Source organism: Haematobia irritans, chromosome 1, assembly GCF_050003625.1.
Source record: "Haematobia irritans isolate KBUSLIRL chromosome 1, ASM5000362v1, whole genome shotgun sequence".
Lineage (NCBI taxonomy): Eukaryota > Metazoa > Arthropoda > Insecta > Diptera > Muscidae > Haematobia > Haematobia irritans.
The window spans coordinates 41,264,241-41,319,242 of NC_134397.1; the positions used below are offsets into that span (position 1 = coordinate 41,264,241).

General features: G+C 33.2%; 2 protein-coding genes and 3 long non-coding RNA genes across 6 annotated transcripts; 4 read left to right on the plus strand and 1 right to left on the minus strand.

Moving 5' to 3' along the window:
- Nucleotides 1-13,855: 13,855 nt before the first annotated feature.
- On the minus strand, nt 13,856-27,038 carry LOC142220704 (uncharacterized). 2 transcript variants are annotated; one of them, XM_075289977.1, is made up of 6 exons: nt 26,923-27,038; nt 26,424-26,844; nt 25,717-26,377; nt 25,439-25,645; nt 25,215-25,366; nt 13,856-16,183 (listed from the first exon to the last, which is right to left on the minus strand). In XM_075289977.1, exons 2-6 carry the CDS (start codon nt 26,794-26,796, stop codon nt 16,137-16,139), a joined length of 1,440 nt encoding a protein of 479 aa, XP_075146092.1. In that variant the 5' UTR covers nt 26,797-26,844; nt 26,923-27,038; the 3' UTR covers nt 13,856-16,136. The 2 variants fall into 2 exon arrangements, with proteins under 2 accessions (XP_075146092.1, XP_075146093.1); XM_075289978.1 differs by having other exon boundaries at nt 25,717-26,356; nt 26,424-27,017.
- A 119-nt stretch (nt 27,039-27,157) lies between these two features.
- LOC142223904 (NACHT and WD repeat domain-containing protein 2-like) lies at nt 27,158-45,106 on the plus strand. The gene is given in 8 exon segments (XM_075293732.1): nt 27,158-27,547; nt 27,651-27,874; nt 32,239-32,245; nt 42,648-43,496; nt 43,559-43,951; nt 44,012-44,325; nt 44,379-44,771; nt 44,773-45,106. Coding segments are annotated over 8 exon segments (2,904 nt in total).
- Nucleotides 30,281-31,453, plus strand: LOC142238311 (uncharacterized). The gene is made up of 3 exons (XR_012722696.1): nt 30,281-30,408; nt 30,482-30,578; nt 30,635-31,453. It is a non-coding gene; the product is annotated as an uncharacterized LOC142238311 (long non-coding RNA).
- LOC142238319 (uncharacterized) lies at nt 40,106-41,302 on the plus strand. Its single transcript, XR_012722697.1, has 3 exons — nt 40,106-40,233; nt 40,307-40,403; nt 40,460-41,302. It is a non-coding gene; the product is annotated as an uncharacterized LOC142238319 (long non-coding RNA).
- LOC142238324 (uncharacterized) lies at nt 41,886-42,363 on the plus strand. Its single transcript, XR_012722701.1, has 2 exons — nt 41,886-42,143; nt 42,181-42,363. It is a non-coding gene; the product is annotated as an uncharacterized LOC142238324 (long non-coding RNA).
- Nucleotides 45,107-55,002: the final 9,896 nt, after the last annotated feature.

Consider the following 55,002-nt stretch of genomic DNA (forward strand, 5'->3'; position numbering starts at 1 on the left):
ATGACCGCACACATAAGTTCAATATGAACTAAAACAAATGAAAATTTTCGTACGATTCCCAAAAATAGTAAGAATGTATGGTTAAAATGGTCATGATTTGGCGCCAATGATTTTCTTCTTTACTTTTAATTAATTTTTTCTTCTATGAGATAATGTAATTTCGTGAACTGCAGTTAAAAAGTACAACAGGGCATTAAAATTTCCTGGTTTTAACAACGCTTTGTGGAAATCCCAAAATGTGGAGTAAAATTTAGTTCAATTTTCATGCGTGGTAGTTCATTCTTCCTATAAAACAGTTCACTTTTTTTTCGGTGTAGCGGATCACTTGAAAATATATAGAATTTCAGGATGATTTTAAGAAGCATACTACCTCTAGAAGATCGGTTACATTGAAAGATGCTCATACATCAGATTCTGGATTTATAAGATAATTTTTTGTTTGAGAATTAGGGGAATCGTAAACATCTGGTGTAAACGTGAGACAAAATGATGTAACAACACCTTGATTTTAAATATATTCTGGGGGTATAACCCCAATTATTCGAATGAGTATGAGAAGTAAAAATTTCAAATTTTACTTTTAGTTGATACGTTACCAAAAACTGAACCGATAAAAAAATTTGACACAATTCTTTGTGGGACTAAAATACCTCTAGATTTTCAATTTCACGCAAATCGGATAAAAACGACGGTTTCTAGAGGCTTTATCAATATACATCATTTTCACCATAGTTATTTGTGGTCTTAAAATACTTCTAGATTTCCAATATACGGCCAATTGGATACAAACTACGGTCTCTAGAAGCCCAAGGAGTCAAATCGGGAGATGGGTCTATATAGGGGCCATATCAAAGCATGGACCGATACACACCATTTTCACCACAGTTATTTGTGGTCTTAAAATACTTTTAGATTTCCAATAGTAGGCCAATAGGATACAAAACAACGGTTCTACAAGTCCAAATAAAATCAGGAGATCGGTCTATATGGGGGCCTCACCAAAATATGGACGGAAGACCGAGAAATGAAATCGGGAGATCTATCTATATGGGGGCTATATCAATACATGTCATATTCGACACACATATTTGTGGTCCTAAAATACCTGTAAATTTCTAATTTCAACCAAATAGGATATAAATTTGGGTTTCTACAAGCCCAAGTAGTCGAATCGGGAGATCGGTCTATATGGTGGCTATACCAAAACATGCACCGAGAAGCACGATATTCAGCACACCAATATGATGATTTTTGTGATTCTTAGAGAATAGATGTGTCGTGGTAAGTTTCTAGCGGATTGGATGAAAAACCATTCCACAGGTTTCTCAAGAAGTCAAATCTGTGGAATGGACTAACAAAAATACCCTAAAAACCTCAAGATACCACATTTGTACATTTTTAAGGCCTTCTAGGCACTCAAGAAGTCGAACAGGGAGATCGGTTTACATTAACGGCAGATTGCGTGCACCACGTTTCATTCTTAGGAATTTTCGAGCTTCGTCGGAGTATAATCAATTGGCCATTATTTTGACAACCGCTTTTTATACCCTTCACCACTACTGTGGTACAGGGTATAATAAGGTTGGGCATTTGCATGTAACGCCTAGAGGAGTAGTCATAGACCCATTAGTATACCGATCGGCTTAGAATTAAATTCTGAGTCGATTTAGCGATATCCGTCTGTCCGTCTGTTGATGTATTTTTTAATGATGTTTAAGTCCGATCGTTCTCAAATTTGTTTAGGGTCCTTTTTCGGCTCAAAGACGATCCCTATTGATTTTAGAAAAAATCGCTTCAGATTTAGATATAGCTGCCACATATATTTATAACCGATCTGGTCATAAATGACGTATTTATCAACCGATCTTCTTCCAATTTCGTATAATCAAATATTTTGTGAATCTCGTAAATTTTGCAGAATATCAGTCAAATCGGTTCAGATTCAGATATAGCTCTCATATATAGCTTTCGCCCGATTTACACTCTAATGGCCCAGAGACCAATCTTTTGTTTTGATTTACGTGAAATTTTGCACAGGAAGTAGAATTAACATTATAAATATTAACACTGAATTTGGTTGAAATCGGTTCAGATTTAGATATAGCTCCCATATATAGCTTTCGTCAGATTTACACTCCAATGGCCCCAGAGGTAAATCTTTTGTTCCGAGTTACGTGAAATTTTGCACAGGGAGTAGAATTACATTATAAATATGCGTATTGAATTTGGTTGAAATCGGTTCAAATTTAGATATAGCTCCCATATATAGCCTTCGCCCGATTTACACTCCTATGGCCCCAGAGGCCAACGGTTTACTCTGAGTTACATAAGTAGTAGAACTTACATTATAAATATTCATACCGAATTTGGTTGAAATCGGTTCAGATTTAGATATAGCTCCCATATAAAGCTTTCGCCCGCTTTACACTCTTATGGCCCCAGAGGTCAAAGTTTTACACCGAGTTACGTAAAATTTTACACAAGGTGTAGTAGTTTTGCACAGAGAGTAGAACTAACATTCTTGCTACACGTGTCAAATTTGGTCAAAATCGTTTCAGATTTAGATATAACTCCCATATGTATCTTTCGCCCTATTTAGATTCAATGACAACGGAAGCCAAAGTTTCATTTCGAACAATTTGATGTTTTGCACTGAGAGTTCAGTTAAAATTTTAGCAATGTGTGTCAAATTTGATCAAACTCGGCTCAGAATTAGACAAAAACCCCCATACAGTGACTCACACGTATAACCGGACGCTACCAACGTTTAATTTTATCAAATATCTGTGAAAAATAAAGATTTATGGGTAAAATGATACACCAAAATAAAGGAAAATTTGTTTATTATTCTATTATAAAGCAAAAAGGCACAAAACGGCCACTCTTAAGATAAAAATTTAAAAAATGTAACAAAATATAAGAAATTAAATCCGTACATCTAACCGAATTATTCAAAAAGCGTATTATTATTAATATTTTGTCGCATATCCTTTAGCAGAAATTACAACTTCTAGCCTCTTTGGTATTGAAGACAAAAGATTTTGCAACTTTGAGGATCCATATTGATCCATGATTCCATGATTTGAGCTCCTGGACATTGGAATGCCTCTTTTGGTAAAGTTTTCGTCCAATTTCCTGCCAAACGTTCTCAATAATATTGAGATTGTGTTTAATAATAATAAATTATCTCTATTTTTCACATATATATCATAAATTTTAATTTGAAGTTAGGTTAGGTTAGGTGGCAGCCCGATGTATCAGGCTCACTTAGACTATTCAGTCCATTGTGATACCACATTGGTGAACTTCTCTCTTATCACTGAGTGCTGCCCGATTCCATGTTAAGCTCTATGACAAGGGAACTCCTTTTTATAGCCGAGTCCGAACGGCGTTCCACATTGCAGTGAAACCACTTAGAGAAGCTTTGAAACCCTCAGAAATGTCGCCAGCATTACAAGGTGGGATAATCCACCGCTGAAAAACTTTTTGGTGTTCGGTCGAACCCACGACCTTGTGTATGCAAGGCGGGCATGCTAACCATTGCACCACGATGGCTCCCTCATTTGAAGTTGCCCTCGTCCGGTTAGACGTGTGAGGTTGGCTGATAAGTCCCGGGTCTAACAAAGAAAAACACATTTTTGTGTCAAAATTCGTTTTTATTATTCAACATAGTTCCCTTCAAGAGGGATACAACGATTATAACGACCTTCCAATTTTTTGATACCATTTTGGTAGTACTCCTTCGGTGTTGCCTCAAAATAGGCCTCAGTTTCGGCGATCACCTCTTCATTGCAGCCAAATTTTTTCCCTGCGAGCATCCTTTTGAGGTCTGAGAACAAGAAAAAGTCGCTGGGGGCCAAATCAATTCGTGAATTTTTGCTATCGTTCTCAATGTACTTGTGGCACGGTGCGTTGTCTTGATGGAACAACACTTTTTTCTTCATATGAGGCCGTTTTGCCGCGATTTCGACATTCAAACGCTCCAATAACGCCATATAATAGTCACTTGTTGATGGTTTTTCCCTTCTCAAGATAATCGATAAAAATTATTCCATGCGCACCCCAAAAAAAAACAGAGGCCATTACTTTGCCAGCGGACTTTTGAGTCTTTCCACGCTTCGGAAGCCATGTTTTTGCTTCCACCGTATTTTTTCCCTTCAGAAAACAGTATTTTATCAAAACACGAAATTCCTTTTTTCCATTTTGTTTTCACAATAACAAAAGTTGCTTCACAAAGGACGCTCTATCTCACAAACTAATTGACTTACAGACGTCAAATTTTGACACGAATCATTTGATGGTTGGTACAATATAAAAATATGCACTTAATACTAGCGACGTCATCTATGTGTCAGACCGGGGAGTTATCAGCCAACCTGTTATGTCCTTCCGATTTTAGCAAATATGGCCAAAATACCCACATGTTCCTTGTAAAATCGTCACTGTATAGTCGAAAACTCGCAAAAATTATTCAAATTTACCTATACTCTAATTCATATATATCGACTTATAAATCATAAATGAAGATTTGCGAAATTTTATGCAATTTAAATATTTCCAATATTTTTACTAACATTGTGGCCCGTCCCGGTAACCAATTTAAATTTTGAGTCTAGAGATTTTGTAAAAAAAAGGGAATATATACCTTCATATAGCTCCCAACAAATTTGAAGGTGTAAGATGGTATCAAAAATGTTGGTATGGTGAAGGGGAGAATATAGTCGGCCCCGCCCGACTTTAGACTTTCCTTTCTTGTTTTTAGATATGTCGCTTTTTTCCCTTTCTACAATATAACTCCGTGTTATTTTTCACACTCGCCAAAGTGAATTTCAATGCCATAATTAGTTAATTCTTCGCAAGATTCCATTATATCTGGCCCATTTTCCAGCCATCCGAAGGACTCTTTCTATAATTAGGAATTTTAACAAGACGGCACATCTCCATCGTTTACCCTTTCTTAGGGCTCCTTAGTGTCCAAAGAAAAATGTTTAAACCTACATTCCTGAATAAATTTGTTAGAACTTGTCCTTGGGAAATGCCCTCATTCACATACCATTGATCAACTAAATTTTTGTCTTGCCACTATGTAAGGTAAGGAAAAGAGTACAGACACACTGCAGTACTCAAAAGTATACCATATTATAAAAGTAAAGTTGGATTCAATTCAATTGACCCAATTCATTTTTATTTAAAATTATGATTAAAAATTAATTTAATTAATTCATTTTTAAATTTAATATTCCTTAAAATTCAACTAAAAATTGAACTTTGAAAAATATTGGTGATATTTTTGTATGTACACAAATGTTTTTTTTTCAAATAGATTAGATCATTATATGTAAATATTTGACAAGTACACTAAATAACACAAACAATACTTACCGATTGTCTTTTGAAGAGTTTGTTTTATTTGTATACGGTGGTTTCCAGCTGCAACTTTATGACTAGAAAAAAATATATTGAATAAATAAAACTCTCTTTGGTACATTTTAAAATTTATTTATTTCATGAGATCACACGTGTTTGGTATTTTTTTTTTCTTTCTCTAATATAATTTCATTTAACAAAAAATGTAACAAATAATAATAAAACAGAAAATTGTTTAATAAAAAATAAATTTAATATAAATGTAAACAAACTTAAGAAAAACTGATTTTATAAACATATTTGAATTTTTCTTTTTTCTTTTTGGTATTTCACGTATTTTTATAATTCAACTTAAAAATTGTATACAAAAAGAAAATCTGTTCCCCAAAACATGAAATATCTTTTAAATGTCATTGCTTTTTTTTTTCTCACCGGAAATAGGTTTAATATTTTGTTGACTTTGTGATTCATACCTTTACCCTTTATGCAAAACTAGTTATATTCGGTATTTTGTTTTTGTTTCAATATGTTTAAATGTTTTTATCTATATTTGTATTTTAATTTAGATATGTTTATTAGTTATTTAGGGTGAAGGTATATTTTACATCCACGCAATATATAGCCGATTTAAAGTTGGGCTTTATGTTTTAGTTTTTTTTTTTATTTTTTAAATATTTATTTAAAATGTGTTTTTCATTGAAATTATATTAATAATAAAAATTGATTATAAACTTAAAACTTTCAAAAATAGAATGGGAAAAATAAAATTTCAAAATTATTTTATTTTACTTCCTTTTTTAGGGTAATGATATATTTTATATCCACGCCATGTATTTCGATTCGTTTTTTTTTTTTTTATTCAAATATATTATGGTAATTTCTTCATAACGTATTTTTCAAATAATTTCCATTGAAATAATATGAATAACAAAAATTGATTACAAACATAAAACTGTTAAAAACAGAATGTCAAAATTAAAATTTTTATTATTATTTAATATACTTCTATTTACTTCTTTTGTTTTCCATACGATACAGCACTCTACTCAATTTTGTTTCGAAATGATTTCAAGTGATATTTTCTTAAGCGGCTTTCATAAGAGCCAAATGGTTGATCAATTTTACAACGCATACACAGAAAAATTAAATGTAGAAAAATTATTGTAATATTAGTATAAGTTTCGAAGTGTTATTTTTATTTTATTGAATGAATCAGGATAGCTGTGACCGCCTACTCGTTTTCATCGGACCTAACTTCAAGGTAAATTCGACTTATTATCAGGAAACCTTTCTTGAAACCGTGGGTACGCAAGTATTTCGACATAGTGACAAAAAAGTCGTATAGAACAAAAATTGCTACAAAATCATGTTGTATACACACAAAAAACATTCTGATTCAATCACGAAATTAATTGATCCAATTAATTTTTTTAATCGAAATGTCTTCAATCACGAAAATTATAGTATCAATAACAGTTTTAATTGGGCATAGAAAAAATTAATGATTAAAAAATCGGTTTCATTAGCAAATTTCAATTATTTTTTTAATTGATTCAATTAAAACATTTAATTGATGTTGATTGCAAAACTCAATTAATGTATTAATTAAAAAAGGTAACTATTTTCAATTACTTTTCAATCACGAAATTAATTGATCCAATTAATTTTTTTTTAATTGAAATGTCTTCAATCACGAAAATTATAGTATCAATCACAGTTTTAATTGGGCATAGAAAAAATTAATGATTAAAAAATTGGTTTCATTAGCAAATTTCAATAATTTTTTTAATTGATTCAATTAAAAAATTTAATTGATGTTGATTGCAAAACTCAATTAATGTATTAATTAAAAAAGGTAACTATTTTCAATTACTTTCTGAATTGGCTTACGAGTTTATAGTTTGATTAACAATTGATTGTTTGAAATATATTTTTAATTAAAAATTTAAAAATGTTTATCACTTTTTTTTTCAACTGACTTAAGTCTCCCGAATTTGATTAAAAAGTTAATTGTATCAATTAATTTTTTAATTAAAATTTTACAAATTTCAATCATTAACATAATTAAGTTAATTGTATCCTTTAATTTATTAATTGAAAAAATTTTCAACTTCAATTAACTTTTTAATTGGAAATATTTTGGTGATATTTTTTCTGTGTACTCATTTCCTCGAAATCCACGAGGGAAAATATGGCAGCATTAATGCGCTGAAGCATTGCATGCAAATTGTCCAAAATTCAGAGTAATGGTCAAGACAAAATATGGTAAGTGAATGAATTTCGAAATTTTGATTGCTACCATTTTTTGGCATTTGATTCAATCGAGATATTGTCGTTGGTAACGCTTCGTATCAGCTATTCTCTACAATTCAAATGTTTACAACGTTAATGTTACTTTTACAATGTTAATTTTCTGCAATAAACTGTTTATACATATTTTTGAAAATGAGCATAGTATATAAAAATAATTTTCGTATTAGAACTTACTAAAATACTTGGTTCACATAATTTTTCTGTGCATGTGACAGTTATTATTGTTAATAATAACATTATTATATGAAAAGAAAATTTTGTTAAGAAAAATAGTTTCAATATATCAATTTGAAATCATAGATTACTCAATATGATGTAGAGTTTGTTATAGATGTGTGTAATTGTATTGTTCTTCTTTTGTTTCTTTTGTCTTGTAAACATTTAATTTTCATAAAAAAAAAATAGTTCAAGCTGAAATAGAATAATCAAATCAATATTATTCAGTTATTATTATATATATATATGTATGTATGTATAAGATTTGTAAGATGTTTTAATATAAAACAGTGATATTATCATTTGTCATTTGTATATTTCTTGTATGTAATTGTTGATTTTTTTTTTCTTTTTTCGTATGTTTTAGTTATCACTTACCACTTAGGAATGTTTGCAACTTCTGTTTGTTTAATCCGTTTTTTTTTCTTAAATAGTATTATTGATATTGAATCATGCGAATCATTTATTTATTTTCATTCACCCATGTCCAGACTAGTTTCGAAATTGTATACTTTTATTTTTGGGGGGTTTTATTTAAACAACCCGATCCCATAAATTTTAAATGAACAATAATATATAATTAATCAAATTTAAAGGTATCACCCTTTGATTTGTTTTACTTCGTTTACAATTGAAATTATAAAAAAAATAAAAAAATATTTTGTTTTTTACAAAAGAAAACAAAAAATAAAAATAATGTATATAAACGTTTACGTTTGTGTTGCTTTTAGTCTGGTTTTTTACCTTTGGTTTGGTTCTATATATATATATATATATATATTCCTTTGTATTTTCTTAATTTTTTCCTTGATAATTTTTTCAAATTAAAATAAAAACTTAAAAAAGCTTAACATAAATGTAGTTTTAGATAAAATTAAAATAATTGCATTTCAGACATTTTTATACCGATTATATCACATCAATTTCAATGTTGACATTCATTTCTTGAATATTTATTTGTTATTTATTTTAATTAAAGATATTGATGCCATATATCACAAAATTAAATTATTTAATATTAATATGGTATTACACAGAAAAAATATCATTAATATTTCATTCAAATAAAATCTGAAAATTAATTCAGTTGTAGATAAATATCATTCCTGTGAATGAAGCTAGAATATATTTTTTCTGTGTAGTACTTTAGTTATGTTCCCAAATCTACACTCTCGTGAAAGCCTATGGCTATATACCCACATGTTCTAACTCATGGAAATAAAAATTTCCGCTACGTTCAGGCACTGATCTCTGTGAAAATGTATCGTTGCTTTATTTATTTATGGATTTTCAAAAAAGCTTGAGATTAAATACAACTAAAATTCACCTTTTAAGTGTGCTTTCTTATATGACTCAAATGTTTTACTGCGATAGTTTCCTTATTGAAATTATGTACCTTAGAAGAAATGTCATCCTAAATAGCAAATTTAAACTATCCACCGTGTTCCAATATTCTGAATCGCAAAATTTTCCATTGACGATATTTTGTTAGCTGAAACATATAAATAATTTGCAATTACATTTCGCTTTAATGAGAAGTTTGAGTATCTTGATTTTTGGTTATAAGAAAAAATTTTCTTACAATTTTCGTTTTTTAATTTGATCGCAACATGGCAAATATTGTCAAATAAATCTTCTTAAAAATAGAATATGTTGCCCCAAAGGGTAACTAAACTACTCATGATATGATGCTAATGGCGAAAAAGCTTGGCTTACAACGAAAAGCTCATTATATTGTATCAATGGTTTTTATTTCGTCACAGTAATTCTGATGATATTTTTGAGTAATTCAAGACTCAGCTATAAGAACGAGAACACTAGACATTAAAACATTTGGCATATCTGGTTCCAAAACAAGGCATATTGGCAACATTCAGAATAACCCCCATATTCCGAAATTCGGAATCACAAATAGCAAGAATTTATTTTTCTTCTAACGAAAAAATAAAGATACTCTCGGACTTCAACACATTTTTAATTTGAACTTCTCATTAAATAGAACTATATTACCAAGATTTAAGTTTTAAAGTTTCAGGGATAAGAAATTATGGCCAAACGAAAATTTTGTGATTTGGTGTAAGACATAAATTTGTCATATCAAAACTGAAACTCTCAAATGTCGTGCGAAAAAATATTTGAGTTAAAAACCTCGAAATGTAGCGCAAAAACGTAATACACAAATTGAAAATCGAAAGTCTTAATCGACTTCTTGATATGCTCAAAATCGACTAATTGACATATAATTTCAATTTCCACTTTATTAGTAACACAACCTCATAGAGGCCCTATATCGTTACGAAGCATACATTTGACATTTGTTTTTTTTTTTTTTTTTTTTTTTTGAAAATCGACTCAGTCGACTAATTTTGTAAAAATTAAAATTTTAATGGAGGTCTGATAAAGCATAAATTTGACATTTGGTTTTTTTTTTAAATCGACTCAAGTCAACTAATTTTGTAAAAATTCAAATTTTAATGAAGGTCTAAATTTATAAAAAAAAATCATTACTTTTAGGAAATCTAAATATTTTCTATGATATTCATATTTGGTTTCTTTCAGTATAAGCATCACTTACAAATAATACGAACAAAGCCTTTGGGCTCCAAAGAACGGATGTGTATGTTTAACCTTAATAAGAATGTTAGTAATTGTATTTGTTAAATGACACGGGTGACAAGTTGCAGACAAGTGGAGTGATTTTACAAAAATTATATTTCTTAATAAATAAATAAATCAAAAATATAAAATATTTTATAATTTATGTTATGGAATTTCCCCTTTTTATAAAAAAAACTAACGTTTATTTCTTTCTTAATTGCCAGATTTGTAATATCTTAAGGTTTTAATACAAAAAAAAAAAATATAATAAAACAGAAGAAAATCAAAATAAATAATTATAACATCTAAATATAATCCCAATCTTTCATTTTTCCAAAATATTTTTTTTTTTTTTTTACTTCAAAGAGGCTTTTTTCGTTAGTCGAATATTTTGCCATTAATATTTATTTTTTTTTTTATTTTATGCGTACTAACATAAAATAAAAATAATTAATATCACATATACGTTTGTTTTTTCTTTGGAATTTGAACAGTCTTTTTTAATGATCTTTCATTTTTCCAAAAAAAAATTTTTTTACTTCAAAGAGGCTTTTTTGTGAGTCGAATATTTTGCCATTAATATTTCTTTTTTATTTTATGCGTACACACAAAAAATTTTTTTTCAGATTCAATCACGAAATTAATTAATCCAATTAATTTTTAATTGAAATGTCTTCAATCACAGAAATGATAGTATCAATTAAAAAATTAATTGAAGGTTAATTAAAAAGTTAATTGATCCAAACTATTATTTTTGTGATTGATTTTTGTTTCAATTAAAAAATTTGTTAATCAATTACATTTTTAATTGAATGTTTTTTAAAACTCAATTAAAATTTTAATTGGAAAAATGTTCGTGAAATTTTTTTGTGTGTACTAACATAAAATAAAAATAATTAATATCACATATACGTTTTTTTTCTTTGGAATTAGACCAGAATTTTTTAATAAATGTTTCTTAATTGCGGAAATAAATTTAAAAATTAGAATAAATATATATTAAAATTCTTTTTACGTACATAAACGCATTGTTCTCTTTTCAAAAAAAAATATTTTTTCTTTTGCCCGTTTTATTGTACGTGTTTTTATCTTTTATTTTCCTTGGTTATTTCTTTGTAAAAATTTACATATTTATTTTTCTGGGTCAGATTTTCAGTACTTAAAAAAGGAGTAGTCTTCAGATGGTCCCGATTTTAACACAAAAAGGTAATAAACAGAAACAGTTATCACATATTAATATATCAGTAATATATCCCGATTTTCCTCTTGTAGCACGAAATACGTTTCCTTTTTGTATTTTTATTTTTATTTTTTTTTTGTTTTCTTATTTTAGCACGTGAAATAAAAAATTTTAAATAAAAAATTATAACAAATGTATATTAAATTATTGTTTTTCTTTTGCCTATAGACACGTATTTTTGGGGGTTTAATTTATATTTTGGGTTTTGTAAAGGTTTTTTTGTAATGAGTAACTATCATTTTGTCATAACAGTTCGCATGAAAAATAAAATAAAATTAATTTAAAAAAAACTATAACAAATATATTCCTTTTTTTCCTTAAATTGTTTTTTTTTTTTAAGTAAGTTTCTTTTTTAATATGGTAGTTTTGAGTTTTGTTTTGCAATCAGGGGATTATCTTATTTTCCAATTTTAACTGTCAAATGCTTAATCCCACTTTATATTGTAATTTTATGTTCCTTATTCCAAGTTTTATTTTAATTGTCACTTTATGGGCATAAAATAATAAAATAAATAAATTAAAATGTAAAAGCACAGTAACACATATTCCCCATGTTCCGTAATTAGGAATCGCAAAATGTTTGTTTGGCAATCATTTCTTAACCCTGAAACTTTTACTGTACTTAAATCTTGGCAATTTATTTCTCTTTAATGAGAAGTTCAAATTAAAATTCTATTTCAATCCGAGAGTATCTCTATTTTTATGTTAAAAAAATGCTTGCGATTTGCGATTCCGAATTTTGGAACATGGGGGATTATATTCCTTTTTTTTCAATGTTTCTTTCTCTGAAGTATATTGAGACTTCGTATTCAATTACTTGCCAATATATTCATAGGTTTATATTTTAAGACTCTTTTGACGTATAATTGATTTATGTATATCCCCCTTATTTTTAACTGAGTTTTCATAAAAAAAAAACAAAATTAAATATTAAATTGAGAACATTTTCAAATGTTAACTCTTAATACTTCGTATAATATTATTTCACTTTTGAATTTAGGACTTTTCGTGCACACAAACAAAATTCCATAAAATTGTTTTTGACTTAAATTTGAAATGAAATTAATTGATTAAACTTTCACCCATAGGTTTTTGTCTATCTATATTCTACCCCCTGATAGCAAAAATGCAATAATTTTGTAATTTTCTATACAAAAATTTGAAAATTAATACATTGTTATGAACATGTTGTGTCCATTATATCGAACTTATTTCGAATAATATTGTGGTGATCCTATGTAACTCAACTTTTTACATTTTGTTTGTTCTTATCAACTGAATTATTTTTTATGAAAGCTGGTGATTCAACATCGTAATACAAAGACAAAAAAGTTTTCAAAAGCCTATACTAATTATACATTTTTTACAACTTATGCAAAAAACGCAGTTTTTATCGAAAAATTAATTCAATCATTAATTTTGTTTTAATGGCAAAAACAATGTTTTTGTTTGTACTTGTTAATAAGATAAAAAATAAACTAAAAAGAAACTTAAATTTTAAAATGAGACCATTTCCAAATGTTGTCTCTTTGGAATACTAGCTACAACATTGTTTTTGATCAATTTTATCCGTTTTTTATGTTGGTAAGATGTTAATTAAAATGTAACTCTTGGAGTTCATAACAAGAATGTATTAATTAATGAAGGTATGTATGTTCCCCTTATTAAATATTATTTTGTTAGGGAAAATTAAATTTGTTTTCAGTATAACTTCAGTCTTTTTGCTAAATATAAAAAAAAAATATATCACATTCCATCTTGAAGTTTTGTTGTGAAGCATTGCTATGGATTAGACAAACTATCACTATATCACAGATTTGTATATTTTAGTTGAAATCTCTCTTTATTTTCAACATGTTGTATAAATATTTTTGTTTCGTTTTCGTAATGTCAATAAAATTCTTTAGTGTTTTGGTTTTGGTTTTATAAGTTTCATTATTTTAATATTTATTTATAATTTTATATGAAGTAATTGATAAAAAGCATTTTTTTATTTGAATTGTTGATAACATTTCCTTTGTTTGCTATGAAAAATTATTATAATTTAAAGAAAAAAAAAACATGCACCCATTTTGCATGTCCTCTGAAAGTATAGAAATAATAATTATTATGCTTATCATATACCTTAGTCTTGAAGGTTTTACATACATTCCGTTTTTTTATTGATTTCTCTTTATTATGTTTTTGTTTTGTTTCTTCTTTAATGATATATTCTATTTTAAACTTATTGCTATATAAAATATACAAAGAAGTTTATTTTTATTTACTACAATACTTAAAGGAGGGATTATCGAGATAATTCTCAATCAATATCATCTTCAATATATTTAAATAAATAAGTAATTTGGTTTGTGAATTATTTTCTAATAATTGTTACAACACTATATTTCTTCCACAGAAATTATTTGCAATTGAATTTAATGGATTGGCAAAGTACTTGTTAAAGTTTCATTTCAAACATGGAAAATACTCAATTTATTTAAAGTACTCTATTCATTCGATTTTTTATATTTCTTTTGCTTAATTCAAATAAGTCAAAATATCGATCACGTCCGCCGCCAAAAGTCACAAAGCAATTTCAGAAAATTACATAGAAAAAATATCACAAATATTTTTCCTACTAACATCGTAATTGATTTTGAAATATATTCAGATAAAAAATCAATTGATTCAATTACTTTTTTTTTACCAAAATAAAAATTAATAACATTATATTTTAAATTGGATGAATTGTACTAAAATGTTCTGCTTAAAGACAGACTTCGAAACCATTTTAAATATTTGTCATATATGATGACTTTAACGGCAATTTTCATGTACCTCCGTTAGGCTTTAACTGCCAGTTAACAGAAAGAAAAATGGATATATATTTTCTCCGGTTAACTTTAACTGAAAATTTTTCAGCAGTTATGTTCCCAACTGGCATATGGAATATATACACAAGATGGCAGATATGAACATAGCATGGTTTAAAAGTTCGTTAGCTAACGTAGCACTAACGGAGCTTCATGAAAATGGGGGGTAAGATACTTATAAATTGGAAGTAAATTGTGAGTTTAAAAGCGTTGATGTTCCAATAAAGTGAAGTGAAAGTCATAGCGCATCATTCGGATATTAAAACTTTTGGAATCAGATTATCCTGTATGGCAATCACGACAAAAATTTATTCAAATAATGTTCAATAAAAATTTCATTTGATCCACTTAATTAGTTTTCGACTAAACATGTTATTGAATCGAATAATTAATTATTGAATATTTTTTTTTTAACTAAATTAGGAAAATCTTTAATATTTAATATATTGAATATTGAAATGATACTCCATCATTTAAGTATTGTAATATAAAATAAAACTTACTATGCTATGAAGAAAAACATATAGTTGTGTAATGACCCATATATTTCATAGATGTATATGTATTTGTATATACTTTGTAGAAAGATGCGAAAAAAAACAAGATTGAGTCTTAAATAAAAAATATAATGGTTTTCTGTTCTTCTTGTTTTTTTTTATAACAATAATCTATCATGTTCTCTTATTATGATGTCAAAATAAAGTCCTAAGTATGTATTTTTTGTAGATTTAGTATTGCAGTGCGAAACATAATTAAAAAAAGAGATATATAAGTTGCATACAATAAGGATAAAGACGTTGTCAAGGTGCTGGGGGTGGGCAAGAAAGAAGAAAGGACAGTATCATCAAATTGTCAAATAGTAAAAAATATACAAATTCTTACAAAATAGTGTGTAGATAGAGAAAAACTAGTCATTTATTGACTTTATGCAGGAAATTACTGCTTTGTCCGTTGACTTCTAATATATGTCTTGGGGAAAGGAATTTAGGTTTGTTGTTTGTTGGTTGTTCTTGGTTTATGGATAAATTTTAAACAAATGTATGTTTTACCCATATATATATATCTTTCGGATTTTGATGTTGTATTAGATAAGTATAGTATTAAATAATTTAGACATTTTATGCTTATTTTAAACAAAAAAAAATAAAGATATCACTTAGACGATAAGTGTCACAAATTATATATTTTTGGAGGAGTCAATTTGTTGATAATTGCTATAGTTAACTTTAACTAATCTCTAATATTGTATAAGTTCAAAATAAAGTGAAAAAAACTATTTCATTTTACCATCTCCTTTTCTCATTGTATTTATTTTCTTGTTGTTGCATTCATCGATTTTAAGTAAGCATATGCAACAGACGACGGATGCTTTCTCTTATTCCTGTGTTTTTTGGTTGGCTTTAATCAATGATTATTATATATAAGTTTGCAGCATATATTTTTAGTATGTATTATCAGCACGCACAGCGTTATGAGAAGAAGGGACGTAGATCTATTCATGTTATTTTTATCAATATAATTATTTCTTTTTTTTTCATTTGCCTTACTTAATAGTATCCCGCATTGGTGTAGCTCTGCTGATATGACTGTGTGTCTGGTTAGAGGTAAAAAGAGATAAAAAGTGTTTGGCACAAAATGTGCAAGATAGTGATATGTTAATATTTATAAACTGCCAATATTGTTAAACAATTATATTAAATTAATTATAGCAAAATTTTAGATTCGTTTTACACTTAAGTATTTATATACCATAAACTCTAAATCAAAAGATAATTATTATGTTGTACTTTCCCTAACACCTCATACACATTACACTTCCAAAATCCACTTTAACTAGATTTCAATTGTAATTTGCCTTATAAAAAAGGGATTTCAAATCCACTTTTAGTAGATTTCGAGCCTAATGTGAATGAGCTATAAGATATTTTGTATGTTATAGCTATATATAGTATACATTTTGGGAACTCTTCTTTCGTCAAATTTTAATAAAAATCGACTCAATAATTGGGGTAATTGGGTACCATATTTATTATAGAGATACAAAAATCTAAAATCGAGTTTTCGATCAATCGAGTTTATGTCCCAAATAAAACATCGATTCTTGGTAATCTTAAATGTTTTGTTTTGATTGTATTGAAAATCGATTTAATTTAACGATTTTTTTGTGGACCAAATCGATTATTCTTCTTTTCGAATAATCGAGTTTTGATGGTGAGTAAAATCTATTAATCGATTCCGATGAGAATATACAGTGGGGAGCAAAACCATATGCATATGCATATTTAACCCTTTGAGTATGTTTTATTTGCTTAATAAAAAGCGCCTATGTACCCAATGGCTACAAAATTTATTTCATTTACACTTCATTTCGTGACAAACAAAACTGTGCAATCAGATAAATTATATATATTAGATATTATAGTTTTGCTTTTTATGCATAATACATTAAAATCAAATATTTTTAATATTTAGCCCATTGTTTCTATGTACGCTTTTAACTCGTCTTCATATATTTTCTACAAACTTTTCTATTATTTCTTTTGGAATGTCCGACTAATTGTGTTGAATTTGTCTCTAGAGCTCATCGCTATTTTTGGTGATCTTCGGTGTAATCTCAAGCGCCTTTTAACCAGGGCTGTGGAGTCGAGCCAATCTTGCTCGACTTCGACTCCAGCATTTTTCATCAGCCTCGACTCCGACTAATATAACTAAATCTCATTTTAATACCACTAATTTGTAGTTCTATTGTGGGGGGTACCGTAAATGCGAGCTATATAAAGGTTTATATTCCCATATGCATGAATTTGAACCTGACCCGATTTAGACAAAATTGTGTTGGAAATAGAATGTTAAATACATTTCAATCCCTGACCCGATTTATTCAAAATTGTGTTGGAAATAGAATGTTAAATACATTTCAATCAATATATACTGTGCGTTTTTCCACTGTGTTACAAATTGTAATAACGCAGTAGTTTATATACTTTAACTATGAATATGTTAGATTTATGAATACATATTTTTTCAGTTTTAAAATAAAATTTTAACACAATAGGTTATGGGCCTATAGACGCGTAAAATATATTTTTTTTCAAATCGTTTTGGTAAAAAAGAAATTGAAAAAAAAATGGCCAGCAATAATATAACGTGCCCTTTAGAGCGATTAAAGGGCAGGGAGAACTTTGATGTCTGGAAAAGACAGGCAAAATCTTTATTGGTGATAAAAGGATGCTGGAAAGCCGTTAACGAGGATATGCCTAATACGGAATTGAACGAACGTGCATTAGCGGAAATAACATTGATGGTTGACCCCAACAATTATGGACATATTGCCACAGCAACGACAGCCAAAGCTGCATGGAATGCATTGCAATGCAGAGCATATGAGGATAATGGGCTAACTAGAAAAGTTGAACTATTAAAACAGCTAGTGAACATCAAGTTTAAGGTCCAAGATTATGTAAATGAGCCTCACTAATGTTAGCTGGGTTGAGCGACGATTTCAAACCCTTGGTAATGGCCGTTGAAAATTCCAAAGAAAAGTTGACTGTGGATATTGTCAAGAATCTTTTATTGCAAGATGCGAAATTCGACCAGAACATTGACAAGGAAGCTGTTCTCCAAGCGAAGTTATCAAACAAAAACAAGAAGCAAGTCATTTGTTACAACTGCAAGAAAACTGGTCACATTGCGAAGAACTGTCCAAGTAAGAATGATTTCAAAAAAGCAACCAAGAACAAATATGGTAAGAAATCGGAAATTTTATTTGCTAAGACAGAAGCTGGAATTTGTGCCAAGGCTGCTACCGATATGAATACCAATGCGTACTCGTGGTACATAGATAGCGGCGCAAGTAACCATATGACAAATTCTGACGAGTATATGTACAACAAAAAGAATGTTGAAGGAAAAAGTCATAGTTGCAAATAAAGATGAACTTCAAGTGCAATCAGTCGGAGATATTGACTTGGAAGTAAATGTCGGAAAGGAATCCGGAATTGTGACTGTAAAAGATGTGGAATATGTTCCAAATCTATGCACAAGTTTACTTTCCGTCAGACAAATCACTAAAAATAACAAAAAAAGTCGTTTTCAAGGGCGAATCATGTCACATATTTGACGATAAAGGCAACATTTTGGCCTCTGCAAAGATTAAAAATGATTTGTATCAATTGGATTGTGAAACCGCCATTAAGAACTCAAAACTGTTTGCTGTTCTTAATGATGTCAATACTTGGCACCGCAGAATGGGACACATCTGCAACAAAAATTTAGATGAGGTGAAAAAAGCCAGTTTGGGAATCAGTTTTACCAATAAAGAATTAGATCCATGCATCGTATGTGTGAAAGGAAAACAGACTCGTAAACCAAGTAAAGAGGAAGGGACAAGTGCTAAAGAATTATTGGAAATTGTACATTCTGATGTAGTTGAACCACTCCAAGCAGAATCCTTTTCTGGAAAGCGGTTAATGGTGACATTTGTTGATGATTTTTCAAGGAAAGTTTTTGTGTACCCAATTGCAAGAAAATCTGAGGTATTTTGTAAGTTTGAAGAAATCAAAAAGGCAGTTGAAAATCAAACTGAAAGAAAAATCAAAATTCTTCGATCCGATAATGGAGGTGAGTACATGAGCACAGAGTTTTCTAAATTTTTGAAAAGACATGGTAAAATTCACCAAACGACATGTCCGTATACGCCGGAGCAAAATGGTGTTGCGGAAAGAATGAACCGTACAATAGTGGAAAGGGTGCGTTGCATGTTAATTGATAGTGGTTTGGATAACCGATTCTGGGCAGAAGCAGCTGTTACTGGTGCATTTTTGATTAATAGAGTGCCATGTAGAGGTATGGACAAATGTCCGGAAGAAATATGGTCAACACGTCGTCCAAATTTAAAATTTTTGAGAGTTTTTGGATGTCCAGCTTTAGTCCATATCCCAAAGGAAAGGCGACATAAGTTGGATTCGAAATCGGTGGAATGTATCATGGTGGGTTACAGTACACACAAAAAGGCATATAAACTATTCAATCCTCAAAACCATGAAATTATTGAAAGTCGTGATGTGGTATTTCTAGAAAATAGAAAAGTACATTTGAATTCAACTAGTCATCAAGATTTTTATTATCCACAGATCGATCATTTTGAGAGTATTGATTCAAGGGAGAGAGACTATATATTCATGGAGGAATCATCACCCACAATGAACTCTACCAGAGACAATATATTAATGGAAGAATCAACACCCTCAATAAACTCTAATGATGAATCTGAACTACCTTTGGATGACATTAATGAAACACTAACACCGAATAATAATTCTATTCAAGATTCTGATACAGATTGTGAGTATGTAGATTCCGAATGGCAATCAAATGCAGAAGAGGATGGACGTCAAAGCGATAGCTCATGGTCATCGAGCGCATATAACAGACAAATGAATTCCGACGAACCTGTTAGAAAATCTGAACGCATTGCAGCAAGAAGGCAACAATCGTCAATTTTCTGTGCCATGGATTTTGTCTCAAATGATCCTGCCACCTTTCAAGAAGCGATGTCATCAGGAAATGCCAGTGAATGGAAGATAGCAATGGAGGAAGAAATAACTTCCCTGAACGAAAATAAGACATGGATACTGACAGAACTTCCGAAAAGCGAGAAAGCCATTAAATCAAAGTGGGTGTTCAAAACGAAATACACAGATGATGGTACTCCCATGAAATTTAAGGCAAGACTGGTTGCAAAAGGTTTCACGCAGAGAGAAGGCATTGACTTCAATGAAACTTTTGCGCCCGTCGTCAGATACAACTCCATAAGATACTTAGTTTCATTGGCCGCTAAATATAATATGAGTATACATCAAATGGATGCAGTTAGCGCCTATCTCAATGGGAATTGAAAAGAAACTATATATATGCAACAACCCGAAGGCTTTAACGATGGCTCAAAGAAGGTATGCAAACCCATAAAATCAATATATGGATTGAAACAATCAGGAAGGGTATGGAACGAAACAATTAATTCCGAACTTTTGAAGATAGGACTTACTCGTAGTGAAGTCGATCAGTGTATTTATTTCAAAATAACTGACGAATTCAAATTATACGTCGCATTGTATGTAGACGATGTCCTGAATTTTTCTGACAAAATTAATATTATAAAAATTACAAAGAAGAAGCTATCGAAAGTGTTCAAAATGAAAGATATGGGCGAAGCATCAAATATTCTTGGAATGCGAATAACTTGTGGGAAAAACAGCATTAACATTGACCAATCGAAATATATTGGAGACGTTTTGAAGCGTTTTGGAATGATTGATTGCAACCCAAGTTTAAGTCCAATTGACATTAATCAAAAGCTTTCAAATTCAATGTGCCCCAAGAGTGATAAGGAAAAAGAAGAAATGTCGAAAGTTTCATTCATGCAAGCGGTGGGATGTCTTTTGTTTGCATCAATCGTATCACGTCTAGATATTACATATGCCGTAAATATGCTAAACCGATTTAGTTCCAACCCGGGAAAGGCACATTGGGAGGTAGCGAAGAGAGTAATGCGATATTTAAAAGGAACGATCAATGCAGAACTCGTTTATAAAACTGACTTGGAACAATCAAATATGTCAGGATACTGCGATGCAGACTGGGCAGGGAGTGTCGATGATCGGTTATCAACAACAGGCTATGTGTTCATTAACCAATCTGCAGCAGTATCTTGGACTACGAAGAAACAGAAGACCGTAGCTTTATCATCAACCGAGGCAGAATTCATGTCCTTAACTGCTGCAATTCAAGAATCTGTTTATCTTAAAAGGCTTGATGTGGAACTCAATAGAAATGTAAACAAAACTATGAAGATTTTCTGCGACAACAAGGGAGCTATGCAAGTTGCTTTGAATAATAATTATTCAAATAGGACGAAACATGTGGATATAAAGGCGAAATTTATTATACAGAAAGTTGATGCGAAAGAAATCGAGCTTGAATATATTCCTACAAATGAAATGCTGGCAGACGTATTCACAAAAGCAGTATCGCCAAAGAAATTAAATTATTTTAAAACTAAGTTTGGTCTTCTATGAATTCACATTTTTTTATTTGTTTTTTGTTATTAACAATATTATTGATATTTTACATTCAGGGAGAGTGTTGGAAATAGAATGTAAAATACATTTCAATCAATATATACTGTGCGTTTTTCCACTGTGTTACAAATTGTAATAACGCAGTAGTTTATATACTTAACTATGAATATGTTAGATTTATGAATACATATTTTTTCAGTTTTTTATTTAACACAATAAATTGTATACACTTTTACAAAATCTATGTACTTAAAATTTAAATCTAACGTTATGGAACGAAACACAATTTTAGTAAAAAACAAATAAGGAAAGTCTGAAATTGGACGGGCCGACTATGTTATAATATACTCTGCACAACTTTGTATTTAGATCTACATTTCGATAAAATCTCAAATACTTCAAATTTTGAGAAAATTTTGACCAAAATATCTTTAGAAATAAAATTTTGGCAAATTTTTTTAAAGAAATAAAATTTTGAGAAAATTTTCTATAGAAAAAAAATTTTGACAAAATTTTCTATAGAAAAAAAAATTTTGATAAAATTTTCTATAGAAATAAAATTTTGACAAAATTTTCCATAGAAATAAAATCTTGAAAAAACTTTCTATAGAAATAAAATTTCGAAAAAACTTTCTATAGAAATAAAATTTTGACAAAATTTTGAATAGAAATAAAATTTTGACAAAATTTTCTTTAGAAATAAAATTTTGACAAAATTGTCTATAGAAAAAAATGACAAAATTTTCTATAGAAATAAAATTTTGATCTACATTTCGATAAAATCTCAAATACTTCAAATTTTGAGAAAGTTTGCTATAGAAATAAAATTTTGAGAAAATTTTCTGTAGAATAAAATTTTGACCAAAATATCTATAGAAATAAAATTTTGAAAAATTTATTTATAGAAATAAAATTGACAAAATTTTTTATAGAAATAAAATTTTGAAACAAATTGCTATAGAAATAAATTTAAAAAAATTTCTTTCAATATTCGAGATATGTATATAGTATACAAACGACCACAAACTTAGACAAATTTGATTGCAAAATATCAAGGTAGTCCCCTCTACTCATTGTTTCTTCAATTTTATCCATCGGCCAAGTTTGTCCCCATACCCTGACCATGAAGTTTCCCCCTCCATTTTTACAGGTTTGCTTGACGTGGTGCTTTTGGAAACTTTGTCATTACCAGGCCGTTACCAGTAATATTCCGAGGTCGTTCCCAGTAATGTTCTTTTGCATCTAGTCTTGTTTCATCTGGCCATGTATTTCCATTCATCGAAGGTCCAATCTTTGTGAGCCTAACTGGACATTTTCTATTTAGAAACATTGCAAAATGTGAAAACATGCACTTGGTTTTGCTCCCCACTGTATGTATATGATATATTACTCTCCTATCATCCCATCCCCTAAATAAGACCGGTAAGAACAAAACTACTGTACACATAACAGGTTGGCTGATAAGTCCCCGGTCTGAACCGTCTCCGAAGCGTGGAAAGACTCAAAAGTCCGCTGGCAAAGTAATGGCCTCTGTTTTTTGGAAAGCGCATGGAATAATTTTTATCGATTATCTTGAGAAGGGAAAAACCATGAACAGTGACTATTATATGGCGTATTGGAGCGTTTGAAGGTCGAAATCGCGGCAATACGGCCCCATATGAAGAAGAAAAAAAGTACCGTGCCACAAGTCATTGAGAACGATGGCAAAAATTCATGAATTGGGCTTCGAATTGCTTCCCCACCCAACGTATTCTCCAGATCTGGTCCCCAGCGACTTTTTCCTGTTCTCAGACCTCAAAAGGATGCTCGCAGGGAAGAAATTTGGCTGCAATGAAGAGGTGATCGCCGAAACTGAGGCCTATTTTGAGGCAAAACCTAAGGAGTACTACCAAAATGGTATCAAAAAATTGGAAGGTCGTTATAATCGTTGTATCGCTCTTGAAGGGAACTATGTTGAATAATAAAAACGAATTTTGACAAAAAATGTGTTTTTCTTTGTTAGACCGGGGACTTATCAGCCAACCTGTTATATGGTTAAAAAAATCGACTTTATATTTAAAAAGATGGAATGGTATTTTACATCATCGGATGGACCAAGATTATATTTTTGTTCTTTAATGTGAATAAAATGGTAGAGGAACCTAACGAAGAAATCTTAATGAAAATTACTATGTTACTAAGCAAAGGAACGTTGTGAACTCCTCATCAACTAGTACCTTATAAAGTACAGTTGTTTATACCAGCAAAAATATCGCCACCACAAGGGAGGCACCTTCAGAACGATTCATACCCATTCGGTTCGAAAAGATGAATCACCAACCAATTGTCTGATTGGCTACACCAGTGATAAGAGAATTATTGAGTACGAAGATGCTATTTTGAAGACTACATATTCCTACTAGGATAATGTGGTAATTGCGGGAAGACCACAACTTCTCTCACTTTTGGGCCCGGCAAATAAAACTCCCCACTTAGATATGGGGAGTCACCGTGGTGCAATGGTTAGCATGCCCACTTCCCCTAACATAGTTTTTCAAACGGTTTCAAGTTTTTCAACGGTGGATTATCAACTCTCAGTAATGCTGGTGCCATTTCAGAGTTTTTCAAAACTTCTCTAAATGGTTTCACCGCAATTGGAAACGGCGTTCGGACACGTCTATAAAAAAAGGAATTCCCTTATCATTGAGCTAAACATAGAATCGGGCAACACTCGGTGATAAGAGAGAACTTCACCACTGTGGTATCACAATGGATTGAATAGTCTACGCTTGAAATATCGGGCAGCCACTAACCTAACCTACACACAAAAAAATTTCACGAAAATTTTTCCAATTAAAATTTTGAGTTTTAAAAAATATTCAATTAAAAATTTAATTGATTCAACAAATTTTTTAATTGAAACAAAAATCAATCACAAAAATAATAGTATCAATTAATTTTTTAATTGGATCAATTAACTTTTTAATTGACCTTCAATTAATTTTTTAATTGATACTATCATTTCTGTGATTGAAGACATTTCAATTAAAAATTAATTGGATCAATTAATTTCGTGATTGAATCAGATTTTTTTCTTTTTTTGTGTAGATATGGCGAAAGCGGTGTCTATCACCATTTCTTTTTTTACAGATTTCGAATTTCAGTTCCATTTCAAATATGAGTGCACCAATTAAACCATCCGCGAACTTGATCTGAGAACTATATGGCTCCATTATTGAAGTCTATAGCGTGTTTACAAGACACAGGACACCGCCAGATCATCTTAGAATTTCACAGTGATCAGAAATATAAGTTCCTTAATTGGTCATAAACAGGTAACAAATGGAAAGACAAATGAAAACTCGCCATATAAAAGAAACTAAGAAGTCTAACAGGACAAAAAATTAAAACATGTTTTATATATATAGAATATCCATCCCATCAATAACTATGAATTATGTTATTCTATACGAATAAACGTTTAACATACAAAATACCAAATAGTCTGTTGGAAAGTACTGTTTGTTGTTTCCAAAATAAAATTACAAAACAATTAATATGACTTACCATAGCCAGCATATGCGCGCTCATCATAAGTTTGAGCATGTTGAGAGTAGTCAGCCTGAGAAGTATTATAGTCAACAGCTGGAGCACCATACTGTTGTGTATAATCTTGTCCATACGTTTGATAGCGGGTATCTTGTTGGGTGTATGTAGAGCTGCAAATTTCAAAATAAGGTTAATAAATGTCTTACGAAAATGTCTCTAATATCGAGCAATATTTTGATTACCTATATCCTTGGTATTGACTTTGATCATATTCGCTGCCGGTATAAGCAGCATTGGCTTGATGTGTTGTCGAATGAGTTGGAGCTGTATGTGCATAAGTAGCTGTTTGACCATAACCATTATAGGCTGTTTGTGTCTGTGGAGCAGCATAAGTCTGTGCATATGGATCCATGGTTTGAGCGGGAACATGTGGAGGATAACCATGGTGACTGATCAAATAAAAACAAAAATGAAAAAGCCATTTAAACTGCAAATGTCATAAAATAAGATTTTTAACTACCTTTGAGGTGGTGGTGGTGCAGGTTGATGTGTTACACCATAAGTTGCTGCCTGTTGTGTCATGTGTGGTGGTTGGTGATATTTTGGTGCTGGTGCTCTTTGCGAGTATGGACCAGATTCATAGCGCCCTCTCTTTGGTCCTGGAGGTCCACCGGGTGCTCCTCTTTTAAGGGACACTGGTGCAACTTGCGAGTTGGGCACATGGGATGATGGATGCTGATGTTGATGCATGGGAGGACGCGTCATTCCTGTACCTTGGTATGAACCGCGTCCCCTTGGTGGTCCACCCCGGCGCACCATTCCATGTTCTTGCATTGGTGCTCCGCCATGCATTGACATCATGCCTCCAGTGCTACCATTATGTGGATTATATGCACCACGACCACCCCCTCTTGGTCCACCGCGTCCACGACCCCTATAAGTTGGGGCAGTTCCTATCAATGGAGGTTTGCTTACTAAAGGTGCTGCAGATGTTGTAACTACAGTACCGTTAGGATCGGAACTTTCCTGAGCAACAGCAGTAACATCAGTTGTAGCAGCAGCAGTATTGTCCTCTTTGATAGCCACAACTTGATTGTTAGCTGAAGCTTGCACAGGGGAGATTGTTTTATTGTTGTCCACTCCAGTATGTTGCTTAGGTTCTGCAGCGTCCAAATGCAGCTCTAATAAAATCAGTAGTTTTCAGTTATATTTATGCGTTATACTTACGTTGATTGTACAATGGCATTCTTCCTGTTCCTCTCATGGGTGGTCCACCTCGGGGAGCACCTTGATAACCACCCCTTCCCATATATCCACCAGGACCACCGCCCACGCCAGGTCCTCCCCGCATAGGGGGTCTTGGAGCATACCCACCGCGACCTTGATATCCCATTGGAGCACCTCCCATTCCACCCCCACGTGGCCCATAACCCCCACGGCTGGGATAACCACCAGGTGCACCCATGCCGGAGAATTGACCCCTTCCCATGCCTCTGCCACGTCCGCGCTCATAAGACCCCCGCATACCTCCTCCTCGACCACGTGTGGGAGCTACACCACCAGTTATAGGCACAGTATCTACAGTCGTAGCGGCTTCCATGTTTAGCACTTTAAGTTCCTTCCTTCAACTCTTAAGTTACAACTGTGGCTAAGATTCGGCAATAAATTTCAACAAACTTTGAATGATCTACGTGTACTTCTTTTAAAATTACACTTTTTTACGCACTTTTTAATTGATTAGCATTATTCTCCTCCTTTATAACACAAAATTTCTTTCTCTATACGGCTTTTGGAAAAAATGTCCGACAGTTGGAGCGCGTTTAAATTTGGACTAGACTTCAGTGTGGCCATATAGCATTTTGCATTAATATGGCCATTTAGCAGTTATTTTTTGTATTTAATGTACCCTTCATATTATAAGTTTATTCGTACGATAATACTCGTGCCCAATCAGCCAGAGAATGCATGAGAATGATTTGAGGGACACTCGTCTGCCAAATAAAATCGAATCGAGTAATATGCAAAAGTACACTGTGGAATGGATTGGACGTGAGGGTCTTGATATTGAAACCCATGAGGAATATTTGAATCATTTCATATCGCATTTCTACAAGAACATTGTGAAATTATTCGATCGAGCTATGCGCAAGGAAGACTCCAGCGCACAGGGACAGATAGACACTGAAATCCTTCAGCATTTGCACGCTTGCACCTCCCTATTAGCTAAAGATGCAGCTCTAGTTGCCGGCGAATGGTTTGCTGATAAGAGACCCATAAATGTAATACGATTTCTCGGTACTACTCCCGATTCGAGCGCCTTAACACCTACTCTTATATCGATATGTCAACAGGTATGTTACCCTTCGCACTGCAACAACAACCACAGACTACAGACCTTTCTCGGCTATGTGTCTGAGATGCAGAATTAGTCTATTTTGTATTTTTTCTTTTTAGATATCCTACAACTACATGTTACCCTTTGAGAACATTCCCGACGACTTAGTTCCATTGACAGCACATTTTAAGCAATTACTAACTTATGCTAATCCGAATCTGCCTTTAACTTTATATTTGGATTCTGTCGACCAATTAACAGGCACACAAGACTCAAACAATGTGTCGTGGATACCCTGCCAACATTTTTTGAATTTGGGGGCGCTTCTGAGAATCCCCACTACGTCGAAAACAATCATATACGATATCAAAAACTCGTCGGAAAAGTGCCGTCATTATTGAGAAGTTGTACCACGCCAAGTTACTACAAAAAGGTTTCGCATGAGTGCAATTATTAGGTGCCTTTATAGATCAATTTAGAACGACGCCAATAAGGGACCCTCCAAACAATCAGAAAAAGTGCATTTTAAGATAGTTGTAAAAGAATCATTGTGGTCGAGTAAAACACGTTTGTTTAGATATTTATTAATTTGATTAAACATTTACAAATTCTTAAAATATAACATTTATACCACTATCACATTACATTTAACATAATTTTTGGCATTAATGATGATGTTGAGTTACAAGTAGCGAGTTACATGTTGCTGCGTCTATCAACCAGTGTTTTTATTCCATGGAGGCAGCGTGTCTGTAAAATATCTGAAAAACAATCACTTCATTCCATTTGGAAAATCACCAAATTGTTCACCAATATACCTTTCACAATTTTAAGCGTATAACCTATGTTTTCAGAACTTTATTTTCGTTTTTATTTAATTAAAATATAACAAGCTGGTTGCGCTTGGCGTTTCACAAAAAAATGGCTTTTTTTAACAGTAGGGATGGCAAATTACTTGCATGTACTTTTTGATGTACATTTTCATGATGGTTGAAGTGACATTTACGAGTCTGTGGTAACGATGAGGTTGAAATGGAACTTTGAAATGCTGGCAGGGTACCTACGTATGGAGAATTCGAGTAGGGTTCTTCCAAAAGTCGGCCCTTTTACGAAAAATGCTTTTCGATCAAATCTTATTAGCCACTATACTGCCCTTAATACACGCATTCGGTTTACAAACATAAGTTTTTCCAATTGCTTGAACTGTGACTGCAAAATTTTTGCCGCGCCCACTCATATGCATGCATGGGTGGGTGCGCCATTGCGGTAAGATCTGCTGTTCTGAACGTGTTGCGGAGGTCCTGTTGGATGAAAGGAAAAAAGTGAATTTCATTTTTGGTTTCGAGCCACCCTAATATACACACAGGAAAAGATATCACTAAAATATTTCCAATTAAAAAGTCAAGTGAAGTTTGGAATTTTGTTATTAATAAATTATTTGATGCAATTAACTTTTTAATCAAGATCATAACATTAAGTTAATTAAGTCAATGAGTGAAAAGTTTAAAATTCTGAATTAAAAATATATTTCAAACAATCAATTGTTAATCCAAATAAAAACTCTAATCCAATTCAGAAAGTAATTGAAAATAGTTACCTTTTTTTTATTAAAAAAATTAATTGCGTTTTTCAATCAACATCATTTAAAGTTTTAATTGAATCAATTAAAAAATTAATTGAAATTTGCTAATGAAATCAATTAATTTTTTTTCTAATCAAGAAGTTTTTCTATGTCCAATTAAAACTGTGATTGATACTATCATTTTCGTGATTGAAGACATTCAATTAAAAGGTTAGTTGGGTCGATTAATTTCGTGATTGAATCACAAAAATTTTAGATATCTATGTCCGTCCTCCACAAAGTTAGCCCGTGAAATAAGTGCTATTTTGCAATTTTTTTTTGTCAACATTGACAACCCTATTTAATTTTTTTTACGGACATACATACATACATACAGTCGTAAAACTAGGAAGGAGAACCTATGTATATTTGCTGCAATTTATATTGAGTGGCTGTTATTTAAGTCCACAAAGTGGTATCGTAAAGCCTCGCATGAACATGTGTGTGCCGATGTACTTCCAGGGTATGGCCACCAGTGGCATACACGAAAACCACTGGCATGGAAGCCCAAAGGCACATATCCCAAGACGGTATGTGTTGTCAGGCGCGTGGATGCGTTTTTATTTGGGCAGTGGAGACTCAAGCATCCAAGTATGATTATGATTCGAGTTTTGGGCCTGAGATCGTGGCCGGCATGGGCTTGGCTATGTATGCAGTCAGGTTATGTGGTGTAGAATTTACTCTTTTGTTATATTCATGAATTCAAGGCCTATGAGGTGGCGGCCAGTTTTTTTTATATTTTTGTTTAATGGATAGTTTAGGCAATTGTTTTAGTCGAGTTCGGCTAAATTATTTGTACCTAAATATGGCTTCGAATTGATTTTAATTAAATTATTTTCTTCTGGCTTGTGGCGTGGTTGGTGGTTGATGGCGGTATGTCAGCTGGTTCGTAGATGTCATGTTGACGAGTATTGGGCGGGCGTTGTTACACTGGCGTAGTATTTCTAATACAGGGCTGTTTAAATAGGGATTCGTTCATTCATTAAGTCCCGAGAAGCATGGGGAATGGAGACGATGAAAAAAAAAGAAACGGTCGACAAAGGAATTAGTAAAAACGATTTAAAAAAAAATGGACTTTGGACTTAATTTAAATAGAAAAGGATGAATAGAGTTTTCTAATGGCGGATTTTTAGCTTATGTTTGATCAATAGGAGGACATAAATAGAACTAAAACCCCGCAAAAGTTGCCATTTGTGAGATAAAGAGTAAAAGGTACACTTTAAACGGACGGATAGAGGAAGTGAAGTTATAATAAAGTAAGCAGATATTAATCGGATCGAAGTGATTTAAAATTGTTATATAAAAGTAAATATTTTTTGTTTCGATTAGATTTTTTTTTGTGAAGCCAAGGAGGAAAAAGAAAACTGATTTAAATCTGTTTTTTTGTAACAATTTTGATTGACTCAAATTCAAAATATAGAACAAAGTAAGTAATCCAGAAATGTTTCAGTTAATGCATGGATTAATTAGGTGAATTAATAGGTATTAAACAGCCTCCTGAGTGATCAGGAGGCGTTAAATTTTATTGGTTCAAAAACTGGTACAACACAGATTCCGGCGAGTGAGGAAATCCTCAAACCATTGGTTACTAATACGAAAAGGTAACGTCCTGGTACTGCGGTTGGAAAATCCTATCCTATCCTGCTTAGAAGAGGAGCAACAAAACCATAAGATCCCAGTATACGGTGAAGAGGATCCATATAATTGTGGTGGATTGTATAAAGGTAGGAAGATCATTGTGAATCATAGTATCGCCCAGATTGCAGTGAGGATTTTGCGCTTTTAATTCGTAATAACAGAGCTGAATTTTGGAAATAATTTTTCCGTCCGTGTAAACCCCATTGTTGAAAAAATCCCAGAACAGAGCAAGGGCAATGCCATACAAAGACTCCGAAAAATAATTGACATAACCATTTGGGAGAAATATGTATGAGTGGAGGGGGAAATGCCCGGAAATACTGCTCGATGTTCTATTACAATCAGCATTTGAAATTTTATTAGCTATGGTCTTTTGTCATTAGTTTATGCAAAGTTAGCTGTTTCTTTCATTTAACCTTTTTTTATTATTATTAATAGTTTCATTTTTTTTAACTTTGTTTGACTCCTTTAGTTTACTATTTTAAGTTCTGTTTTAATGTTAGGGATATTACAAAGTTTTAAAACAGTATCGTTTGTTCTGGAGGGTGATTGTTTTGACAAATAAATTGAACCCTCATATATATTTACTTAACTGAGCTCAATTAGGTAATATTTAGAAAGTAAACTAATTTCCCGATTGGGACGAGATTATAAAGATACAACTTTGTAGGTCCTATTAGTGGTTTCTATTGTTTATTTTTGTTATTAATTTCATTTAAAAGTTTTATTTTTTTTGTAATAATTATTTTTTACTGTAAAATTTTTGAACTATCGTTAGTTAATTAAATTGAGATAAGGCTAGATTTTAATAATAGATAACTACGATCAATCCAAAACAATGAAAAATAAAAATGTATTTTGAAATGATGTTAAAAAAACTAAATATGTGCTAACTTCGTAAATTATTGAGAGAAAAATGTGAGGTGTGACGGAGTGAGGTAAGGAAAGCATTGGGTAGTGGGGTTCACAAAAAAATGGTAACAAGGTACTTGTGGACTATGGAAGGGTGGGCAGAGTGGGAGGTTGTATACACCAAGGCCTCCTTTTATCGCATATGTCGGTGTTTCCATGTTAGTTTGTTTTGTCCAGTTTATTTCAAATTTTCGTGTTATACCTCGGGCTAGGTTTCGGCGGGTTGAGGACCGTCCTGAGAGGTGTTGAGTGTGCCGGAGGGCCAAGCCTAGTGCTATATGGGGACATAACAGAAATGGCGCCCAATTGGAATTAAGGACTTCTAGTATTAGGGAAAAATCTGTGATATTAGAAGTAAGGAAATGAAAGGTACGATAACACCTAGGTACCACGCAATAGAATTATAATTTAATGAAATAGCCCAAACCAAATCTAGTGGAATCTAAAACAGTCTAGTTGGTATTGCAGCCGGACTCAAACGAGTGAGTGATTGAAGTGCAATATTAAATTTAGATTAGGTTTAGAAATCCGACTAGCTGTAAGGTAAATATATAAGGGGTCAGATGCAATATCTTGTTTGTCTATGTGGAACAATGAATGTTTTGTGATCGACCAGTGCAAGTATCATCCGAATTTCTTTTGTTCGTTCAAATTAAGTATAATAGGAATTTTAGAAAAGTTAGATAACGTAAGCTTTATTAGCCGTTGTGGTTGTGAGACCTCAAGTCAGTGTAATAAACAGTTTCGTTAAAAAAAAAGAAAAAAAATTCTGAGTACTTTTTTCCAGGAAAACAATGGGAAACTGCCAGGATAATTAACTTTTCTGAAATTCTATCTCTTTGTATTAAATTTTTTTTGTCTACGATCTATGCGGTAAATACTCGAAAGAGAACACTCAATTTCTTTTTGAATTTTCTTAGCAATATTGTGATCTTTTGTTTGAGTATGCTTAGACAAATTTGAACGCAATAAAATCTAGGAATGATTCAAGAATATGGGAAATTTATTACACTCACTCCTGATAATGCACACACATATTTCTCTCAAAATATATGCTGATATTAATAAATTACAAATTTTGGCTGTCGTAGTTACAAGTTTTATATTTAACTTCATATAATTTTAGAATTTTTCTTTATCTGCATTCTTTAAGGTTTACATATTATTTCTTTTTATAAACCATATTCAGGATAATTACAAAAAAATATCACACTACAGTCTCAAATTAGGAATTAATACATTGTGTAAGTTTTATAAGTTTTGTGTATGAAAAATGATTTTTGAATATATTTAGGATTTTTCTTTATATAACTTTTTCATTTGTATTCGCAATTTTAGTTTTTTTGAACACGTAAAAAAAATACTAAATATTAAAACAATAAGTTAATATCGACAATGTATACATGATGATTCATTTTGATATAGTTTTTACACGTTTACAATTTCGATTTTCTTTATATTAGTTTTCTGTTCATCAATCAAAAGTATTATTGGATTATACATAATTACATATATCAAACTTGTCTTATTAAAAACGTGGGGACATAGGGAATGTTTACAAGGTCCCAGGCTAAAGTTAAAAGAAATAGGCAAGAATCTTTTGATCCGAATAGTACATTGACAGACCTAGACCCTAAACGATCAAAAATGACTGAACCAGGGGAACAAATTAATTCTGCAAATGGGAGTATTCGGGATATGTCGGCTTCCATTATCCGTAACAATGGCACAGGAGAACAGGCTAATCCTTCACAACCACCGCCACTAAGTGAGACACATTTGAGGCAGAATAATTGTAACGATGGCGGCGCAACGAGTAGAAATTTGGGGAATAAGTCTCTGGAGGACAAAATGAAGACAATTGTCGGTAATGAGTTAATTGATGTTAGGAATACTATCGAATCACTGGCTAGGACAGTTAGAGAGTTGTCTATTATAATAGGGCAAAATCAGGCCACATCAACTTCAAGGCCTTTATCCACATCCAGCAGTGACACATCCCAGAATGGCAACTTAGGATTTGGTAATGAACTGAATAATGGGACGAATAATAGACCGGGATCCGCAGTACCGTCAGGCAATAGTAACATCTATTCGAATTCTGTAATGAATGATCATATAAAGATTAGAGTCGATAAATTCGGAATTAGTTTTGATGGGAACTCACAAAAATTAACGATTGAGGAATTTATTTTTCGCCTCGAGTGTTTGCAGTCCCAGTATTGTATCCCATGGGAAGAGGTTTTGCGTGATTTCCGTCTCCTAATTTCTGGACCTGCCTTAGAATGGTTTTGGTATGCGCAAAGATGTAAGAATTTCGAAAATTGGCCTCAGTTGAAGGAGGCATTATTGTGTCAGTATAGGTCAAATAAATCGGCATTTGAGGCAATGAGGGAATTAGTTGATAGGAAACAGACAAACAATGAGACCATAGACGTCTATTTCCATAATATGGCCCAGCTGCGGGCAAGATTAGTGCAACCTATATCAGATTTGGACATGGTGAATATAATGAAAGTAAATGTCAAGGAGTCTATAAAGGCTATAGTTTACCCAATGTCGATTTCTACCGTTGAAATGCTTCGAACAGAATGTAAAGAGGCAGAACGAAACTTTCCAAGGAGGGAATCAAGATCAGTCCCTATGAATTCGCGTCACATGAGGCAAGTCAATGAGATGTATGTTGATGACTACGGGAGAGTCGAGAAGGATTTTCAATCCGAAGTAGATGAGGTGGCAGCAATTAGATTCAACCAACAACAACAAAATAAACTTTTAATTTGTTGGAATTGTCGCGAAACTGGTCATGTTTTTATGGATTGCCAATCATCGGAGAGAACTTTATTTTGCTACAGATGTGGTAGGCCCAACACCATCACTCCGAAATGCCCGAATTGTCAACAGGGAAACCACAGGAGGGGCGTGGAGAAAACCGGGGAGCCGCGTCCGTCGGAAAACCCCGGGAATTAGATCCAGTCAGTATCATACCTCGTGAAGCGTCTGTAGGTGAAAATGAAAATATAATAAGTAATGCACATATAAGTGATAGGAACAGTTTTTCTCAGAGGAGGCATTATATTCCGGTAGAATTGAGGCGACGAAATTATGATGAAGTTCGTGCTAGGATATTTAGTGAAGAGGCCGTTATGAAACCGATTTCAAATCGTATTTTGAAGATTCGCCAGAAATCTGCTGAAAAAAGGAAAATTAAACGAGTTTTAGTTGAGTCCATTCACAGAGCGAGCAGAAAGGATGGAGACCCAAGAGTTTATGCCGAAGTTGAAATAGGGAATACGAATTTTAAAGGATTGTTAGATACTGGGGCATCTGTTAGCATACTGGGAAAGGGATGCCGAGAATTTGTCGAAAAGGGATCCATCGACATGTTGCCCATTTTTAATAATGTTTCGACAGCCAGTGGAGATAATTTTAGGATAATTGGGAAAATAATATGCCAGATTAAATATAATGATATTATTAAGGAAATGAATTTTTATCTCTGTCCTGATCTAGAACAAGAATTATATTTAGGTATTGATTTTTGGAGAAGTTTTGAACTTGCTCCTAATGTATTAGGGGTGGCCGAAATAAATGTGGAACAATTTGCTAAGGATTTTTCAGAAGGCCAATTGGAGTATAAATTGAAACCTCACGACTTATCTGATGAACAAAAGGTTAAGTTGAAAGAAGCCATTGATCAATTTGACACTTTTGAGGAAAAAGGTCTGGGTTCCACCAAACTTGAAAAACATACGATAAAGTTGATCGAAGGGGCAGAGCCCGTGAAAGATCGGTATTATCCGATATCGCCGGCCGTTCAACAGATAACTTATGAGGAAATAGATAATATGCTCAAATTGAATGTTATCGAATTAAGTGAAAGTCCATGGAGCAATCGTACCACAGTGGTTAGAAAACCTGGCAAAAATCGATTTTGTCTTGATGCCAGGAAATTGAATAAATTAACGGAAAAGGATGCTTATCCGCTTCAGAATATAGATGGGATTCTGAGTAGGATAGACGAGACGTATTATATTAGTAGCGTAGACTTGAAATTTGCATTCTGGCAAATTGAACTGGATGAAGAAAGTAAGAAGTATACGGCGTTTACTGTTGCGGGGCGACCGTTGTATCAATTTCGCGTTATGCCCTTCGGGCTTTGTAATGCGGCACAACGGTTGTGCCGATTAATGGACAAAGTCGTCCCAAGCCGTTTGAAGGAAAATGTCTTTGTATACCTGGACGATTTGCTGGTGATTTCGGCCGATTTTGATGAGCACGTAAGGCTTTTGAAGGAGGTAGCTCAATGTCTGAAAGACGCAGGCTTAACTATAGGGTTGAAGAAGTCACAATTCTGCTTTAGGGAACTGAAATACTTAGGTTTTATAATTGGTAATGGGATGCTAAGGACAGATCCCGATAAATTGGAAGCTATTAGAAGGATACCGGTTCCAAAAAGTCCGAGAGAGGTCCGCAGCTTTCTCGGTACAGCAGGATGGTACCGTCGATTTATAAGGGATTTCGCAACGATATCTGCACCCTTAACGGACACCCTTAAAAAGTCGAAAAAGTTTACCATGACTCCTGAGGCAATAAAATCATTCGAAAGTTTGAAGAAAGCGCTTACATCGGCCCCTGTTCTACGGCATGCTGATTTTTCAAAACGTTTTTTTATTCAATGCGATGCTTCTGAGTATGGCATTGGAGCTGTGCTATTTCAATTGAATGACCAAGGGGAGGAGCATCCGATTGCGTTTTATTCGCAAAAATTAAATAATTGCCAAAAGAATTACAGTGTGACGGAGAAAGAATGTCTTGCTGCCGTAATGGCAGTGAAAAAATTCAGACCATATGTGGAGCTGATGGATTTCACCATTATCACTGATCACGCGAGTTTACAGTGGTTAATGAACCTGAAAGATTTGAGCGGAAGGCTCGCCCGTTGGTCATTACAATTGCAAGCGTACCGCTTCGAGATAGAGCATCGAAAAGGCAAAGATAATATCGTTGCCGACATGTTATCTCGATTGCACAGGGTAGATGAATTGGATATTAGCCAATTGTTAGGTTTTGATACCACTGAGTTTGAAAGTGAAGAGTATCAAGAACTCAGGCAGACAATAGAGGCAAACAGTGAACGACTCCCTGATTTGAAAATGGATAATGGTTTGGTATATAAGAGAATTCCAAATGACTCAAATGAGGAATTTCAACAGTATGAATGGAGATTGTGGGTTCCCGAAGCGATAACTCATGTTCTAATTCAAAAGGCCCATGATGAGCCAACTTCGGCTCATGGTGGAATGTCAAAGACGTTGAATCGACTTAAGGAAAAATTTTACTGGCCGAAAATGACGTCACAAGTTCGACAATATGTTTCCAATTGCGTGACATGCAAGGAAACTAAACCAGTAAATTGTCAGACAAGACCTACTATTGGTAACGAGGTGCAGACGGAAAGGCCTTTCCAAAAACTCTACATTGACTTTTTAGGGAAATACCCGCGCTCCAAAAGCGGAAATGCATATATATTCATAGTAGTGGATCATTTCTCAAAGTTTACCTTTTTGAAAGCTATGAGAGATGCCACTGCTACAAATGTCGTAAAGTTTCTTGTAGAGGAGATTTTTCGAAAATTTGGCGTCCCCGAGACAATCCATAGTGATAATGGGGCACAATTTGTCTCAAACCACTTTAAAGAAATGATAAGGTCATATAAAATTAATCATCTTCAAACAGCCCCATACTCACCCCAGTCTAATGCCTCTGAGCGCGTCAACCAATCGGTTCTCGCGGCTATCAGGGCATACTTGGAGAAGGACCATAGGGATTGGGATCTCTATCTTTCGGAGATCGAATGTGCACTTAGATCTTCAGTTCACAGTGTGACTGGTGTCACACCATTCTTTTCTATATTTGGATATCATATGTACTCAAATGGAAGCGATTACAACTTAGCCAGAAAGTTAAAATCGTTAACCGACCATGAAATTTTGAATTTGGACAAATCCGATCGAATGGCACTGATACGAGAAAAGATTAAGTCTAATATGCACAAAGCTTTCGAAGTCAGTTCGAAGCGTTATGATCAACGTGCGCGGAAGGTGAAATTTCAACCCGGACAAGAAATATATAGACGGAATTATGTACTTAGCGATTTTGGCAAGAATGTTAATGCTAAATTTGCTCGAAAGTTCGTTAAATGTAGAATATCGAAGTTAGTTGGGAATAACATGTATGAGCTTGAGGATCTGCAGGGAAGACCAATTGGGTTGGCCCATGCAAAGGATCTTAAGATGTGAATGGTCTGGATGGACCAGGATGGGGAAAGAGCCGAATGGTATTTTGTTTCGTTCGGGTCGATTATCATGTACTGTGGTATGGCTATCGATGGATCAGGGCCTATGTCCTGATGTAATATATGAAAATTCAATGAACTGTGATATTAGGATAAGCTACGTGCAATATAGGATTAGGTATACAACACGGTGATAGTCCTGCATGTTAGTAATTGTCCTTAAATTATATCGTTGATTATATTTTTTGTAATTATACACTTGCTTTATACGATGGAATGATACCTACGTGATGCAGTGGATACAGTGACGAGGCCAAATCGTATAGTACATGAGCCCAGTGGAAACGAATTCTGAAAAGAAAGGGTAGAAACATTCACAAAGTAACTTCAATATCATATCATGATTTGGCGAAACTTCCCTAAAAGTAGAAATGTTCGGTGTCAGCCTCTGCCGTACTTTGCCCGGCTTATGAGACTTCAGGGTGTGGGAGTTCCCCACGTTGTGTCCTCGGTGAAGTAGACTGGCACATTCCTAAACGTATACTGATTTTACACTCTATTTTTTTTTGAATTTGACAAATCAGAGATAGTGTGACCTCTCGCACACCGTTCATTCTATCGACTACTCAGAATACCCGGAGTTTTGTTGCGGAGGTCCTGTTGGATGAAAGGAAAAAAGTGAATTTCATTTTTGGTTTCGAGCCACCCTAATATACACACAGGAAAAGATATCACTAAAATATTTCCAATTAAAAAGTCAAGTGAAGTTTGGAATTTTGTTATTAATAAATTATTTGATGCAATTAACTTTTTAATCAAGATCATAACATTAAGTTAATTAAGTCAATGAGTGAAAAGTTTAAAATTCTGAATTAAAAATATATTTCAAACAATCAATTGTTAATCCAAATAAAAACTCTAATCCAATTCAGAAAGTAATTGAAAATAGTTACCTTTTTTTTATTAAAAAAATTAATTGCGTTTTTCAATCAACATCATTTAAAGTTTTAATTGAATCAATTAAAAAATTAATTGAAATTTGCTAATGAAATCAATTAATTTTTTTTCTAATCAAGAAGTTTTTCTATGTCCAATTAAAACTGTGATTGATACTATCATTTTCGTGATTGAAGACATTCAATTAAAAGGTTAGTTGGGTCGATTAATTTCGTGATTGAATCACAAAAATTTTAGATATCTATGTCCGTCCTCCACAAAGTTAGCCCGTGAAATAAGTGCTATTTTGCAATTTTTTTTTGTCAACATTGACAACCCTATTTAATTTTTTTTACGGACATACATACATACATACAGTCGTAAAACTAGGAAGGAGAACCTATGTATATTTGCTGCAATTTATATTGAGTGGCTGTTATTTAAGTCCACAAAGTGGTATCGTAAAGCCTCGCATGAACATGTGTGTGCCGATGTACTTCCAGGGTATGGCCACCAGTGGCATACACGAAAACCACTGGCATGGAAGCCCAAAGGCACATATCCCAAGACGGTATGTGTTGTCAGGCGCGTGGATGCGTTTTTATTTGGGCAGTGGAGACTCAAGCATCCAAGTATGATTATGATTCGAGTTTTGGGCCTGAGATCGTGGCCGGCATGGGCTTGGCTATGTATGCAGTCAGGTTATGTGGTGTAGAATTTACTCTTTTGTTATATTCATGAATTCAAGGCCTATGAGGTGGCGGCCAGTTTTTTTTATATTTTTGTTTAATGGATAGTTTAGGCAATTGTTTTAGTCGAGTTCGGCTAAATTATTTGTACCTAAATATGGCTTCGAATTGATTTTAATTAAATTATTTTCTTCTGGCTTGTGGCGTGGTTGGTGGTTGATGGCGGTATGTCAGCTGGTTCGTAGATGTCATGTTGACGAGTATTGGGCGGGCGTTGTTACACTGGCGTAGTATTTCTAATACAGGGCTGTTTAAATAGGGATTCGTTCATTCATTAAGTCCCGAGAAGCATGGGGAATGGAGACGATGAAAAAAAAAGAAACGGTCGACAAAGGAATTAGTAAAAACGATTTAAAAAAAAATGGACTTTGGACTTAATTTAAATAGAAAAGGATGAATAGAGTTTTCTAATGGCGGATTTTTAGCTTATGTTTGATCAATAGGAGGACATAAATAGAACTAAAACCCCGCAAAAGTTGCCATTTGTGAGATAAAGAGTAAAAGGTACACTTTAAACGGACGGATAGAGGAAGTGAAGTTATAATAAAGTAAGCAGATATTAATCGGATCGAAGTGATTTAAAATTGTTATATAAAAGTAAATATTTTTTGTTTCGATTAGATTTTTTTTTGTGAAGCCAAGGAGGAAAAAGAAAACTGATTTAAATCTGTTTTTTTGTAACAATTTTGATTGACTCAAATTCAAAATATAGAACAAAGTAAGTAATCCAGAAATGTTTCAGTTAATGCATGGATTAATTAGGTGAATTAATAGGTATTAAACAGCCTCCTGAGTGATCAGGAGGCGTTAAATTTTATTGGTTCAAAAACTGGTACAACACAGATTCCGGCGAGTGAGGAAATCCTCAAACCATTGGTTACTAATACGAAAAGGTAACGTCCTGGTACTGCGGTTGGAAAATCCTATCCTATCCTGCTTAGAAGAGGAGCAACAAAACCATAAGATCCCAGTATACGGTGAAGAGGATCCATATAATTGTGGTGGATTGTATAAAGGTAGGAAGATCATTGTGAATCATAGTATCGCCCAGATTGCAGTGAGGATTTTGCGCTTTTAATTCGTAATAACAGAGCTGAATTTTGGAAATAATTTTTCCGTCCGTGTAAACCCCATTGTTGAAAAAATCCCAGAACAGAGCAAGGGCAATGCCATACAAAGACTCCGAAAAATAATTGACATAACCATTTGGGAGAAATATGTATGAGTGGAGGGGGAAATGCCCGGAAATACTGCTCGATGTTCTATTACAATCAGCATTTGAAATTTTATTAGCTATGGTCTTTTGTCATTAGTTTATGCAAAGTTAGCTGTTTCTTTCATTTAACCTTTTTTTATTATTATTAATAGTTTCATTTTTTTTAACTTTGTTTGACTCCTTTAGTTTACTATTTTAAGTTCTGTTTTAATGTTAGGGATATTACAAAGTTTTAAAACAGTATCGTTTGTTCTGGAGGGTGATTGTTTTGACAAATAAATTGAACCCTCATATATATTTACTTAACTGAGCTCAATTAGGTAATATTTAGAAAGTAAACTAATTTCCCGATTGGGACGAGATTATAAAGATACAACTTTGTAGGTCCTATTAGTGGTTTCTATTGTTTATTTTTGTTATTAATTTCATTTAAAAGTTTTATTTTTTTTGTAATAATTATTTTTTACTGTAAAATTTTTGAACTATCGTTAGTTAATTAAATTGAGATAAGGCTAGATTTTAATAATAGATAACTACGATCAATCCAAAACAATGAAAAATAAAAATGTATTTTGAAATGATGTTAAAAAAACTAAATATGTGCTAACTTCGTAAATTATTGAGAGAAAAATGTGAGGTGTGACGGAGTGAGGTAAGGAAAGCATTGGGTAGTGGGGTTCACAAAAAAATGGTAACAAGGTACTTGTGGACTATGGAAGGGTGGGCAGAGTGGGAGGTTGTATACACCAAGGCCTCCTTTTATCGCATATGTCGGTGTTTCCATGTTAGTTTGTTTTGTCCAGTTTATTTCAAATTTTCGTGTTATACCTCGGGCTAGGTTTCGGCGGGTTGAGGACCGTCCTGAGAGGTGTTGAGTGTGCCGGAGGGCCAAGCCTAGTGCTATATGGGGACATAACAAACGATTCCCTCCTAATGCATTTGTTTTGTTTGTGTGTGTGTTTGTTTGTTCCTCTACTACCCTGCCAGCATTTCAAAGTTCCATTTCATCTTCATCGCTACCACAGACTCGTAAATGTCACTACAACCATCCTACTGTGATGGGGGGCAGCATATCATAAAGTACAAAATGTACTTCATACATGTATTTTGCCATCACTACTTTTACAACAGCCATTTTATTTTTTGTGAAACGCCAAGCGCAACCAGCTTGTTATATTTTATTTAAATAAAAACGAAAATAAAGTTCTGAAAACATAGATTTTACGCTTAAAATTGTGAAAGGTATATTGGTAGTGATTGTTTTTCAAATATTTTACAGACACGCTGCCTCCATCGAATAAAAACACTGGCTGATAGACGCTGCAACATGTAACTCGCTACTTGTAACTCTACCTCATCATTAATGCAAAAAATTATGTTAAATGTGATGTGATAGTGGTATAAATGTTATATTTTTAAGAATTTGTAAATAATTAATCAAATTATTAAATATCTAAACAAACGTGTTTTACTCGACCACTATGATTCTTTAACCACTATCTTAAAATGTGCTTTTTCTGATTGTTTGGAGGGTCTCTTATTGGCGTCGTTCTAAATTGATCTATAAAGGCACCTAATAATTGCACTCATGCAAAACCTTTTTGTAGTAACTTGGCGTGGTACAACTTCTCAATAGTGACGGCGCTTTTCCGACGAGTTTTTGATATCGTATATGATTGTTTTCAACGTACTGGGGATTCTCAGAAGCGCCCCCAAATTCAAAAAATGTTGGCAGGGTACTGATAGATCATAATTTCTTGTGCGAATGAAGAGAGCAACCCTATTGTCTCCCGGGAATATCACGTCCTACGGAAAATGATAGATGTGGAAGACAATTTCATAGAAGTGACCGCACTGGGTGAAGATCTGGCCATGAATGTTGTTAAAATGTGGATGAGGACAGCATGTCGTGACCTAAACAACTATCAGTGGCGTTTAGTGGCCAATGCGATAAGCAAATGCTCTCTGCCAATTTTTGTGAAATTGGTTTTCGCCGAAATATGTCGTTGGCGCAGTTACACCAGGCCCCAAGAGACCCATCTTGCAAATAATGTCATGGACTCCATTATAATGTTGTTTGAGAGAATCGAGAAACAACACGGACGCATCTTGGTATTTCACGCTTTAGCTTACATAACTGCTGCGAAGTCTGGGCTCTCTGAGAGTGAATTGGAAGATTTGATTTCTCTTGATGATAAAGTTCTGGATGATGTGTACCAATATAACTTACCGCCGGTCAGACGTATACCTCCACTTCTATGGACGAGAATTCGCAACGATTTGCCCAACTATTTGAGTGAACGTGAGGCTGACGGAGTAAACGTAATGAACTGGTATCACAGGCAATTCCGAGACACCGCCAACGAACGATACTTTAAGAATATGAATATGGCCATGTATTTTCACTCCATGATTGCAGATTACTATTTGGGCATATGGGGTGGTGGCGTTCCCAAACCTTTTAAATTCACAGAAATTCAAAGACATCGATTCGGTTTAACCGAAAAGGAAGGATCGGCCGATCGTAAAGTTCCCATTCAGCCTTTGGTGTTCACCAGCAAAGATGGCAGCGCAAGAAGATATAATTTGCGAAAGGTAATTCCCTAACTGGTTATGAAATGTGTGTGAAAATTGTAATATTTAATGTGGTCCTCTAGTTTGGTGAGCTGCCCTTCCATTTTGTAAGGTCCCGACGTTTCAAAGACTTGTTTGAGCATGTGCTCTTCAACTACGAGTGGCTGCATGCCAAATTGTCCAGTTGCCCGCTTCAAGCGGTGTTGGCAGATTTTGAAGATGCCTCAAGCAACACGGACGATAAAGAAGCGAAACGAGAGCTCATGTTGGTAGCTGATGCTCTACGTTTAGGAGGATCCGTTTTAGCTGTCTACCCAAATATGTTGGCACCCCAATTAATCGGTCGTCTACAGCCAGAAATAGGAGGAAATGCAAATATCAAAATGTTGCTAAGAGCCTGCGATCACAGTGGCCCCAAAGATTGTGCCTTAATTCCTGTTAATCATTGTCTTCACACTCCAGGAGGCCCGCTTAAGGTTTGTTGTTGCAAGAATAGCATTAAACTCTCGACTCTGCGTAATCGAACGTGTATTTAGTATTCACTTGAAGGTCATCAATTTGCAGTCTTTGGATTCACATTAACTAGCGATATGCGCTAAATGGTCTCCATTTCAACGCACTTCATAACATTCGACCTATCAACGTCCGACTTGACGCGAGATGTCAATCCCGGTATTGAAGGAATAATGCAGCAATTGGTATTGAGTCCGGACAATAAATGGGCCGCCGCCTACTCCAACAATAATCAGACGGTACTATTGAATATGTTATCCAGTGAGTTTGTTGTAATCGATACGCCTTTTGAGGAACATGACGGTTCACTTTCATCTCTATATTTGATAAATCAAAGGTATTTAAAAAATACCCTCATGTGTGTTTTTTGATAATTTTTTTTTGCTTCCTTTTACCGATTACGTGCAAATTGAAATGGGCTCAATATGACATGCGTGGAAATCTCGTGGATGTATTTACCATCCACGGAGATTGCACTGGTTGGGAAATTTTAAATATGGAGTTTACCACTCCATCTGATTACAATGTTACTTTTTGGTCGGGGTCTATTAATGAGACTCGAATACGATTCGACTCATGTCGAGATGGTGACTCCTATACACAACCAATGTATTTCTTCAGTGCCCTTATGCTGAACAAGAAAAGAGATCGTCTTTATGATTGTGCAAACGAAGACAACTACGAAGTTACTTCGTATCGATTTGTCGAAGATCCTTCCATTGAGTGGATAATGGAGGAAAAATTGTCCCGGTTCGAGAACGACGAGAAGGAGATGTTACTGCAATTTCGATCGCATGCTTTTGGGAACTGCGGGAAAAGGGTTTGTCATCTGGGATTTTGGAGATGAAGACGGCAATCGACTCAGTGATCAGGCAATGTATTTGCCCTTACCTCACGGCGTGCGAAATATCAACACGAAGATTATGCAATCAAATTCCATAATGGTGAGTTCGAAACATGACTATGCAGTTGCTGGGGTGCGCAAAAATCTATATGTGTGGTGTTTGAAAACATTGCAATTGGCCAAAGTATTGGATGCCCATTTTGGAAGAATCATACAGTTGGAGGCGCTTACAGTGGGCAATTGGAATAATGTCGTTACATCGTCTATGCACTAACTTATAATACCCTGTTCCACAGTGTGGCGCAGGGTATAATGAACTATTTTGTGAGAAATACGAAATTAGGAAATCTTTATGCTGTATTTGTGTATAATTTTTCCCCGTTTTTTAGTTCATCTAACTAACGCACGCCAAAAATTATTTTTGTACAGTAAACTTTTTGCAAACATAATGATTCTATGAACTGAAATAGAGTTAAAATGGCTTTAGTGAAATAGAGAGTTCACTTTTTTTTGAGTGCATATTATTCGTATTCATACCCCATAAAATATTGCCCTATTTTCAGAAATTTGGAGCGTGATTAAAATCGTGAGCGTGATTTTGTTTTCGTAAGTGTGACTCTTTACACTCGCACTACACTCAAAAAAAAGTGAACTCTCTATTTCACTAAAGCCAGTTTAACTTTATTTTAGTTCATGGAATTATTATGTTTGGAGAAAGTTTCCATTACTCTAATAACTCGAGGAAAAAAACATACTCAAATTCGTGTCATCCAATTTCTTCAAATTTCTTTAAATTTGTAAATTTACATCATGACATTTTTGCAATTTTGAACTCCAAGTTCAAACTACAAAACTTATTTTTATGATATAAAAACGTTTGTAATACCGTTTAGTTAAAATTTTCTACAAAAATATTCTAAATTTTCTAAAATTAATCGTAAATTTTCTGTTTTTTTAGTGTTCACTGTTTTCACTGTTTTTTTCAGTGAAATGGCCTATAGAGGAATAAATCTATATAAACAAAATTTCAAATCATTAACTGATGACACATGCCAATTTTTGCACAAACTGTACCAAAAGTTTTTAAAAAATGTACACCTGAAGTATTTAGAAAATGTGGGTGAAACCGTCGTGATGGTAAGTTAACTTAAAATATTATTCATTTTTATTATTATATTTTAAATTATAAATTTTTATTTATTTTCAAACACAGGAAGAATATAGGACGAATTTGGAAGACTTGCTAATGGAAGCAAATTCGTTTTTAAACGAACAAGCTTCCAAATTCATTGAAATTCGGTGTCTATATTCACAAAAAAGGCCGAAAAAAACCAAAAAAAAAGAAGACACACGATCCAAATCCAGGTAAGTTATTTTTTATATATATATCATAAATAAATAAAATTTTGACTAAATTTTCCATAGAAGTGATTGTGGAGAAGGTGATCACGATGGAGGAGGTGATCGCCAAGGAGGAGGTGATCACGATGGAGGAGGTGATCGCCGAGGAGGAGGTGATCACGATGGAGGAGGTGATGGCCGAGGAGGAGTATATGATCGACGAGGATTTCGCCGAGGAGGTGGTGATCGACGGGGAGGATTGTACACACGATCGATGTAAGTATATTTTATTATAAATTTTTTATAGAAATCAAATTTTATTTTACTTTATAGCTTCATGCAATCTGAGCACCAATACTGATTTTTTGCTTCGAGCCATTGAACTCGTTGAAATGGATCCGTTCATTTCCGATGTCAAATTCAAATATTACAACGTGCGTTCAAAAAAATTACTAGCATTTAAAGCAATAGAGCATAAATTACGTGAAGAATTTGAAAATCTTCCCCGCGGGAGCTTTTTAGCCCGAAAACTTGCGGGTATTCGCCGAAATGCGATTCGAAGCTATCAATCAAAAGGGGACAAATCAAAAAATCCATTTATTGAATATGCACTTCGGTAAATTTTTAAATTAATTTGGAGTTACGTTTTTCCATTTGTCTGTTTTTTTACAGTTGGAAACAACGAAACAAATAAATGAATAAATTTATTTTAATATAATTAAATTAAAGATTATTTCAAATTAAAAAGTTCATTTAGATTCTTATTCTTATATTCTTATTTTAAATTTTGAATATCATTGCATATTTTAATTTAGTTCTATGTAATTAAAGTTGATATAAGTTTATTTAATTTAACACAAGTTAATACAGTTTACTTGAATTAAGTAATATTTAATTTGACTACATCAAACTGAATCACTACATCAATAAAATTTAATTTAAATTAATTTAGTTAATTTTTAAAGTAAAGGTCTACAGTGCTTATTAAACATAAACGCTAATGAAGACAATTGCTTACATTAACCCATTACCGACACCTATTTAAAGTCGAACAACTATAAACAAAGAAACTGGATCGCATTAGATAAACAAGTGTCATCTTCGAAGCATTGTATTCTTGTTATTATAAAACTGTTAAGTTTATTGTAATAAAAAAAAATTAAATTGTACTACCAGGTAATGGAAATTTTTGATTTTAATTTCAGACTTATGCCTATATTCATAATAATTTACCGACAGTTTATCGAAGAAGTTTGTATGGTAATAGTAGGTTTAAAGTTTACTTTAACTTTTATGAATATGGGGGTAAGTCATTAGTGAGTTAATAACAACCAATATAATCAATTTTTGTCGGTTAATTGAATTTTGGACGTTAACGGGTTAAAACAAAATGGTTATTGCAACGTTAACGTTGCAAATTGAAAATAATGGAATATTGGTGCATAATTATTACAACAAATAAGTTATTGTAATAATAATAGGGCTTAGCTGTAAAGGTCATACTTTTTATTAAATGTTGTAACGCTCATAAAATAATGCCATCGATGAAATACAAACCTCAAACAAATGGTCATGTATACTCATAATATATTGATCTATTATTATATATTCTAATGATCTGGAACTTCAAATAGCGAAAAGATTACCTAATCACTGTAGTGTTTTTCAGGCTGAAATATTAGCAATAAGAGAGGTGGCGAATTGGCTGAGAAGTAATGTTCCAAAAAATGTGGGCATTAATATATACTCAGACAGTCAACCTGCAATAAAATCCTTGGACTCTGTGTTCCTCAACTCGAAAACGGCCATCGATTGCCGCAAATCTCTTAATGAGATGGCTGAGCAGTACAATATTCACCTAATATGGGTGCCTGGCCATAGGAACATACCGGGGAACTGCGAAGCGGATGAGTTGGCAAGGCTAGGGACTACCTTACATATTCCAGGGGAACTAGAATTTGTTGGTATGCCCCTAGCTACCTGCAAGCTCATGCTGCGTGAGAAGGCTGTTATGATGGCAAATCTTCGATGGGAGAATTGCAAGGGTTGTAACGACACCAAGCAAATATGGCCCATTTCAACTTAAACCGCACACTAGATATGCTAATGTTCTCGAGACGTCAGATATCACTCCTGATATCTGCTATAACGGGTCGCTGCTTGATAGGAGATTTTGCAAAAACTATTGGCGCGAAGTATAATGACTATTGTATGAGCTGTCATGATGCGGAGGAAAAAGAATCAATTAAACACCTCTTGTGTGAGTGTCCTGCATTTTGTGTAAAGCGCAAGCAACTTTTAGGAGCATATAGCTTCAGATTACTGGCGGATCTGGAAAACGTTAACTTAAGCAGTCTGCTAATATTTTTGGAACAATCTGGTTGGTTCAACAAAGAAAAATAATCAAGAAGGTTCAGCGGTTAAAACTAGAAGTGCCCATATGTAATAGGTACTTTTAGTTAATGTGGTATCACAATGGACTGAATAGTCTAAGTGAGCCTGAATCTTAATCGGGCTGCCACTTTAACCTAACCTATCCTATCCAATTCCACAATTTGATTTTCTATATGGTCCACACGTTTCTCCATGCCTTCAGAAATTTGTTGTAATTTTTCGTTGACCATTCTAGAATTTTCGTCGAACTTTTCTTCCAATTTTCTAGAATTTTCTTCCGTTTTTCTAGAATTTGCTTCCATTTATAGGGCATTTTCTTTCAGCAATTTTCTAGAATTTTCTTCCATTTTTCTAGAATTTTCTTCCATTTTTCTAGAATTTTCTTCCATTTTTCTAGAATTCTCATCCATGATTTTTCTAGAGTTTTCTTCCATCATTTTGCTCAAAACATTGAGCATTGATGTGTAACCCACAACACTCGAAGCCACAGATGGAGTTTCTACACTGCTTGTATTGACGAGTATTGATTCATCAATGTCTTCCTTATAATCAAACTAATGCGTCGCAATGTCCATAATACGCCGTTCAAACTCTTCCAGTAGACGCTTTTGAAGCTGGGCCTTATTGCCTGTTGTCGGCAGCTCCAGTTTGCTCAATTCCTTTTTTAAGTCTTCCACACGAAGCTCATTAAACTTCATTGTAGATTTTTTTTCGTTATTTCACTTCCGATACCAATTGTTACGTTTTTATATGTAGGCATTTTTAATTACCCGACAATTAAAACACAGTTCTTTTAAATAACGACAATCTACAATTTATTTACTATGACTTCACACTTTACAATTCGTTCACACTGAAGTTATTCGTTTGACGCTTTAATTAAGACTGACTCGTTAGCAGCATGTGAGCGCTTTTATATATGACGGTGTGGCAATACGAGAACATTCTGGTAGCACTACAATATTCTGGCAACGCCAGAACATTCTTAGACAATGCTAGAAGGATCTACGACCATTAAGTTGTTCATCTGGTGGCTGCCAAACACATACACACTCCCATAGATATATGCTCGCATTACTACAACAACAACAATAATGACAATAGACAATGAGATGAAATGAGAATGCAAAATAACAAAGCAAAGGGGTTGCTATTCTATGAGATAGTAAGAACTAACATTTCGATAAGCAAACAAACGAACATAAAAGAAATTCAGGAAAATACTAGAAAATGAATAGTGATAGCGAAATTTTATCGTTACCATTTGAAATTTTAAATTAACGGAAACTAATTTAAATAAACTTATATCTATAATTATCAAATTCGTAACAATATGAATTAAACTGAATTTCTATAGTAAATTTTGTTAAAATTGAATTTCTATAGAAAATTTTGTCAAAATTTTATTTCTATAGAAAATCTTTTAAAAAGTTTACTGAAACGTTTGTAAAATTAGCCGAAAGTTTTCTTCCTTGTGTTTTTTGTTCTTCAGTGTAGGAAAGTTTCTATAGAGATAAAATTTCTACGAAATTTTCTATAAGAATAAAAATTTCTATAGAAATAAAATTTTTAAGAAATTATTACTGTTGTTTCTGATTTCAGCTTAAAACCATTGAAAATTTCAAAATGGCCTATAGAGAAATAAATCTATATAAACAAAATTTCAAATCATTAACTGATGACACATGCCAATTTTTGCAAAAACTGTATCAAAAGTTTTTAAAAAATGTACACCTGAAGTATTTAGAAAATGTGGGTGAAACCGTCGTGATGGTAAGTTAACTTAAAATATTATTCATTTTTATTATCATATTTTAAATTATAAATTTTTATTTATTTTCAAACACAGGAAGAATATAGGACGAATTTGGAAGACTTGCTAATGGAAGCAAATTCGTTTTTAAACGAACAAGCTTCCAATTTCATTGAAATTCGATGTCTATATTCACAAAAAAAGGCCGAAAAAACCAAAAAAAAGAAGACACACGATCCAAATCCAGGTAAGTTATTTTATATATATATATCATAAATAAATAAAATTTTGACTAAATTTTCCATAGAAGTGATTGTGGAGAAGGTGATCACGATGGAGGAGGTGATCGCCGAGGAGGAGGTGATCACGATGGAGGAGGTGATCGCCGAGGAGGAGGTGATCACGATGGAGGAGGTGATGGCCGAGGAGGAGTATGTGATCGACGAGGATTTCGCCGAGGAGGTGGTGATCGACGGGGAGGATTGTACACACGATCGATGTAAGTATATTTTATTATACATTTTTTATAGAAATCAAATTTTATTTTACTTTATAGCTTCATGCAATCTGAGCACCAATACTGATTTTTGGCTTCGAGCCATTGAACTCGTTGAAATGGATCCGTTCATTTCCGATGTCAAATTCAAATATTACAACGTGCGTTCAAAAAAATTACTTGCATTTAAAGCAATAGAGCATAAATTACGTGAAGAATTTGAAAATCTTCCCCGCGGGAGCTTTTTAGCCCGAAAACTTGCGGGTATTCGCCGAAATGCGATTCGAAGCGATCAATCAAAAGGGGACAAATCAAAAAATCCATTTATTGAATATGCACTTCGGTAAGTTTTTAAATTAATTTGGAGTTACGTTTTTCCATTTTTCTTTTTTTTACAGTTGTAAACAACGAAACAAATAAATGAATAAATTTATTTTAATATAATTAAATTAAAGATTATTTCAAATTAAAAAGTTCATTTAGATTCTTATTCTTATATTCTTATTTTAAATTTTGAATATCATTTCATATTTTTATTTAGTTCTATGTAATTAAAGTTGATATAAGTTTATTTAATTTAACACAAGTTAATACAGTTTACTTGAATTAAGTAATATTTAATTTGACTACATCAAACTAAATCACTACATCAATAAAATTTAATTTAAATTAATTTAGTTAATTTTTTAAAGTAAAGGTCTACAGTGCTTGTTAAACATAAACGCTAATGAAGACAATTGCTTACATTAACCCATTACCGACACCTATTTAAAGTCGAACAACTATAAACAAAGAAACTGGGTCGCATTAGATAAACAAGTGTCATCTTCGAAGCATTGTATTCTTGTTATTATAAAACTGTTAAGTTTATTGTAATAAAAAAAATTAAATTGTACTACCAGGTAATGGAAATTTTTGATTTTAATTTCAGACTTAGTCATTAGTGAGTTAATAACAACCAATATAATCAATTTTTGTCGGTTAATTGAATTTTGGACGTTAACGGGTTAAAACAAAATGGTTATTGCAACGTTAACGTTGCAAATTGAAAATAATGGAATATTGGTGCATAATTATTACAACAAATAAGTTATTGTAATAATAATAGGGCTTAGCTGTAAAGGTCATACTTTTTATTAAATGTTGTAACGCTCATAAAATAATGCCATCGATGAAATACAAACATCAAACAAATGGTCATGTATACTCATAATATATTAAAAAAAAAAACTTAAACAAAGAAATTATTAAACATTTCTCCATAACAGCATCTTTTTTTCTTGCATATCATAAATATAATGAAAAAGTGATTATTATTTGATTAATTTGTATAAAGTTACGTTGAAAGCTTCCGTCATAACAAAAGGTAAAATTAATATCGTATTTGATTGAATGTTTTCATGTTTTATATTGGCCTGTGGGTTAAAAAATTATGCTATAAAATGACTAGGCAAATACGAATATGAGGTTTAAACAAATGTGAAGCGTGAAACTATCAACAAGTTTAAGAGAAGACAGCATTTCTCAGTATGTACTACATTTCTCAGTATATACCGATATCTTCTAAAATCAACCGATTTTTTCTAAAATCAACCGATTTTTTCTAAAATCAATAGAGTTCTATTCTGACTCGAAACACATACTTGTGTCAAATTTGAAGTTGATTGGGCTAAAACTGCGACAAAATGTGTTCATGGCTATATGGAAGCATTTTTGCCAAAGACACCATGTTGTCTATATCGTCTCCTTTCATTTCAATTAAAAAATTAATTGGATCAATTACTTTCGTGATTGAATCAGAAGAAAAATTTTTTATGTTTACCAAATTTCAACGGGATCGGATTAAATTTGCTTGTTTTATATTAGGGGTGTTCTTAAAATTGATCCGATAAGGCTCATTCATTCCAATAATATTTGAATGTTAACGGCTAGATCAATCAAGTTTCAAGTCGATAGCTTCGTTCGGAAGTTAGCGTGATTTCAACAGACGGACGGACGGACATGCTCAGATCGACTCAGAATTTCACCACGACCCAGAATATATATACTTTATGGGGTCTTAGATCAATATTTCGATGTGTTACAAACGGAATGACAAAGATAATATACCCCCATCTATGGTGGAGGGTATAAAAAGTGGGGACTAAAACCGAAAATTGTGCATTGGCTATACACGGCAGTGGTTAGACCTATAATGCTATAGGGTGTTGTAGTCTGGTGGCCGGCACTTCACCAGCCGACAAATTTAGACAAAGTTCAGCGTATGGTGTGCTTATTTATCTCAGGCGCATTCAGCAAGACAGGAACACATGTCATGCTGCATCTATTGCCATTAGACATTTTGGCCAAACAGTCAGCTGCAACAAAGGGTGTGCGGTTGCGCGAGCTATCGCTATGGTCGGAAAAAAGTTACGGTCACAGTTCGGTCCTCAAAATAATGCCAGATGTCCCTAACGTAGTGGATTATACTTTGTAGACACCACTTTTCGATAAAAAATTTGAAACTCTAATTCCCAACAGTGAGGCGTGGGCAATAAACGATATATAGATTTCTACACTGATGCCTCCAAATTGGATGGACAAGTGGGTTTCGGAGTATATTCTAAAGATCTGGAACTTCGAATAGCGAAAAGATTACCTAACCACTGTAGTGTTTTTCAGGCTGAAATATTAGCAATAAGAGAGGTGGCGAATTGGCTGAGAAGTAATGTTCCAAAAAATGTGGGCATTAATATATACTCAGACAGTCAACCTGCAATAAAATCCTTGGACTCTGTGTTCCTCAACTCGAAAACGGCCATCGATTGCCGCAAATCTCTCAATGAGATGGTTGAGCAGTACAATATTCACCTAATATGGGTGCCTGGCCATAGGAACATACCGGGGAACTGCGAAGCGGATGAGTTGGCAAGGCTAGGGACTACCTTACATATTCCAGGGGAACTAGAATTTGTTGGTATGCCCCTAGCTACCTGCAAGCTCATGCTGCGTGAGAAGGCTGTTATGATGGCAAATGTTCGATGGGAGAATTGCAAGGGTTGTAACGACACCAAGCAAATATGGCCCATTTCAACTTACACCGCACACTAGATATGCTAATGTTCTCGAGACGTCAGATATCACTCCTGATATCTGCTATAACGGGTCGCTGCCTGATAGGAGATTTTGCAAAAACTATTGGCGCGAAGTATAATGACTATTGTATGAGCTGTCATGATGCGGAGGAAAAAGAATCAATTAAACACCTCTTGTGTGAGTGTCCTGCATTTTGTGTAAAGCGCAAGCAACTTTTAGGAGCATATAGCTTCAGATTACTGGCGGATCTGGAGAACGTTAACTTAAGCAGTCTGCTAATATTTTTGGAACAATCTGGTTGGTTCAACAAAGAAAAATAATCAAGAAGGTTCAGCGGTTAAAACTAGAAGTGCCCATATGTAATAGGTACTTTTAGTTAATGTGGTATCACAATGGACTGAATAGTCTAAGTGAGCCTGAATCTTAATCGGGCTGCCACTTTAACCTAACCTAACCTATCCAATTCCACAATTTGATTTTCTATATGGTCCACACGTTTCTCCATGCCTTCAGAAATTTGTTGTAATTTTTCGTTGACCATTCTACAATTTTCGTCGAATTTTTCTTCCAATTTTCTAGAATTTTCTTCCATTTTTCTAAAATTTGCTTCCCTTTATAGGGCATTTTCTTTCAGCAATTTTCTAGAATTTTCTTCCATTTTTCTAGAATTTTCTTCCATTTTTCTAGAATTCTCATCCATGATTTTTCCAGAGTTTTCTTCCATCGTTTTGCTCAAAACATTGAGCATTGATGTGTAATCCACAACACTCGAAGCCACAGATGGAGTTTCTACACTGCTTGTATTGACGAGTATTGATTCATCAATGTCTTCCTTATAATCAAACTCATGCGTCGCAATGTCCATATTACGCCGTTCAAACTCTTCCAGTAGACGCTTTTGAAGCTGGGCCTTATTGCCTGTTGTCGGCAGCTCCAGTTTGCTCAATTCCTTTTTTAAGTCTTCCACACGAAGCTCATTAAACTTCATTGTAGATTTTTTTTCGTTATTTCACTTCCGATACCAATTGTTACGTTTTTATATTTAGGCGTTTTTAATTACCCGACAATTAAAACACAGTTCTTTTAAATAACGACAATCTACAATTTATTT

What these genes read in the sequence shown, in the direction of transcription:
- LOC142220704 (XM_075289977.1), bottom strand. Translation starts at nt 26,796, where the DNA reads ATGGAAGCCGCTACGACTGTAGATACTGTGCCTATAACTGGTGGTGTA. An exon ending in AATGCCATTGTACAATCAAC is followed by an intron (nt 26,378 to 26,423) that starts GTAAGTATAACG and finishes TGATTTTATTAG; the next exon opens with AGCTGCATTTGGACGCTGCA. An exon ending in AGTCAATACCAAGGATATAG is followed by an intron (nt 25,367 to 25,438) that starts GTAATCAAAATA and finishes TGAAATTTGCAG; the next exon opens with CTCTACATACACCCAACAAG.